The 72,089-nt window shown below is 37.4% G+C and overlaps 1 long non-coding RNA gene across 3 annotated transcripts; it reads right to left on the reverse strand.

The window, feature by feature from the left end:
* Positions 1–30,550: 30,550 nt before the first annotated feature.
* On the reverse strand, positions 30,551–58,278 carry LOC140531046 (uncharacterized). 3 transcript variants are annotated; one of them, XR_011976247.1, is made up of 4 exons: positions 58,194–58,278; positions 54,054–54,154; positions 53,679–53,903; positions 30,551–30,713 (listed from the first exon to the last, which is right to left on the reverse strand). It is a non-coding gene; the product is annotated as an uncharacterized lncRNA (long non-coding RNA). The 3 variants fall into 3 exon arrangements; XR_011976246.1 differs by lacking the exon at positions 30,551–30,713 and adding an exon at positions 57,965–58,110 and having other exon boundaries at positions 53,638–53,903; positions 58,194–58,261; XR_011976245.1 differs by lacking the exon at positions 30,551–30,713 and having other exon boundaries at positions 53,638–53,903.
* Between the last annotated feature and the right edge of the window lie 13,811 nt (positions 58,279–72,089).

The raw sequence follows: 72,089 nt of genomic DNA on the forward strand, positions 1-72,089 counted from the left end.
AACTGGATGTTTAACTACAGTGGGTTAAGGTGCTGCAAGGTGAGTGCTTTGAAAGCAGTAACTGGTGTCCTATTTAATGAAGGTATTTTGTCTATACATGCCCCAGTGTAGTCATGAAGTTTGGCAAGAACTCCTTCCACTAGCAAGCATCAAACCTTTTATTACCTCCTTCTAGGCACTAGGTCCTGGGCTAAGCACTGGGGATATAAAGAGAGGAAAACCAAATGAAACCAAATGAATTGCCAGAATTTTTTTTTAAAAGACACACAAACATGGTTTCTGCTTTTAAAGAGTTCCCAATTGAAAAAGTATAAGTAAGGGTTGCATCAATATATGCTGAACTGGAAAATCTACCACGGGCTGGCTTCTGCTCAGTCTCTGTAATTAGATTGAGTCTCCTCAGGCGATTTCCTGTTTCAGTTGAAATCTTGAGGTTTTAGCACTGGATTTGTCATTGGAGATATCAGAGTTGGAAACTGATGTCCAGAGTGTTCCAAACCTCAACCTAATTGCCTCAGATGCTGACAGATTTGTGATGAAGTCAATGCCAATGGCAGGGAAACTGGTGATGAGGGACTGAAGCAGAAGCCAGACATTCTCAAGCCCTGCTCTCAGGGTTTCTTCCAGAATCTCATTCATGACGTGTATATCAAGGCTGTGGAGATGTTGGCTGATTGTTCTAGCATTAGCATGTGGTGGAGAGAGATCAGCTATTTTAATTTGTAACCTTTGCAGATTTGAAAGGTAATCATATTATCCGAATAGATAGAAAGTGATTTTCCTTCCAGAGTACGATTTTTTTAAAATAGTTTCCCATGTTTATACCTCATACTGCACATTATTTTTAAGACAATTCACTCAAAAGCTTTCAGCTAATTGTTTAAATTAGACAAACACACTTCATAAATTCTAGTCCCCTGCTCCCAAAGGGTGAAAATAAATCCTCAACGTTGCTTCTTTTAAGGTGTTGATAAAGGTTCAAATTCACATGTTTTGACTGGAAAAGAAACTAAAGGTTAAGGCATATTTGGTGTTGCTGCTGTATGAAATTTGGAAGACATATTTGGGAAGACACAGCTGTCTGTGCTATGAAGTGAGCCATTTTTAAATAGAGTGCTTCATATTGTAGAGCTCCCTGGGCAACCAGGGCTCTCAGAATTCACCATGCTATTTCTCATTTTCTCTGTCTTGCTTATTGAGAGGACTTTGCCATGTGCATCTACACACATTCTGCTGCTTTCCTGATCTATTCTGAAAACAACCTGAATAATGGACTTTTTTTTTCAGTGCACTCTCAGTCAAATAATGTGTTAGGAAACAAAGACGATTCATTGTAAACAAAGCAACACTTCAGGAAAGTGGCTTCTACTCTAGCCCAGGTGATTAAGATAGCTTTCATTGGCCCTGCAGCTACTGCCTGGGTTGATACTTGACTTTTTTCCAAGTTGAAAAGGCCTATTCTTCTATGTGGGACTCTTAAGAAGGCATTCTTGTGATGTTCTACACTGATATCTAAAAAGGAGATTTTGGCTAGTCTCATTTGACCTTGCTTATTTTTATCTAGTCTCTGTTCTCTTCCTCTCCTGGGTCCCTTCTCTCCTTCATCATCCCTGTAATTGAAACATTGATGTCTAACAAATTGGCATGTCAGGAAGCTCTGGTTTACCAATGTGCTTTTGGAGAACTCCCACCAACTCAATGTCTATCTTCGTGTACTTTGAATTCACCCTTAGAATGTTCTGGCATGAGATGGCTACCCAAGGCTATGGGGCCATATTTTTCCACAAGTTAGTATTTCACCAATTATTTCTTATCAAGGCACCACTATTTAGAAACCCAAACGCTGTGGAAGATGCTTTTTTATTACTTCAAGACTTTCTATGGCTTCATTCACATAATTTTACCCTCCACTTACCTATGCCTCAAGTCTCAAATGAATTTCTCTGGTTTCATCTCATGATGAAAACCATCATGATTATCTGATAGCTATTTTCTTAGTAATGAGCACCTACCTAGATAAATGTATAAGTGACAAACACACAGTCTGGCATCACATCCATACTGAGACTTGCTGAGCCTGATCTTCTTTGAATTATGGTCCCTTCCTAAGGTCAAAGTTTTGGGAAACCCAAAGCCAGCTTGTACCATGCCACAAGAAAGCTCAGAAGACCTGCTCTTATCACCTAGTGGATTTTACATTTTTCATACAGAATGACACAATTTAATGAATGAAATTAGAGAAATTATATTTGAATCTTTTAAATTTTTTTCCATATCTTTTCCATCCATTTACTGTACAAACCAGTCAGAATGGCTCACTTGTCCTTTCTTCCATCTTCAGGGCTTTTTATAGTCTATCCCTCATGTGTACAATACACATTGACCCTAACCTCTGCCACTTTAAATTGTTAATTTCCTTTTAAATTTATCTCAAGCCCTATCTTCTGTAGGGAACTTTTCATGGCTTATCAGCTGCTAATGCATTCTCTTGCACAGTTAAATTACCTTCTGTCTGTTTCTGCATGGATTTTGCATATTATTTCTTGCACTAAAAGGTAAACTTTTTGATGATAAGGCTATTTTACTTCCAGCTCTGTTTCCTCTATACACAATACAGTACTTAGTATATAGTAGGTGGTGAATAACTTTTTGTCAGTTGATGGCTCTGAAAAATTAAAGACAATGTGAACATCAACAAAGTACAAAAATATTAACTTAATTTATATTCTCATACAGCATTTCTTATTGTCATTTCTCTTTAAGAGTAAGGAAACCTGAAAGTACCAAAAAGAAACCTCCAATTCTACTGAACCCAGTGGCACAGAATGAAGGGCACCCACATGGAGTTCAAGCTCAATCTACAGGGGAACCTCTTGGAACTTCAGGGGTTCTAGGTCTTGACCAGTCAAAGTGGAGTACATAAGGGAAAATGAAAAGACTGAGTTTACTAGCTTTCAGAGAGCATTAGGACTCAGTTTAGTGCGACCGATTAGGGATTTGTCTTCTAAACTTGCCCAATGTAAAATAAAGAACAACAAAGCCACCCAGGGTCAAATCCTACTTATCATTTACAGCCTATACAAATTACCCACAAAAGAGCCTTTCAAATACATCAGGACTCTCATAAGTAGCCCATCACAAAAATATTTAGCATCAAGCAGTGAATGAAAACCATAGTTCTTCCTTGTCTGTCCACTGATGAAGGGATTGTTCTCTGTTTTCATGACAAACACATCATTAGTGCAAACACATTGAAACTGATTATTTCATTCAGAGCTGAGGACATTAGGGTTAGAGCTTTATAAAATTAAAAAAAAAAACCAATCACATGCCATGTTTCCCAAATACCCAGCTTTGTGTGGGATAATCAAGATTCCACCAAATGTTTTATTAAGCCTAGTCACAAGAACCCAGCTGAAGCCAGCTGATCTCTGATTATCAAACTAGAGTAAATTGCATTCATTTTTGGTCTGAATTTCAGTGAAATAGTTCCTAAAATACTTGGAAGCTATAAGTAGGTCATAAATAAAACTGTCACAATGCATAAAAAATAATTTAAGAGAGAAATAGGAAGGGATGTAGGAGGGAAAAGAGGAGAGAAGAAAGTAGAGTCATGTGCATTATGAAGAACTTCTAATGAAGATCCACCATGACTGAGATCACCAAAGAAAAACTAGCACTTTGGCACAAACAAAATCATGTAGGATAAGAAAATAACGACCAATAACTATTCCTTAAATCACAAAGAAGTAACATATATCAGCAATCATTTCTTGATTGAAGAACGATGAAATATGAACTGCTGCATGGAAGACTGATCAATATGTCCAGTAATAAAATAAATGCAGATGGAAACAACTTGGACAATTACTTCAAACTTAGGTAATTGACAAAGATGAGAAAAATGAGAATAGGCAATGGAGAGGCCATGGGAAAAGGGCACATGAATACAGTGGGGGCAAAGCTATAAAAATCATCTAAATACTCTGGAAAGTAGCTTGGAATTATCCTGAGAGTATTGAAAATATTTGTTGGTTTAAACCCAGACATCCCACTTCTAGGGATATATTCCAAGGCATTCAAGGGAAGAAATTACGTTTCAATATATATGAAAATATTCATTGTAACACCTTGTTGAGGAGGAGAATGAAGAAAGCCTTCTAATTAAGTAAACTTCTTCTTCTTTGGGGAATGGCCAAATAAACGTGTGAGTGATTGTACTGAAATACTCCTGTACTAAAAGTGGTGCAAATGGGAAGGATACAGGCATATCTCAAAGATATTACAGGTTGAGTTCCAGACCAGTACAGTAAAGTGAATATCACAATAAATCAAGTCAGATGAATTTTTTGCTTTCTCAGGGCAGGTAAAGTTAGGTATGCCACAGTATTATATCTAAAAACTTCAACATACATACCTTGCTTAAAAATACTTTATTGCTAAAAAATACTGTCATAATCTTTTTAACGGTGGCAGGCCTTTCCTCAATGTTGTTGGCTGCTGATTGATCAAGGCAGTGGTTGCTGAAGGTTGGGGTGGCTGTGATATTTTCTTAAAATAAGACAGCAATGAGCTTTATCACTTACCTTAACTCTTCCTTTCGCTTGAACACTTAGAAGCTATTATAGAGTTATTAATTGGCATAATTTTCAATATTGCTGTATCTTGGAGAATAGGCAGGCCTGAGGAGGGGCAGAGAGACAGAGGAATAGCCCGCCAGTGGAGCAGTCAGAACAAAACATTTATCGATTAAGGTTGCTGTCTTATGTGGGCACAGCTCATGGTGCCCCAAAACAATTACAATAGTAACATCAAGCATCACTGATCACAGATCGACATAACAGATGTGATACTGACAAAAATGCTTGAAATATTGTAAGAATTGACAAAATGTGACACACAGACACGATATGAGCACATGCTGCCGGAAAAATTGTGTCGATAGAATTGCTTGATGCAGCTTTGACACAAATCTTCAGTTCCTAAAATATTCAATATTCGCAAAGTGCAGCAAAGCGAAGCACAATAAAATGAGGTGTGCCTCTATAGAACACCCTGGGAAGGCTTGATGGAAATGATGAAGCTTCAGGAAAACAATAAACATGTGGAACACAAAAATCAAATGGAAATCACAGTAAACATGTTTGAAGACTTTGTAATTATTACTTAGGTTAGACATGGAAAAAAGTTGCAGAACAAGTGTGGGATGTTGCGTATACTGTTAGTCATGTTCAATATGCCAGTTAGTTTTGCCAAAGCCTCCCACCTCCTCTCAACCACACATTTTCTGAGGGAAGCCCAACTGGATATGACAGGGATGAATAATAGATTAGAAAGTCTCTTCAAATTAGGAAATTGATGATCAAACACTACATTTTTGGAAGGATTTTCTTGGTCCTACTAACTGCTGGTGCCTTTCCTGCACTTTGCTGTTGGTCAGTTGTCTTCCATCATGTCCAATTCTTCTTGACCCTGTTTGGGACCTTTCTTGGCAAAGATACTGGAGTACTATGCCATTTCTTTCTTCAGATCATTTTACAGATGAATAAACTTGAGGCAAACAGGGTTAAGTGACTTACCAAGGGTCATGTAGCTAATAAGTGTCTCAAGCAATATTTGAACTGAGATCCTCATGATTCCAGGCTCAGCTCTCTATTGTGCCACCAAGCTGCCTTTTTTCTCTATTTTAAATGTGTTTTATATTCTTCCCCCTCTATATTCTTTCTCATGCATATGTTGTATTTCTAGTAGAATGTAAACTCCTTGGCAACAGGGATTATCTCTCTCTCTCTCCCTCTCTCATCTATTTATCTATCAATCCTATATCAACCCTATATGTAAACATTTAAATATTTGTTTATAACATTACATAAATATACACAATACTACACAATACATATGTGTACACATGTATATGTGTTGTTGTTGATGATCTGTTTTCAAAGAGGACCAGTGACATCATGTGGTGATGTCTAAATTGTATTGGTCCCTTAGTTATGTTTAATGGAGGTATGTTGCATGAGTTCATTGGGATCACTTAATGTTCCAAAACTTCAGACTTAGTTTTCAGTCCTGGAAATTAACCCTTTCTCTAGTTCTTCAGGGACAAAAGAGAGGCTTCCCAGTCGTTTCTCTATTTTGTTTTGGGGAAAGATTCCAGGAGCAGTATTACTGAAGGTGTGAAGAGTTTGTGGGTCTAACCTGTCACTTTTGACTTAGAATTCTTCCACTTTTTCAGAGGGTGGCGTTTATGTTTCCTGGTTCTGATTCCCCTGAAGTTCTCTTAGGACCACATAAAATGATTAGCACAGTGTCTGACAAACAACAGGTGCTTACTAAATGCTAGTTTACTGACTCACTGAGCTGAATTCTTTGCTTTCTACCTTCCACATAGACTTTTCTAACTAATTCTGCTTGAACAGTTTAAAAACTGCTTCCCCCTAAACTGGTATCTTTGTACTGACTTTAAAAATCAACAAAATCAGGATCATAGATTGAGAGCTAGAAGGGATCTTAGAGGACATATTGCCAAAGCCCATTATTTCACATGTGAGAAAACTAATGCTCACAAAAGAGAAGCCCTTGCCTAGCATGACACAGATATCAAGTGGTAGAGCCAGAATTCAGACATAGAAAGATAGCTAGCTAGCTATCAAGACAGCTACACACACACCCATACTCACACACACTCACTCACACACACACTCACACACACACACACACACACACACACACACACAATGGCAAACCACTAGAGTATCCTTGCCAAGAAAAACCCACTGATGTCATAGTCCATGGGGTCATGAAGAATATGACTGAACAACTTAATAATAAAATTAGCAACACTGACAGCAACACACACATATGTAGCACAATGTCTGACATAGAGTTGATAGATGATAAAGGGTTAGTGCATGACTAATTTGAATAATAATAAATCTGATCAATTAAGCGTTTAATGTACTCTATAGATGGGCATTGTTCTACCCCTCCCCTATCCAGTTCGGATTGATTCAGTCCAGGACTATTCTTAGCTAACAAAGTTGATTAATGATTTGAAATTGCTAAGGTAAGTTAAACCTTCCTTTGGACACAACAGCTCCATAGAACATTCTACCTCCTGCAAGATTAAGTTGATCTCCCGAAATTTCATCATATAGACTGACTCAGTTCTAGGTCCTCAACACCTTCTCCCTCCTTCAGTTAGGTCTCCCTTCAAACTGAAGGATGAAAGCAGTGATGCCCTCCTCTCAAAGCCTTCCTCACATTTTCACAGGCATATTCTCCATTTGCCACCTGTGTTTCTCCCCCCACTTGAGTGAACCTCTATTTCTTTAGTCTCCCAAGGATCATTGTTCAAAGAAGTAATATTTCTTTTTGGATACAACTACTAGCCTTTTAGGATTTGGGAATGCTCTAGACCAAGAATGATTAATTAAAAAAAACACTCATATCCTATTTGCCAATAAAACCTACAGACTCATCACAATAATGCCTTTAAATCCCAAATAAAGTAAAATAAAAACAAAGGAAAGTAATTATATCGAAACGCATGGTTCTTACTTTTTTTAAGGATGAATTTATTTTTTTGTCCTTTTCAATATAGAATTTATTTGTTTTTCAGTTCTCAACATTCACTTCCACAAGAACTTGAATCCAAAATTTTCTCCCCATCTTTCCCCACCCCTCCTCCAGGACAGCATGCACCCCCATCCTCCCCTTCCTCCATTGTGAGCTCCTTTATATTACTTACCCTTCTTCTATTGCCCTTGCCCTCTATTTTACAGTAGGGCAAAATAGATTTCTATGCTCCATTTCCTATATAACTTAATTTCTAGTTGCATGCTAAAACAATTTTAAACATTCATTATTAAAGCTTTGAATTCTTTATTCTCTCTCTCCCTCACCACTCATCCTCATTGAGAAAACAAGCAATTCAATATAGGTCATACATGTGTAACAATGCAAAGCACTTCCATAATAGTTATGTTATAAAATACTAACCACATTTCCCTCTATCCTGTCCTGCCCTTCATTTATTCCACTTCTCTCCCTTGACCTGTCTTCCCACAATAATGCTTGCTTCTGATTATCCCTTCCCCCAATTTGCTATCCCTTCTATTATATTCCCTTTCCTATCTCCTTCCCCTTTGCATTCCTGCAGGGTAAAATAGATTTCCATATCCAATTGAGTGTGTGTTATTCCCTCCTTAAGCCAAATCTCATGAGAGTAAGGTTCAATTTCTTCCTTTCATCTCTCTCTTCTCTTCCATTATAAAAGCTCTTTCTTCCTTCTTCTATGTGAGATGATTTGCTACATTCGACCTCTTCCTTTCTCTTTATCCTAGTATATTCCATTCAGCAGTAAATTTTATTTTTTAGGTATTATCCCTTCAAATTCAGCTCAGCCTGTGAGCTCTCTCTCTCTTTCTCTCTCTCTCTCTCTCTCTCTCTCTCTCTCTCTCTCCATTTATATCTATATACAGATATAGATATACACATAGATTGTATATATATAGACTGTATATATACATACACCCATGTACTTATGCATACCTACACATACATAATATGCACATACCTACATACCCATACACAACTACATATACATATATACATATATGTGTATGCATATATGTGTGTGTATACACGCACATACACACACACGTATATCTTCTAACTACCCTAATACCGAGAAAAGGTCTCATGATTTACAGATAACATCTTTTCACATAGGAATGTAAACAGTTCAACTTTAATGACTTCCATAAAGTTTCTCTTTCCTGTTTACCTTTTCATATTTCTCTTCATTGTTGTATTTGAAAGTCAAATTTTCTATTCAGCTCTGGTTTTTTCAACAAGAATGCTTGAAAGTCCTCTATTTCATTGAAATTCCATTTTACCCATGAAGTATTATACTCAGTTTTGTTGAGTGTGTGATTCTTAGTTGTAATTCTCTGGAATATCATATTTCAAGTCCTTCAATCCTTTAGTGTAGAAGCTGTTAAATCCTGTGTTATCCTGATTGTATTTCCACAGTATTTGAATTGTTTCCTTCTGGCTCCTTGTAATATTTTCTCCTTGACCTGAGAACTCTGGAGTTTGGCTACAATAGCCCTAAGAGTTTTCCTTTTAGGGTATCTCTCAGGAGCCAATAGGTGAATTCTTTCCATTTCTATTTTACCCTCTGGTTCTAGACTATCAGGGCAGTTTTCCTAGATAATTTCTTGGAAGATGATGTCTAGGCTCTTTTTCTGGTCATGGTTTTCAGGTACACTAATAATTTTTAAATTATCTCTCCTGGATCTATTTTCCAGGTCATTTGTTTTTCCAGTGAAGTATTCCACATTGTCTTCTATTTTTTCATTCTTTTGATTTTGTTTTATAATTTCTTGGTTTCTCATTAAGTCAGTAGCTTCCATTTGCTCCATTCTAATTTTTTAAGAACTATTTTCTTCAGTAAACTTTTGAACCTCCTTTTCCATGTGAGCAATTCTGCTTTTTAAAGCATTCTTTTTCTCATTGGCTTTTTGGACCTCTTTTGCCATTTGTCTACTATTAAAAGTATTTTCTTCACCATTTATTTGGGTCTCCTTTAGTAACCTGTTGACTTGCTTTTCGTGCATTGCTCTTATTTCTCTTCCCAGTTTTTTCCTCCACCTCCCTTACTTGGTTTTCAGAGTCCTTTTTCAGCTCTTCCATGGCCTGAGACCATTGCATAGTTTTTGGACATTGTGGATGTAGAAGCCTTAACTTGATATCTTCTTGTGATGGTAGACTTTGTTCTTCCTTACCGAAAAGGATGGGAGAAAATGCCAGGAAAGAAACGTTCTTAATTCTTGTTTTTCCCTTTTGGGGGCATTTATCAGCCAGTTACTTGACTTTTGAGTTCTTTGTCAAGTGGAGGGTGAACTACCCTAGACTTCAGAGGTTTTGTGCAGCTGTTCTCTGAGATATCTCTAGCGACCTGTAAGTTCTCAGTTCCTTCAAGGTGGCAAAGTCAAGGGAGAGTAGTTTACTTCTCTCCTGGTCTGGGCTCTGGTCTGTGAATATCCACAAGCACTCTTTTCTATCCTAGACCTACAAGTAGGGTTCCCTCTCCACAGCCATCCTCAGCTTCGCTAAACCAGAGTTCCTCCTCACACCAGGACTTTCACTCAGGACTGAGACCCAGATCAGTTGCTTGATTCCTCCAGAGACTTTAGGCTGAGGGCTTCAAAAGTGGACATTGAGCTGCTGCCACAGTGGCTGCGGCCTCCCTGGGACCAAGGCTGGGGCCAGATTGTGCTCCTCTCTAACTCAGGTGAAAGGGTTTTCTTACTGACCTTTGAATCTGTCTTTGGCATTTGTGGATTGAGAAATTTGGGAACCCAGGTAGCTGATACCCATGATTCCTCATCCTGAAGCCTGTTTCAGTCCTGTTCTCATGTGACCCAGACTTGGCTGGGCTCTGCTCCAAGCCCAATGTGATAAATCCTTCCTGTTGGCCTTTCAGGCTTTCTTGGGCTGGAAATCTGTTTCACTATGTCGTTTTGTGGGTTCTGCTCCTCTAATATTTGGTTAGAGTCATTTTTTACAGGTATTTTGTGGGCTATGGGGGTAGAGCTAGAGTAGGTCAGTCCTTCTGCTTTGCCATCTTGACTCTGCCCCCAGAGATCTTATTTTAAAGTCCATCGACCCCAGGTAATTAGCCCCTGCTCTATAAATGGTAGGTAGAGATTTCAGCAAAGCATTCAATAAATAACTTGATTTTATATTTGTTGCTACAGTTGAGTGATGAGTGATAGATGATCATATAACTTGATAGTAGGAGCTGTTTCATTGCATGTACCTAAACACAGGCTGTCATACATCGATGCCATCATTTCTAGCACTCTCTAGTGCGGTATCCATTGTATTTCCCCTTGCCTTTGTGTTAATATTTATTCATTTTTTATGAATGCCTGGATGAAGGTTTAGGTGTCATGCTTGTCACACCTGTAGATGAAATAGAATGCAGAATAAAAGCCAACAGGTTGACTTGGGGGTACCAAAATTCCTTAGAGGTTAGTTATGTATAGAATTGAACAATTTTTAATTTAATTTTGATAATTTATAATCCTAACTAGAAGCTGTCTTTCCCAGGGCTAATGTAAAGATCAAATGAGATAATATTTGTAGAGCTACAGGATGGAGAATTTGAGTCTGTGTTTTCTTTGAAGATGATCTGGGAGTTTTAGTGGTCTGCAGACTTCATATGAGACAACCATGTAACACAGCAGACAAGACAATGAGTGCCAACCTAGGCGATAATGAGGGACATCTACTACCCAAGAAAGGCTGTGATTCTTCAGTATACTGCCTCAGAAGACCAAATTGGCAGTTTGGGGTTCAGCTCTGAGCACATAAAAATATAGATATAGGTGAAGCTAATGGCTATCTAGAAAACAACTAGTATGGGGTAGGGACTGGAGAGCATGGTATAAATATGGTACATGCTGTATATGGTATAGTCATAGTATATGTAAAGGTGTCAGGTTCATTGAACCTGAGGTAGGCTCCGAGGAAGGGAGAGTTGTATTCAAGTAGATGAAGAGTTATCATCCAAAAAACAAACTATACTAACAAAGCTAGAGGCCCTTTCTCAATTCTTTTCCTTGGTTTCTCTAAGGTATTTTGCTCTGTTGATCATTCTCTTGGTGCTGATCACTCTCTCTTCTTAGTGTCAATCACTCTCTCTTCTCCTGGCATTGATTGCTCAGTTGATCACTCTCTTTTATTTCTCCATTCTGGGATTTCATTATGCTACACTCTCACCTCTCTTATATACTCCTATATAAAGGACTCCTCAGTCTGTTTTGTTTGATCTCCACTCATACCTTTCCTTCTGACTATGCGTGTGCTCCACAGATTTGCCCTGGTTCAATTGTTAAGTTTTGTTGATTTCATCTTGACCTCACAGATAATATTTGTCCACTTTATCCTACATACACAACTACCACCCTCCTTCAGGTTCCAATAACTTACTAGAATATTGTGATGATTATCAAGTTGGTCATGTAACATCTAATTTCTGCTCCCTCTAATCCATCCTCTTCAAAACAATTGATTGATTCCTAAAGTGCACTTTGGTCCCTGTTCTTCTCCTGCTCAAGAATTTCCAATACTTTCCTCTGGTCTCTAGGATAAAAATGGTACTTTCCAGCTTGTTATTTAAAGCCCTTACCAGTACATAGGACTCCAGGCCTCCTTTAGATACTTATTACACATTATTCTCCCTCCTACCCTTTGTTCCAACTAAACCATCCAATTTGTTGTGCCTCCTACATGCCAATCCACTATATGTGCCCATGCCCACTGACTGGATATTCTCCCTCCTTGCCTCTACTGCTTACAATCCCTGGCTCCCTTTAAAGAAATGTTCATGAACCTTTTCTTATGCAAACCATTTTTCATTCCTTTTATACTGATTTAGATGAAAGGAGTATAGTGTTTACCCTAGTAGAGTGTTAGTTACTGAAGGCCTTTTGTGTCTTTGTGTGTATAGCCCCTAACACTGTGCTTGCTACATTAGAGTTTCTTGACATGTTGATTGAATGAATGAGAGAATAAATGAAAATATAAAAGGAACTATATTATTCATGCTTGATCCTAGAGGGTAGAGTTAGGAGCAGTCCGGAGAAGTTGCAAAGAGAGAAATTTAGGGAAGGGAGGTGGTAATCAAACAGCCAAATTCCTTACAGTTGGAAATGGCATGAAATTTCCCAGTGTGCTTAGAGAGTTGGGGATTCTTCCCATCCCAAGGATGGCTCCACATCTAGGACATTATATGTCAGCTCCATGATTCAGGTATTCACTGCCATGTAACACTCTACTCTTGGTCATCTGGATTTCTATCCCAGTGTTCATTTAGGCGAATCCTGCCACTGGTCCTGGTGTAGTCCTGGTGGCTGCACCACCTTCATTTGCTACCCAACCCGCAGGGAATTACTGAACAAAGTTAATACCCAAAGTCCAGGGAAGCTTGCTGCTGTACCTGTGATTTTTCCATCCCAAACCCATTATGTTCAGCTGGATATTCAGAATCCATCACATTTTTATTGGAGTTACATACTCACTCATGTGGAGACTTTCATCAAAAGGGGAAAATACAGTGATAGTATTTGATTAATTGCTAGGATCACTCCCCTAGAACTGGCCATCTGCGAGAGCTTATATGCCTAATGTCATTTAAGATAAAAACTCATAATTTGCCCTTTGGAATTTGCTTCATTCTTTTCTTTGAAAAAAACGAAAAAAAAGTCTTGAACTTTCACTTTTAATTTTGTTCTTGAGAGGCAAGTAAATTCTTACTTTTATTTCGGGCAATACATTTTGTAGCTTATAAAAATTAAAAATTCTTGAAGGCAGTGTGGAAAGTTTCTCTCTCTCTCTGTCTCTCTCTCTCTCTCTGTCTCTCTCTGTCTCTGTCTCTGTCTCTGTCTCTCTCTCTCTCTCTCCCTCTGGTGCATGCGTGCACACACTCATTCAAGAGGTAAATAATTGTGGTTAAGTGAGTTGCCCAAGGTTGCACAGTTAGGAAGTGTCAAGTGTCTGAAGTCAGATTTGAACTTAGATCCTCCTGACTCCAGGCCCAGTCCTCTATTCCTGCACTACCTAGCTGTCCCCAGTGAATTTTTCTTGAGAATTCTATGCTGCCTTTTGGGTTATAACACCATACATTTATATAGTGCTTTAGGTTTTACAAAGCAATTCACTTAGAATATTTCATTTTATTTTCCAACAACCCCACAAAGTAAGAATTATATGGACAAGGAAACTGGAGCTGAGGGAGGTTAAGGGACTTATCTGTGGTCATATACCTAAAAGTCACTTCACAAATCCTAAGGCAGGTTTTGAACTCAGATCTTCCTTATCACATGCCCAGTACCTTCATCACTATTTACTAGTACTCAAAAGGAAAATGTTATGCTACTGATCTCTCCACCTACTAAAAATGTATCTTTCCAGAGGCTCCATGAAGAACAGATTTTAATGCATTGATTTGGCTCAACAAGGAGACAACCTAATGTGTCAGTTTCTCCCAGATGTTCGACTTGGACTATCAGACTACGGACTGGCTCATATATTTCTGCAACTCATTGGGAGGATCTCTAGTCAATCCTGTACTACTGCTTGAGTTCTTTTCAGTTGAAGATGTTTTCTTATGCTCAATAAATCAACAACATATTTAAAATTAAATACATTTCATAAATATATAGTATATATCTGCTTTTCTTGTATTGTCCTCTTGAATTTAGTCTTCAACATTTTATCTCTAGCACAGCGTATTTCATAAATCTTCTCAATGAAAACACTGACAAGGGAGAACAAGTAGCCTTTAGTGCTGGTGACAATTGTCCTACATATCAACATTGGAGACAAGGCAGAATATTTTTGCACTTAGTGTTTGCTTTTTTATATTAATTTTATTTTTTTCAGTGTTCTACAATCACTTCCATATAATTTAGATTATTTTTTCCCTTCCCTTCCACTTCTATTCCCCCTCCCTCCCTGAGACGGCATGTAATTTTACATAGGTTCTATACATAAATTTCTATTAAATACATTTTCAGTACAGTCATGTTATGTAGAAAAATTAAAATGAATGGGAAAAATCATATAACAAACCAAAACGTAAAAAAAAGAAAATAATATGCTACTTTCTGCGATTGAATTCCAAAGTTCTTTCTCTAGGTATGGAAGGCATTTTGCCTTAAAAAACCGTTGGGAATTTTTTTAAGTCCTTGCATTTTAGTGAAGTTCTAAGTCTACCAGAAAAACTCTCACATGCTGTGGTAGTTGTGCACAAAGTTCTTCTGGTTCTGCTCCTTTCACTCAGCATAAGATCATATAAGTCTTTCCAGGCCTCTCTGAAGTCTTCTTGTTCATCATTTCTTATAGCACAATAGTATTCCATTACATTCATATACCATCATTTGTTCAACCATTCCCCAGTTCATGAGTATTCCCATAATTTCCAGTTTTTGGCTACCACAAAGAGGGCTACTATAAATATTTTTGTACGTGTGGGACCCTTTCCCATTTTTATTATCTCTTGGGGATACAGTCCTAGAAGATGTATTGTTGGGCCAAGGGGTATGCAAAGTTTTGTAAGCCTTTTGGGCACAGTTCCAAATTGCTCTCCAAAATGGTTGGATCAGCTCACAGCTCCACCAAAAATGAATTAGTGTTCCAACTCTCCCATGTCTTCTCCAATATTTGTCATCTAACTGTTATGTCATGTCAGCCAATCTGATAGGTGTGATGTGGTATCTCAAAGATGTTTTAATTTGCACCTCTCTAATCAATAGTGATTTAGAGCATTTTTTTCATATAATTATAGATATCTTTAATTTCTTCCTCTGAAAACTGCCTGTTCATATGCTTTGACGATTTATCAATTGGAGAATGACTTGTATTGTACATTTGACTCAGTTCTCTATATATTTTAGAAATGAGACCTTTATCACAGACACTAGTTGCAAAAATTGTTTCCCAGTTTTCTGCTTCCCTCCTCATCTTGGTAGCATTGGATTTGGTTGTCCAAAACCTTTTCAGTTTAATGTAATCAAAATTATCCATTTTGCACTTTGTAATGCTTTCTATCTCTACTTTAGTCAAAAATTCTTTCTTTCTCCATAAATGTGATAAACACACTATTCCTTGATCCACTAATTTGTTTATAATATCAATTGTTATACCTACGTCATGTACCCATTTGGAAGTTTTTATTGTGTAAGGTGTCAGGCATTGGTCTATGCCCACTGTTTCTGCCACACTCTTATCCATTTTTCCCAGTAATTTTTTGTCAAACAATGAGTTCTTATCCCAGAAACTATGGTCCTTGGGTTTATCAGACAATAGATTGCTATATTCATTGACTGCTGTGTCTTGAGTACCTAGCATATTTCACTTGTCTACCCTTCTGTTTCTTAGCCAGTAACAAGGGGATTTTAATAATTTCTGCTTTATAACGCAATTTGAGATCTGATAGAGCTAGGTCACCTTCCCTAGCATTTCTTTTCATTAGCTCCCTAGCTATTCTGAACTTTTTTTTTTCTTCTGGATGAATTTTGCTATTATTTTGTCCAGCTCAAGAGAATAATTATCAGGTAGTTTGATTAGTATGGCACTAAATAAGCAAAGTAACTTAGGTACAATTGTCTTTTTTATTATACTGACTCAGCCTACCCACGAGCAACTGATGTTTTTCCACTTACTTAAATCTGACTTTATTTGTGTGAAAAGTGTCTTGTAATTGTGTTCATATATTTTATAGTGTCTACTCCAGCTTTAAATGAGATTTCTCTTTCTATCACTTGCTGTTGGCCTTTGTTAGTAATATATAGAAATGCAGAAGGTTTGTGTGAGTTTATTCTGTAACCTGCAACTTGACCAAAGTTGTTTATTATTTCAAGTATTTTTTTACTTGAATCTCTAGGATACTCTAAGTATATCATCATATCATATGCGAAGAGTGATAACGTAGTTTCTTCTTCACTATTTCTAATTCCTTCAATTTCTTTATCTTCTCTAATTCCTACAGCTAACATTTCTAGGACCATATTGAATAATAGTGTTGATAATGGACATCCTTGTTTCACCCTGTTCTTATTGGAAACTCATCTATCTTATCACCATTGCATATAATTCTTCTTAAACGTTTTATATAGATACTGTTTATTATTTTATGGAAAGTTCCCTTTATTCCTATACTTTCCAGTGTTTTTAACAGGAAAGGGTGTTGTATTCTGTCAAAAGTTTTTTCTGCATTTATTGAGATAATCATGTGGTTTCTCTTAGGTTTTTTGTTGATATGGTCAATATTGCTAATAGTTTTCCGAATATTGAACCACCCCTGCATTCCTGGTATGAATCCTATCTGATCATAATGTATTATTCTCATGATAAGTTGCTGTATTCTTTTTGCTAAAATCATATTTAAAATTTTAGCATCTATATTCTTTAGATAAATTGGTCTATACTTTTCTTTCTCTGTTTTGTCTCTCCCTGGTTTAGGTATCACAATCATATTTGCATCATAAAAGGAATTTGAGAGGACTCCCTCATCCCTAATTTTCCCAAATGGTCTACATAGTATTGTAAATCCACCTGACTTGGAGATGTTTTCCTAGGGAGTTCACTGATGGCTTGTTCAATTTCATTTTCTGGGATGGGGTTGTTTAAGTATTCAACTTCTCCTTCTGTTAATCTGAGCAATTTATATATTTTTTAAAATGTTCATCCATCTCATTTAAATTGTCACATTTATGGGTATTAAAGTTGGGCAAAGTAAATTCTAATTACTGTTTTAATTTCCTCCTCATTGGAGGTGAATTCACTCCTTTCATTTTTGATATTGGTAATTTGATTTTCTTCTTTTTTTGATCAAATTGACCAAAGATTTATCAATTTTATTGGTTTTTTTCATAAAACTTACTGTTACTTTTATTTATTAGTTCAATTTTTTTTTAATTTCAATTTTATTATTGTCTCCTTTGGTTTTCAGTATTTCTAATTTGATATTTACTTGGAGATTATCAATTTTTTTCAGGCTTTTTCAGCTGTATGCCCAGTTCATTGATTTCCTCTTCCTTTATTTTATTCATGTAGGTATTCAAAGATATAAACCTTCCCCTAAGAACTGCTTTTGCAGTGTCCCATAAGATTTTGTAGGTTGTCTCATTATTGTCATTCTTTTGAATGAAGTTGTTGATTGTTTCTATGATGTGTTGTTTAACCCACTCCTTCTTTAGGATTAGATTATTTAGCTTCCAATTAGTTTTTGGTCTATGTTTTCATGACCTTTTATTACTTGTGGATTTTTATTGCATTATGATCTAAGAAGGATACATTGACTATTTCTTCATTTCTGCACTGGATTGTGAGGTTTTTATTCCCTAGGACATGGTCATTTTTTGTATATATGCCATGTACGACTGAGCAAAATGAACATTCCTTTCTATCCCCACTCAATTTTCTCCAGAGATCTATCATATTTACCTTATCCCGAGTTTTATTCCCGTCCTAAATCTTTCTTGCTTATTTTAAGGTCTGATTTATCAACTTCAGAGAGGGAGAGGTTGAGGTCCCCCACTAGTACAGTTTTGCAATCTATTTCCTCCTGTAACTCCCTTAACTGCTCCTCTAAGAATCTGGATGCTATACCACTTGGAGCATATACGTGTAGTAATGACATTGCTTCATTTTCTATGGTGTCTTTTAGCAGAACATAGTTTCCTTCATTATCTCTTTTGATTAGATCTATTTCTGCTTTTACTTTGTCTGAGATTAGGATTACCATCCCTGCTTTTCTTACATCAGCTAAAGCACAATCTATTCTGCTCCAGCCTTTTACCTTTACCCTGTGTGTATCCCCCATTTCAAATGTGTTTCTTGTAAATGGCATGTTATTGGATTATGGCTTTCAATCCATTCTGCTATCCGTCTCCATTTTACAGAAGAATTCATCCAATTCTCGTTCACAGTTATGATTACTCTCTTTGTCTTTCCCTCCATCCTCTTTCCCACTATTTGTGCTTTTAGTTCTCCCTTCCTCTTCACAGTAGAGTTTTAGTTTTTTACCACCACCTCCCATAGTCTTTCCTCCTTCCTTTCAGCCCCCCTCCCTTTTACTGCCCTTTGCCATTACTACTTCTTTCCTCTCTTTTACACTCCCCTCCCTTTTGTTTCCCCTTCCTCTCCTACTCCCTACAGAACTAGTTAGATTTACATACTTGATTAAATTTGTTGTTCCCTCCTTGAACCAAATCAGATGAGAGTGCCTCTCAAAGAATGCTCCTCTCCCTCCCATTTTTCCTCTGCTGCAATATAGTTTTGTACTTCTTCCTGTGATGTAATTTACCATTTTCTTCTTCTTCCTTTTCACATCTCCTGTTACAATCCCTAAGCATCCTTAAATTCCATTTTATCATCACATTATTTACTTTCTACCCTTTCCCTATATCTATGTAAATCCCTTTTATATTTCATAATAGATGTACAATTCTCAAGATTAACAAGTACCATCTTCTTTTATAGGTAAACAGTTTGCCCAAATTGAGTAACAAGTTTTTCGTTTCCCCTGTATACCTTTTTATACCTCTCTTAAGACCTGCGTTTGAAGATCAAATTTTATATTGCGTTCTGGCCTTTTTGTCAAGAAGGTCTGGAAATTGCTTATTTCGTTGAATGTCTATATCCTTTCCTGAAATGTTATTCTGAACTTTGCTCAGTAATTGATCCTTGCTTGTAGTCCCAGCTCCTTTGTCTTGTGAAATATCATATTCCAATTCCTTCTATCTTTAATGTAGAAAATGCAAGGTCCTGTGTGACCCTAACTGTAGCTCCTCAATGTTTGAAAGGTTTCTTTCTAGCTGCCTGTAGTATATTCCCCTTCACTTGAGAGTTCTGGAATTTGGCAAAAATTTTTCTTGGTGTTTTAGTTTGAGCTCCATTTCAGGAGGGGAACGGCGGATTCTTTCGATGATTATTTTGCCCTCTGGATCTGGCACTTCTGGGCAGTTTTCCTTGATTATTTCTTGGAAGATATTGTCCAGACTTTTTTTTTCATCATATCTTTCTGGCAGGCCAATAATTCTTAAGTTTTCTCTCCTGGGTCTGTTTTCCAGACCTGTTGTTTTTCCAATTAGATATTTTACATTTTCTTCTATCATTTCATTCTTTGGATACTGATTCTTGATGTCTCATAATGTCGCTAGTTTCTACTTGTTTAATTCTAATTTTCATCAAATTATTTTCTTCAGTTAACTTTTGCATCTCCTTTTCCATCTGTTCAATTATTCTTTTAAGGAATTATTTTCTCCGATTAGTTTTTGTACTTCCTTTTCCATTTGTCCAATTTTTCCAGTTAGGTTTTGTGCTTCCTTTTCTACTTGTTCGATTTTCTTTTTTAAAGAGCTGTTCTCTTCAGTGAATTCTTTTTTCATACTTTGAAATCATTGGTCGTTTTTCCCTCTATTTTGTTCTTCAGCTGTTCCAGGAGGACTGTTTATGCATGTGAGCAATTCATAGTCCCTTCTGAAGTTTCAGATGGGAGTACAGTCTCAATACTGACCTCTGTGGTATTCGTGTTTTGGTTCTTATCCCCATAGAAAGATTCTGTGGTCTTTTCTTTCCTCCTTTTCTTCTTGCTCATGATGTTGGTGCTTTGTGTGTTGTGGCCTCTGGTTCTATCAGGTAGACTCTAAAGAACTTGCTGCTGAACTGGCTGGTGTCAGAAATCAAAAGCAGGTGAAATCTGTTTGTTTTTCCTGTGGATTGGCCCTGGGGCTAGCTTGTTATGTGTGGGGGAGGGGTGATCTGGTCAGGGGATATCTCCTCAGCTGGGCTCGAGCAAAGGCAAACAAAGGCTTGGTGATCCCGACTGTCTTCTCACTTCTCCTGAAGTGCTTAGGCACTGGGTCCTAGTGCAAGACTCTACACCCCTGGAGCTCTGGCTGTCTGGGACAGCTCTGTTCCTCAGCCACAGTAAGGGGAATATTCCTTTGCTATTTTCTTAGCCTCACATGATAGGAGACTGTTTGCCCCTCCTGCTGATCCCACTGATCCAGGATTTTTCTGGGTAAATATTTTATGGTTCTTTCAAGGTCAACAAGGGGAGGGGAAGAGAGCATTTACTGATCACTCTGCCATTTGGGCTCCCAGAATTTCAGGTAGGTGGCTTACAAGCATTTAATCTGTGGGCTGAAAGTCTCAGGAGCAGATGCTACAGATATCTGGGACTCCTTCTGCAGCTCTCACTAGCTCTGCTCCCCTTGACTCTTATCTTGAGCTGCTATCCTGCTATGCTGCCACTTCCTCAGACTTCCCCCTGGGTTTCCTGCTTATCTGTGCAATGGTAAGGATGCTATGCTGTGCTATATTCCTTCCCCATCCTGGAATAGATTCTTCCCATAGATCTTCTAGTCTTCCTGGAGCATGAAACTGCCACAGTCTGTCTCCTATTGGATTCTGCACCTGCAAAATTTGGTCAGATTCTCTTTTTAGAGGTATCTGACAGAGTGTGTCTAAGAGTTTAGGTGAGTAGTTGCTCTCACTCTGCCATCTTGGCTCTGCCCCCATACTCACTGTTTGTTGAACACAAATTTATTTTTGACTCAGTAGAGAAAATATGTCTTTGAGCCTCTTTCCTAACAAGGAGTCTCTCTTGCATACATTAAGCTCAAGACAGAACTCATGCCAGTTTTTGTTAGTCACTGTGACCAAAAATTCATCACCCACTTACCAAACTGGAGAAGAGGCAATAAGAATTGAATTTGGATAGATTTTGGACAACAGACCTGGAATCCATCCCCAAGCCCAGAGATCATGCTACAGTAGAAGCACCTATGGGAGTCCCTGGAGAGTCATCTCCAGGCCACAGTGAGACAGGCAATAACTTAGGAGAAGTCCTTAGGAACATCCCTTAGGATAAAGGGTAGAAAAGTATTCAGGATTGCAGAGGCTAGGATTTGAAATAGCTGATAGCCTCAGTGGAAACAGGTTGGACCAATCACTTTGTACTGCAGAAGAGCTTCCTAGTCTAAGCAGAGGACTGGAAGAGGTCACGTAGGTCTAGTAGGAGGCAACATTCTCCATGAATTAACTTTACAAAACAGTTCAACTTGAGCTTTGAGGCTGAAGGTCATTTCTACTGCTTCCATATTATTTAGGAAAATACTCCTGTAGGACAATGAGTAATGGGAGGTTTCTGATGTTCCTTAAGGAAATAAGTCAAGAGTTGTATATATTTGTTTTTGAAGAGCAAAATAGACAAAGACAACAAAGTACCACCCTACTTCATGCAGGAAAGGAAGGACATACAGGGTGACACCTCCACAAAGTCAACCCAAGTTGGTGCTTTAGCACTGGGTGCTAGTGGCATTAGAGAAAAGTTTGAGTAGATCTTGGCCAATGAAAGCACAGCATCTTTATTTCATGGGAAATGTTTGACAGCCCCAATTCTGAGGAAAGATGAATATAAGAGGCATCAAAGAAAAAAACATAGCTAGATGATGAAGATCATCATATCTGGTCATATCACACATATCCTAGTGATTCTTTTTGGAGGGAGGTCTCTTATCATTTCCTCCTATTCCTTCTCTACCTTCCTCAGCACACATGTGCAGATCACAATGGTCACTCCATGACATTATAACCCCTTCCAAAGAGTTGTAATCATTATACTGTTTGATCTAGCTTGTGTCTCAGTTCCTGGTTCATATTTGAGTACTTGAACATATTGAACTACGGACTACTGCTATTTATCCCTGTTTTATTTTGGCATCCCTCTCCATCTTTTATTATTCTTTTGTTCAAAATACTTATTAAGTCTGGAATATGTGTGTGCCTATATTTATACAAGTATACACACAAGTATGCATGCATGCACACATACTTACATACCCTTGCATACTTATATCCTGTATCGATGAACACACACACACATTTCCTGTGTGTGTGTGTGTATGTATATGTGTATATATATATATATATATATATATATATATAGATAGATAGATATAGATAGATATATATATATATAGATAGATAGATAGATAGATAGATAGATAGATAGATAGATAGACATCTCTACAGATATATAGATAGATATAGATAATATCTAACTAACCAGACAAGGACCTTTGGCAAAACCTTGAGAACAAACGATTGCCATAACCTGCCCCCTGAAATATTAAGTAGATGATGCTATGCAGGGCAAATATTACGATGTGAAACCTTCATAGCATTAACCTTGAGTTCTGTCGCTGATAAACTGTTGAAAAAGTGACCTTCAGCAAGGAAGTAAACTTTAAAAAAAATCTCTTTCTCCTCCGTCAATGAGACAGGATAAGAATATGTGACTACCAATCTTGCATAGATCACAGTGAAATCAAAATCAGTGGCTGCATTGTGTGAGACAGTGATCAGCTAAGGAAAGTGCCCGTAGAAATGGAAAGCAGCCCTGTTCACCACATTTTCCATTTTGTTATGTACTGTAATGGGCGAATGACCCGATATTGAGTTGGTCTTACTTTGGTGATCACTTTCTTATCATGCACGTTTGTTTCACAAAATAGATTATGTTTTATGACATCTTTCCACTTAAAGGGAAGCACATCGTTACATGGCTGATTTCATCTAATGGAGAGATTTATTGTCATGGTGAAGTGAAAATGTGATAAATGTGTTTCCTAATTCCATCTCTTTCCAATCTGCATATTTCACATTTCAGTCAAATCCTACTGATTGTCAAACAGTGACGATGCACTGAAATTGTTGAAAAAGAAAAGAAAAAAACAACAATAACGAATGGAAACCTATGTGTTAAGGAGATCCAGCTTTGACAACTATGTTTCTGACTCTTTCCAAGAAAGGATATTCAAATTTAGAAGAAGGAAATCAAGACTTGACTGTATTTTCAGAGACCAAACACACCCACTATCAACTCTCACAGATGGGACAGAAGTAACTCATTCTGAGAAAATAGGAAGATTAACAGGTTCAGATAATCTAGCAGTACAGTACTTTTCTTGATTTTCTATGATCTTTGGCCAATATTTCCCTTCTTGTCTCCACTCCTCTGTGAAATGCTGTGTCTGTTGGCACATTGGGCACAACTCTCTTGTATATTCAGTGATCCATGGGTGTAATTCCATGGGTTCAGAATCTGGGACCAATAATGCTGTGAGTTATGCAGCAGAACAAGAGTAAAATTGGTTGGATTTATTCCATAGAGTGAAGAGAGAGCTAGGCTGGCAGGAGGCAAAGGGATGGTCCAACTCAAGGGGTGAAGAAGAATTCTTTATATGAAAGGCCCATATATGTGATCAGATTTAAAGACTGAAGCATATGGGGAGTGAAAAGAACAATGGTCTGCATGTCAGGGAAGCTGGGGTATAGGCTGAGCTCTGGCATGTTCTTACTGACATCAGGTAAGTCACTTCATTTCCCAATCCTCAGTTTCCTCCTTTATTAAAGATGGCCTGAATAGTGTGAGGCCCCATCTCTTCAGATGTATTTTCCTTCAAAGCTCAATTCAAATGCTGCCTTTAGCATGAGGACTTTAGTTCCTCCCCAACCAAAATTACCTCATTTTTAGTATGCATGTTGCTTGCAAATACTAATACCTGTACATGTTTTCTGCTCCAGTAAATGGAGGCTTCTTGAGGGGCTGGATTGGTTTTGGTTCTCCTTGTTTTCATAACACATAGCTCTTCATGTACATTGAGTGACTGATTGGAGAGAGTGGCTGGAAACAGTTGGTGACTGTTGAGGATGCTCTGGATAACCCTGGTGTTGATTCCATGAATTTCTAGTTGGGAAGATAACCTCTTTGGGAGAGATATTTTAACTATGAGTTTCTCCTAATACAGAACATGGCACCTCAAAGTATGGCTCTGTGCTGCCTCTTAAGCCATCCTATCAGTATGTAAAAAGCTACTCATGCTGTCCCCTTCACATGATGGTGGAAGTTTATTGCCTGGGAACACAGAGGGCATAGGAAACTGCAAGGGCTTTACTGTTGTAGATGATATGATGCTCATCAACATATCAGGAGCTCTGAGGTTTGGGCCATGTGTACATTCCCGTCCTCATCCCTGAAAAAGGCTCAAAGTTGTGACCTCCCTGACCGTAGGTAGACCTCTCTGGACAAACTCCTTCATCCCTCAGATGATAGATAGGCAATCTACCAGTACTCACAACTTTTCTTGCTGGAGGCAGCCTCCAATAGCCCACCTTCCTCAAGCCTAGAGAGACCTTCATGTTCCAGGATGTCTGAGAGAAGGGCTTTTTCCCAAAGCCTAAGGTGGGCTGGGACTGCAATGGATACTGAGACAATACTGGAACTTCTAACTCTATTTCAAAATTTGAGACTTAAATGGATGAAGTCTTCATACATCTGTCAATGATTTCTTGCCTGGTTAAAAATGGAGTCAAGTTCTATGAAAACTAATTAAGAAAAATGCTTTAAAAGTTTCAAAGTGATTCAATGGCATTTTGAAAAGTCAATGGTGTCCTCAGTGGTATCAGTATGTACCACAACTGCTTTAAAAAGCATATATGCCTCATAAAAATACAAAAGGTGATCCTCCACATTTTCTTTTCCCAGTCCAGAATGTTGTCACCACACTTCCACTGTGATTTCCAGCCTCAATTACTGGAGAAGTCTTGCTGTCCTTGCAGCAATGGTGACCTTGGCACATGGAGCAACTGCAGATGAGAACAGTCTTCTTTACAAGACTGTTGTGTAGTGTGGCTTGTCACTTCAGCCTCACTTCTGGGCTCTCATCTTTCTTAGGTCTATGAAGCCTTTTCCTAGTAGGTATATTATCTGGTATTCCCTCAGTCACCCACTTTGATCTCTTATTTTTAGCCTTATTTATTGCACTGCTATGTCACAGATTATAGGAGATGTAGCAAGGCAGATGGGAAAGAGTGCTGGCCTTCAAAGGGACCCAGAATCAACCAGTCCTATACTGAGAGATGCAAATGACCATAGAGCTGGCTTCCATAAAGAATGAGGAAACTGAGACAGGACAAGGTCTGACAGTGTGTTCCCATAGCAAGGAAATATCTGATCTGACTTTGAATCCAGGTTTTTCTGTTCTTAAGTCTAGTGCCTTACCCATTACCAAAGACTGCCTTGGATCCGATGGTCTCCTGCTGAGTGATCACAGAGGGTGACATAGCTTGTCTGTTCCTAAGCTTCATTTTCTATAAAGTAGGGATCACCCAACAGAAATACCTCAAGGAATTGTAAAGAAAGCTCTGTGAGTTAGTGTTATGTATGGTTTCGCTTTTATATAGTAACAAATAGTTAAGTCATAAAGACATTAGAATTTGGGGGGTTGATAATAAGTGACCTCCTCTGCTAGGGGTCTTGGACTGGATGCTGAAGGCCTGGTCATTCTTCACCTCCCTACTCAGGGCTCAGCTCCCTCTGGCTGGCTGGCCAGACTCCAGAGCTTGAAACTGACTTTAGAAACTTCCAGGAGAATGGATGGTTAAGCTTTTATTTGGAACAATCACATTTCAAAGATAATTCTAATGATGCTTTTTCAGTGGTTCTTGTCATTTTAAAGCCTCTGTACAAAGTACCTAATCCTGCCATTCTCTTTCCCCATAAGATAGTGGGAGCACTTGCTGTTATCTGGGGCCCTGGGGACCAGAGAAACCAACATTCCAGCATAGATTCAGTGAGGACAATAGTGAGGCAGAAGATTTTAGATAACAAGAACCGGTCCTTTAAGACCATCCATGGAATTAACACAGAACACCTGGAGAAGAGCCCTAATAAGGAACAGATAATGGGACAAATAAGCTCCTGCCTCTGAAGTCCCATTGCCTGGAGTGTTCATTCAGGCATTTGGTGTCAGGACAGGGGAAGGCAGGATCTTGAGGATGACATGTCTGATCTGCAAGAAACTGTCCTTTCACTGGTGCAGTGACAACCGTGAACCCTCTCCAACCTGGTAGAAGAGAATGGGCTAGAAAACCCATCCTCTTTCAGCTAAATGGGTGCTGGGCCTCTTCAAACTGAACCTGAATGGACATTAGATGGGAGGCTTACAGGTTGTTGCTAAAGCCTTTTTTCAGAATCTTTCTGCAACTGAGAGAACTTTGCAGGATGTGAGCTTGGCTAGCATCTCTCTGAATATCTCAGTGTTCCAGTGAGGCATGCAGACATTACTTTAGTGAAGGAGGGAGTTTGTGAAAATAAGGAAACAAAAAAGAAAACACTGGACTAGAATAATATACCAATAGCCAGTTGGATTCAGGGGCATATTTTTCTTTATATGTTTATGTCCATCTTTGGTTTACCAAGGAATTAAGCCCCAGTATGCCACTGGAAACTATCAATGTCCCAAGGAATATGTGAAAATCACATTTTCCAAACAAATGAACCTTATGTATTAAATTAAGGACAAATCAATAACAATAATGATCTCAGGAATTTGAGTGGTTTACTAATTTCCTAATGATATTCAATTTTTCATCTTCTTTGTTTTAATTCAGAATTTAAATATATGCATGTGTGTGTGTGTGTGTGTGTGTGTGTGTGTGTGTGTGTGTGTGAGAGAGAGAGAGAGAGAGAGAGAGAGAGAGAGAGAGAGAGAGAGAGAGAGAGAGAGAGAGAGAGAGAGGTGGTATTCTCTTTTTTCCCCTAATAGAATAATTGTGAAGACAGTTTTTTCCCAAAGACAGCAGTGCCAAGCTTGCCATGTCCAATGGGCTGCCTACAATCCACAGGAACTCTCTTTGGCCAGAAGTCTCTAGCCCAGAGACTTTATTGGGCTTACTTTCCACAGAACTCTTGGTTGGTATTGGTTCAGGCTTTAAGCCCTCTGCAGCCTTTTCCCTTCCATTTCCTCAGACAATACATGATGTAGTGCCTACTGTTTCTTCTGCTGGTGATCAAGGGAGCTCTCTGGCTAATCCTGTGTGTGAAACCAGGTGAAAGAGTTTTGTATGCATGCAAGGAGCAAAAGCAGAGGGAAGACAAAAAACAAAAGGATTGAGAGAAAAGCCATGAACATGATGAGAGCTGTTCCAAGTCAAAAACGTTGTCTATAAAAAAAAAATAGATTAAGAAGATAAAAAGATGAAGTTCCACATTTTACCTTGAAGCTAATATGAGGTAAGCCAGAAATAGGCCCCGAAATAAAGTGAATTCAATTGTTATACTTAATGTCTAAAGAAGGCTACTATTGAATAAATGCTAAGACCTTTTGGGGGACATAAAATGACTTCCATTCCAAGAAGGTGACCCTTTGTGTGCATATGTAGACAATAATTTTGCAACTTTGAAAATTAGTATAATAAAATGCTTTTGACTGAAAGTATTTCTGATTGTGTGCAGAATCTCTGTGTGAATGAATGCCTAAGGGTGAATGGATGTAACTAGAATGGGCCAAACATCAACTCTGACCATGTTTCTGATGAGCCAATATGAAATTAAAATCAGAGTCAGGAGCTGGGAGGGCAGACAAAAGGTCAGAATCCTATTCTTCAATCTCTTTGAAAGCTCAAAGTCTGGAAACAGGGGATTGTTCTAAATCAGAAGTTGCCTTCATTTAGGACTTACAACTCTTTCTATGCAGGTCCAGGGTGGCTAGAGGTAAACCAAGTAGCACATCCTACAAAAAGCAGTCTTTGAATAAGAAGAGTTCTGGATTTGCAGTGAGTGCCTAGGCTAGACTTCTGGCTTCTCTGATTACTAGTGTGACCTTGGGGAATTCACCCCACATTGGACCTCAATTGCTTCATATGCAAAATCAGAGAAGCAGACAAGGTAACCTATAAAATCTATGGTGATGGAGATATTCTTTTTTGTGTGCTTAGTGATTCTTGACCAACGGTTGTTAGTCCATATGATAGCATGCTACTAGATATCAAGCTGTAATGAATTATTTGAAGAATCACAGAAGCCAAATTCAAAGCAGATTTTTGTCAGCTATTATCTTTGAAGATGTGGGGCTGAAGCACCTGTGAAATTTATCCTACTACATTTAATTGTGACCAGATTTGGCCCATAGAGGTCAATCATTCTGAAAGTTATCATGGACCAAACGGGAAAAAACAAACAAACAAGAAAGCCAACTGATGTTGGTGGAGAGAGTTCTCTGTTTGGTTTCTCAATTAATGTTGAGATCTCAGTTAAACTCTTAACTCCAGTGAACACAGACACTCATTGATGGGTTAATACAGCTGACTTCTCCATTCTGGCTTTTTTCATCATTAGATCATCTGGAAATAATTATAGTGGGCATCCTGAGACTTTGACATGGCCATTTTCAATTCAATTCAATTCACTTGAACTCAGAATGGTCATTTGTATACCTGTGATGCACAAAGCACTTTGTACAGATACAAAGAAAAACAACTAAACATTCCTATTCTTAAGTTATGTTGGAAACAGCTACAAGATTTAGTGAATAGAGCACCCACTTGGGGTTAGGACTCAATACATAAATCCAAAATCGTTACAAGCATTTATTAAAAGTTTACTGTATGCTAGGTACTGCGACAACTACTGCAGGCATAAAAAAGAGAAAAACAGACCTTGGTGTCAAAGAATCACTGAGGCAGTTAACATTTATTAGCCACCTACTATGTGCCAGGTGCCATGCTGATAACAAAAAGAAAAGCAAGATAGTTCCTGTTCTCAGAAGTCACACATTTCAGTGAGAAGAGGGGGGTTGAGCAGCACATACAGAAGTATGTACAGATAAGATATGGACTAACTAAACTTGGAATAATCTTCAGATGTAGGCACCAATATTAAAGAAAAAAGCAGCAAATCTTCTAGAAGGCCTAAGAAGTCTGGACAGAAGCTCACAGGATCTGCCTCTCCTACATTGTTTTCTTTGTGATGGTAAATTGGATCATCTTTTGTCTTCATTCTTACCTAGCCTTTAGTCATTAAATGGGTGTTGCCTGAGACCTGGAAAGACCTTAATTTAGAAAAGTCAAAGTCACTCATTTCATCCTGAGCCAGTGGTCTTTACCTATGTTTTGCCCCTGGACTCTGATGACTGAAGGAGAGAGTGAGGCTGATGACTTTCTGCTACTTGGTCTCACTTAAATCCAATTCCCATGTATGTCAAGACATCACCCTTGTGATGTCATTGGTGAAGGATGAACAACAAAGGAAACCAGGAGTTGGACACAAGAAGGTCAAAATTCCAGGAACGGGTCCAAACTCTAATCTTAACTCTTCCACAGAGCTCAAGACAACCTGAATTTGACTGTTGCTTCAGACACTTGTAAGCTGTTGATCCAGGTCAGGTCATTTCCCCATCCCTTTCATCCTCAGTTTCTGCCTCTATAAAATGGAAGTAATAATAGAATCTAATTTTCAGGGTTGTTTTGAAGATCAAATGAGAATATATGACAAGTGTTTTGTAAACCTTAGAACTACATAAACACAATGACAGTGCAAATGATTGCAGAGTTCCTAGAACACTATAGGGAATATAATATGATTTTTTTTGATGAAGATAAAAAGATGAGGAGGAGGAGAAGGAGGAGATTTATGAGAATGATAATGAGGACAAACTTGGTAGAGAAAAGACCTAACTTTAATGTTTCCCTTAAAAAAGGATTCTTCCCCCAAAATGCAAAATCAACATAAGGTCATGTTAATATTCCCTGATAGATGCAAAAGCAGGATTAATTTTGTTCAATAATTTCCTGATTATCAGTAACAAGTAAGGCATAAAATAGGGGCACATTCTCCCCAAAAGATTTATCCAGGTTTGTACAAAAGTCTTGGGCAATTCCAAAGTTGGAGAGGAATTCTTCATGGATGCACAGAAATGTCTGTTCAAGGACATATTGTGTAAATAAAGAGGAGGAGGATGAATGCCAGGTTCAAGGCTAATAGGGTAGTTTGGCTATATCTACAGAGTGGATAAAGGGAAATAATATGAAATAAGGTTGAAAAGTTAGACCTAAGGCTGAAAAATTTGACTTTTTATGACCATAAAACCTGAATCGAAGAATTTGTATTTTCAATCAAGCAGTAACATGTCTTTAATTAGTCTTTAGGAAGGTCATTTTGGCTAGTATATAGATGATAGATCAGAGAAGTGAGAGACTGATGGCCAATAATCCAGTTGGAATGTCCTTTTAATGGTCCAAGCAGGAAGTGAGGAGAATCTGATTGAAGGTCATGGGTTGTGTGACTGTAGAAGGAGAAAATGAGAAAGATTATATAGAGTTAGAATGTGCAGAATGTGGTGACAGAACATGGGGGCAACATGGAGGGACAAGTCAAACATTACTCTGAAATTATGCCACTGTTTCATTGGGGAGATAGTGATGCCTTTAACAGACAAAGACATTGGAGGGAATCCTAGGATTAAGGAGATGAAATGAGTGAGGGACATACTGAATTTAGTGATGATGAGAACACATACATGTAAATTCGTCAGGTAGAGGTATTATGAGGTTCAAATGAGATAATGATTTTAAATATTTTCCAAACTTTAGAGCATTATATAAATGCCAAAATTTAAGGAAAAAATAAAACACCAACCCAGTACAAGACAAGAAATGATGTTTACTGAAATGCTTCTCTGATGCCTTCTAGGAACATGGGATGTGGGGAAGGGGAGAACAGATTTTCCCCCAAAGCTGTGTCCATGGAATGTCAACAACCCTGTAATTTACTCCACATCCCAACATTGGACATTTGGGGATCAAGTTCAATGTCCAAACACAAAGGAATCCAGGGATTGTTATCTGTGGCATCTAAAGGAATGTTCACCAGGATAGAAGTACTGTGTAACTGGAGAACTGAAATATCAGTGAAAAGACACCCCCAGCCACAACCTCTGATGAAAATGGATACTTCGTGAAATCACATTTATGAATATGCATGACCTCTGCTCAAACCAAAAGGCTCTTTATTCCTTGTTATCGGGGTTCTTCTAGTTACTAGGCATAATTCTTTCTAATGAAAACTACATCTTAAATAGAGTAAATGTACCTGCCTCCATCCTCTGGGTCTCCAGTTGGTGAGTGATGTTTGTGCAGCGTTGCATTGACCTGGGATCATATTTCTGAAATGGGACATTGTTCAAGTGTCTTCTTTAAGACATGAATAGCCCACGTGGCATAGAGGGAATGAGGATCAACCTCCTATTATTTATACCCTGAAGCCAAACATCTAAAATGCTGGACTCCATCCATCCTCTATGATAATACTTAAATGAGAACAAACAGAAAGGAATAACAGGTTGACGATATCATGGCTGAGGTTGCTGTGGGAATCAGGCATGACAAATTTAATCAGGTTTTTAGACTTTTAAAAGGATAACTGAGAGGTATACATCCTCCTTTGTACCTTCTGACCAAGGAATTTAAGATTGGTTTAAGCAATGGATTCGAAGTTAATAAATAACAAAGAAATACCCATCTGTATCAAGAAGTACCACAACAAACACAGAGGGGCCTACTATCACAGGTTCTTAGATCTGCATTCATCAAAGGAAAGACAGCTTTTGAGGGGCTAAAAATCACTTTAATCAAGCACATGTATCAGTCCTTTAGTCAAGCACATCTATCATTCACCTAGTTCAGGGGAGTCAATACCCTGAAACCCAAAGTAATCAACAGATGTAGTATCCATACCAAAGAGGAAAGAAGAGCATCTGGGTTCTCAAAGCCAGGGGACTCCTTAGGGGCTCCCCAGAATCCCCATCTGACACTCAAACCTTATTACAAAAACTAAGTCCCAAAGTAAAACCTCACCCTCAGAGTCTTTACTCACTTTTTGAAGCCAGAGGGCATCACATCCCTAGAGAGCCAGTTCCTCATTAACAAAAAGCCTTGACCTTCTTACTACTCTTTCCAGACCCTTGTCACATTCAAATGGAGGCACTATACTTCCTGATTATACTAAAGCAAAACAGCAAAAAGATCCCATCTTACTTGCCATTACACCATCTTACCTACAAACCTTAAAACTGGGATATGTGGGCTTTTATTTGATGCTTTTTTTTCAATGAAGTCACTTATACAGGTCTAACCTATTATTTGGTAAATAAAACCTGAACATCTCCAGTCAATAAGTGAACGAGTGATCAAAATCTTTTGTGTTTTTTTTTCAGTGCTGAATAGTCAATGTCCAGTCATATGATTCACTGGTTCCCACTGATGGATTGTTCAGTAGACACAATATTTTTTCAGACTTTCTTTTTTAGAGGAGTAGAATATGTCAAAGCATTCCCCAGGCAGGGAAAACATTCAATGCTTTCTTTACAAAATGCTCCCTAGTCTGCTGTCCATAAATAGCTCATAAGCATATAGTCTCTCCACTGACCTGTGCTTTCTTTTCTCTCATTCCAGCTTTCTGCTATCCATAGGATTCAGGTACAAAAGTAATGTGATCACATACTTTAGTGAACCAGGGGGAAATGAAAGAAAATAGGTCACATGCTCTTCTATGGTGCAATCTATCTCTAGCCATCACAGAACTTGGCATGGCGCTTGGCACATAGTCGGCACTTATAAGATTTTAGTTGACTAACAACCTCCTAAACCACTTGCTCACCACATCTCATGAGTAGGGAGAAGTTCCTGATTCAACTGCGTCTGCAACTTCTAGAAATGTGTAAGGGAAAAGTTTGCTCGTCCCACTCCAGGTCATTGAATAGAGCACAGGAAAGTAGAGGAAGACCAATGAGAGACTTCTCCCCTAGCTCTCAAGTCCAGTATAATGAATACTAGTTGGTATTCTTGACCCTCTGGACCTGTGCTCATCGCCATCCCTTCTTCAGAGTCCAGATCTCACTGGAAACACTTAGCCCCAGCTGTTTCCTTTATGGGAAAGGGGGTATCAGGCACAGTTGGCAGGAAGTTGAATTCTCAGGGACAATGGGAACAGTAACGAGGCAGTTATTTCATGGACCACAAGGGTACAGACTTTGTCACTTCCTTCCAAAGAGCCGGCTGCAGAGGTTCCATGCCCAGTGTTTGACCTAGAGAAGGGAAAGGCAGGGCCACTTCCTCAGGTTGGACATGCTATTGTCACTCCATTTCTGTCTTCAGAAAGTTGAGGCTTTCTTCCATACACCCACTCCCTTAGCCTAAATGGCCAATTAGACGTGCTCGCTACGTGCTTGAGAGCAAGTAGTTTTGTTTGTTTCATTTAATGCTTTAAGGTTTGAAAAAATACTTAAATACACCCTCTCCTTTGATCTCATAATTCCTGCTTTCATATTGATAATAATATTCACATGAAAGTTAAACAAAAGAAGTCAACTGTTTTAGAGTGATAATATATAATACCTTTCTCTTTCCCCCACCATTTTAGTAAGAGAAAATAGCCCTTTGACTTAGAGAAAACAATTCATTAGAGAAATTGATTTCCATAGACATGCTCTGAGAAGAGCAGATGCAAAGTGTTTTTGAAAGCTACCTGTAGCCGGCAAATAGAAGGTCCTAGCAATGTTGGAACTAACCTCATTATTACCAGAGCCACAATTAAACAATAAAGAAACCCCAGTGGGAACCAGAGAATGAGAAGCTCAGGATGATTGCTGACAGAAAGTTCACAATGTCTGCGAAAGGCACATAAATCTGGGGGAATAATTATTTTTAGAAAACTGAGTTATCCCATTAGTCGACAATCAAGGAAATTTCATTCCCCTTTTCAGGGACAAAAGCAAACCATGAGACAAAAGGAGATTAAAAAACTGTGAAGTTTTAAAGATATTGGACCTTTTTATTTTGAATTTCCCTAAATCTTCAACTTTCAGAGAGTCTGCTCCCTAATATGTGGCACCTATATCATTCCATCTTTCCCAGGGCTGTTAGTTTTGATAAACTCTTAAGGTATAAGCCCTCAAGATGACCCCAAAGAAAAACAGCTCTGTAGAAAGGAACAGGTACCAGGGGACAAAGGGACTTTTACTTCTCTTGTAAAATCTGTTTGTTGTTGTTGTTGTTGTTGTTTGTTTGTTGTACTTAAACTTGGTTTTGTGGCTCTGAGAATACAAACCACTCTATGTTCCTGTGTTTGAGACCAGGAAATGCGATCCTTTAAGGCCAAGACTATATCCTGAATTCCCTGCAAGTCTCTGGCTCACCTGAGGTCAATATGATATTTTTATAGCAGATTTCATTAACCCTTCCTGGTTGGGTAGCAGTGAGTTTCAGAGCAGCAGCCTAGTTACAGACAAATTGTACCCACCAGATAAATTAGTTCTTCTGACCAGTCTCATGGAAGGTCAGTGTGGTGGTCAATACAAGCAAGTGTGTTCTGAGAGAAAGAGAAGAGGGGCTTTTTCTGGAGAAATCCTATTTTTGGATACAAAATCTGTTGCACTTGGTTCCTCTGCCTAGAATTTGTTGTGGAGTCTTCTTCCTGGGGCCAAAAAGTAGACAATGTAGTTTAAAATGGAGCAACCCAAATTAGCTTAATAATGAACTGATGAAATTCTTAGCTACAAATGTCCACACTAAATTGCAGCATTCCACATGAGCACTAATGAACAACTCCAGTCAGCCACTTTGGCCTTGATCTGATCGTTCAGTTGCCAGTGTCCCATAGGGAAATGAGATTTCCCTCTCCTGGGTTCAGTGAGATGTCATGGCAGGCGAGGGGGGGCAGAGTGGGAAAGGGTAGATTGCCTTGAAACCTTACCAGAAAAGATCTTAAGAAGGTTTCCTTTTTTGGAGTACCTATTTGTCCTCATTTTTAAATGAACTAATAGCAGGTCTGTGTTCTAAGGACATTTTTCTGAATTTGTTGGATTGTTATATTCTTTTCTCCAAATTCACATGTTCTTCAGTAGATGTATCACAAAAACTACATTAACTTTGTCAGTATTGACAGCACCCTTAATGCAATCCTCTTTTCAATTATTCTAATGTAAGCCAGACTTCCTATAGCAGGTTATGGTTTACAAAGTGCTTTATGTGTTCTTTCATTTGACTTTCATAACAGCCACGTGTGATAAGCATTAGTATTATTACTTCGATTTTACAGATTAGAAAACCAAGGTTGATATCAGTCACATAGTTAAGATTCAAAATCAGGTTGTCCTTATTCCAAATCCAGCCTATTTCCCGTTACATCACTTAGCTCCCTAAATTTAGAAGAAATTCAGGCTTAGAATGACTGATTTTCTCAAGGTGACTCAACTAAGAAGTGTCCTAGATGAAAGGTGATCATAAGTCTCCTAACTCCAAATCCAGGGATCAACTCACCATTCCTGGTTTCTGAGAGCTACTAAATGAAAGTGAGAAGCAGAGGGGAGAATAGGGAAAGAAGCTATTGGATGGTTATAAATTGACCATGGATGGCATGGAGGCTATTAAATGACCCTCCTGCTGCTTAGTTTTGCATACCATAGGAAGGCAGGTATGAGAGGGAGAATTCCACTGGTGGATGTGGGAACATAGCCATCTTTACAAGCATTCTTTTTAAAAAGGAAACAGGAAGTTATGATAGTGAATTTGTGATTTCATGTACAATCATCCTTTTTTTATTGTACTTTGTTGTAGAAATACTTGTTCTATTCATATATATATATATTATATATATACACATACACATATATAATACACACACACACACACACATATATATATACATATATACAAGTATATTTATACATATATTTTTAAATAAGGACTAGGAGATCCTATAGGTATGGAATGTCGTATGTATTTTCAGATGAGGTCACTGTACTATTAATTTTACTTCGTTGCTATTCCTTTTAAAATACATGATAAAGTTGTCATGTAAATATCATTTTTTCCTGTTTTTTTCTTCCCCCATCAAAGATGGCTGCCATTACACACAAATAGATATGTGTATGTACATATGTATCAATGTATATACATATATATGTATGTATATATATATATGTAAAATTAGTCTATACATAATCCTGTTTGTTCTTTCTCTGGATTCAGATAGTGTCTTTCTTAATATTTCCTTTGCAGTTAATTTAAGTATTTATAACAGTCAAAATGATTTATTAACTTTAAGCTGTTCTTAAAAATAATATTGCTGTTACTATGTGCAACATTCCCTTTGTTCTGTTTATTTCATTCTTCATTATTTCATACAAGTCTTTTCATGTTTTCTTCTAAATTCATTAAGCTCATAATTTCTTATAGAACAGTAGTATTCCATCACAGTCATATAACACAACTTATTCAGATATTCCCCCAATTGATTGTGATCCCTACAATTTCCAGCTCCTTGTTACTACAAAGAGAGCTGCTGTAAACATTTTAGAACATAGAGGTTCTTTTCCTTTTTTCCAGATCATCTTTGGAAACAGACCTAGAAATAGTATTGCTGGGTCAAGAGGTATTGTCAAGTTAGCTAACTCATTGAGCATAATTCCATATTGCTCTACAAAATGGTCAGATCAGTTCTACCAATAATGAATTAGGGTCACAGCCCTCCAAAATTTGTCACTTTCCCCTTAAGTTATTTTACCCAATCTGAAAGGTGTAAAATAATATCTCAAGATTGTTTTAATCTGCATTTTCTTATCAATAACGATTTGGAACATGTTTTTACATAACTACACATTGTTTTTATTTCTCCATTTTTATTAAAAAAGGTAGAAGACTAACATATTCCTTTTAACAAATATGCACAATTAATGAAAGCAAATTATCTCGTTTTCTACATACATACAACTTACACATGTCAATACTCACACAGGTCTATTTGCTTCCTATTTCATTATTAGTCTTCTGGAATCATGGACGATCATGTTGTTGACCATAGTTCTTATGACTTTTAAAGTAATTTGTCTTATGACAATGTTGTTATTGGATAAACTCTTAAGATACTTGTCATTTCAACAGGTTATTCAAAAAATCTTCAAAATGTTCGTTTTCTGCATTATTGACATTCTAATATAAAGTGTTCTTCCAATTCTGTTCCTTCCACTCTGCATCAGTTTGCATAAGTCTTTCCATATATCCTTGGAATCTCTTCCCTTATGTCTTAAAGAACAATCAGATTCTACCACATTCATGTGTCATCATTTAAATAGTGATTCATCAATTTATGGATATCCTTCTTATTTTCAGACTTTCTGCCTCTTTGTTTTTGCAATGCCACTCACATGAAATAGCCAACACTTTCATAAGACCTGTTCTCTTCAGTCCAGAGTAAAACTCAATGAAACTAAGTTATACCAAGGTGCTAGGAATTCTTAAATTCAATAAATAAACTTTTCTCAAGAATATTCATACTGGGAGGGCAGAGTCAAGATGGCAGAGTGAAAGCAATTACTTACCTAAGCTCTTAGACAAACTCCTTCAGATACCTCTGAAAAGAGAATCTGACCAAATTTTATAGATGCAGAATCCAATAGGAGACAGATTGCGGCAGATTCACAGACTAATACAGACTAGAAGGTAGATAGAAAGGAGCTGTTCTGCAGGGGTGAGCCCAAGGCACACAGCGGAGTTCCGCCAAGCAGAAAAACCCTGCAGCAGTCTCAGGCAGTGACAGCATGTTCGAAGGGCAGAGTGGCAGCCCAGGCCAGGAGAACAGCAGAAGACAAACAAGTGACAGCCGCTGAGCCCCAGGTATTAGACGTTGCCCCTCTTCAGACTTTCAGTCCCCAGATGAAACATCTGTAAGTCATCTATTTGAACTTCTGGGGGCCAAAATGGCAGAGTGACCAGTAAATGCTCTTTCCCTCTCCCCTTATTGACCTCAAAAGAACCATAAAATATTTCCCCATAAAAATCCTGGATCAGTGGGATCAACAGAAGGTGCAAACAGTCTCGAGGACCTGAGGCTAGGAAAATCGCTAAATAATATTCCTCTTACTCTGTCAGAGGTGAACCAGAAGGAGAGGATCCTCAGGGGGTTGGAAAGTCATACTAGGACCCAGGTTAGCCTAAGCTCTCCAGGGGAAATGGTAAAACAGTAGAGTAGCCAGAATCACCAAGTGCTGAGCTTGTCTTTGCTCTACCTCAGGTGAGGAGATCTCCCGTGAGCAGACAACCCCTTCACCACACTTAACAAGCTAGCTCCAGGGCCAATTCAGGGAAACATAAAGCAAAAGAAAAAAAGGCATCTGCCCTTTTCTCTCTCACATCAGCAGCTCAACACCAGATTCTCCAGCTTCTAACTGAAATAACTAGAGGCCAAAACAGACAAAGCCTCACCATCCTGAGCAAGAAGCAAAGGAGGAAGGAAAAGACCAAAGAATCTTTCTATGGGGACAAAGACCCCAAAAACATGCATACCAAAGAGGTCAGTATTGGGACTGTACTCCCATGTGAAACTTCAGAAGGGACTATGCAGTGCTTGCATGCACAAACAGCTCTCCTGGAAGAACTGAATAAGGAAATAGAAGAAAAACTGATGAATGATTTTAAAAGTATGAAGAAAGAATTCTACGAAGAGAGAAGCTTGTTAAAAAGGAAAATTGAACAAATGGAAAAGGAAGTACAAAAAATAACTGGAGAAAATAATTCTGTGAAAGGAATAATTGGACAGATGGAAAAGGAGATGCAAAAGTTAACTGAAGAAAACAATTTGATAAAAATTAGAATTGAGCAAATAGAAACTAACGACCCTATGAGATATCAAGAATCAATCAGGGGGGAAGAGCCAAGATGGCAGAGTAGAAAGACGCACATATACTAGCTCTTCCCCCAAAGCCCACAAAATGCCTGTGAAGAAAGACTCTCAACAAATTCTAGAGCAACAGAAGCTACAAAACCTCCAGGGGAGGGTGACTTGAAAGGCCAACAGGAAAGGCTGCCACCCTGGATGTGGAGTGGAGCATAGACCAACCTTGGCCACGGTGGCACAGTTCTGGGAAGAGGTCCAGAGAAGTCCTCGGGGGCAGAATCCCCAGAAGCAGTAGCGTCGGTGTTCAGATCCCTCAAACCACAAATGCCAAAGGTCAGTGAGAGGGTTTTTTCAACTGTATGAGAAGAGAGTAAGGTTATCCCATATCTCTGGCCTCAGGCAGCAGCAAAAGAGGCTGCATTGGGTGGCAGCAGCTCCCATAGCAGTCCACATCCATTGCTGGATCATAAAACCCCTGGGGGAAATGAGTAGCTGATTCTTACCTCACCCCTGTGTAGCAGGCCTGCATCCACCTAATGTTTCTGGGGGAATTGAGGAGCTTATTTGAATCTCAGACCCCGCCCAGTGCTGGCTTGGTGGAACTGGAGGCCAGGTGGCTGTGGAGAGTAAACTCTACTACTCACAGATTCTGGGCATAAAAGTTTCTTGTTGCTCCCAGACCAGTGTAAATACTTGACTGTGCCACCTTGACGGAACTGAGATCTTACAGATGCCCAGAGTGCACCCTATACTTGAAAAAGGACCAAAAGTCAAGTAACTGGCTGAGAAAATGCTCCAAAAAGGGAAAAAAATAACACTATAGAAGGTTACTTTCTTGGTGAACAGAAATCTTCCCCCATACTTATGGATGAGGAAGAACAATGCTTACCATCAGGGAAAGACATAAAAGTCAAGGCTTCTGTATCCCAAACATCCAAAATAAATATTCAATGGTATCAGGCCATGGAGCAGCTCAAAAAGGATTTTGAAAATCAAGTAAGAGAGGTGGAGGAAAAGTTGGGAAGGGAAATGAGAGAGAAGCAAGAAAATCATGAAAAGCAGGTCAACAACTTGCTAAAGGAGACCCAAAAAATGCTGAAGAAAATAACACCTTGAAAAATAGGCTAACTCAATTGGCAAAAGAGGTTCAAAAAGCCAAAGAGGAGAAGAATGCTTTAAAAAGCAGAGTTAGCTAAATGGAAAAGGAGGTTCAAAAGCTCTCTGAATAAAATAGTTCTTTAAAAATTAGAATGGAGCAGATGGAGGCTAATGACTTTACGAGAAACCAAGAAATCAGAAAACAAAACCAAAAGAATGAAAAAATGGAAGATAATGTGAAATATCTCATTGGAAAAACAACTGACCTGGAAAATAGATCCAGGAGAGACAATTTAAATATTATGGGACTACCTGCAAGCTATAACCAAAAAAAGAGCCTACCCATCATCTTTCATGAAAATATCAAGGAAAACTGCCCTGATATTCTAGAACCAGGGGACAAAATATATATTGAAAGAATCCACCAATCACCTTCTGAAAGAGATGCAAAACGAGAAACTCCTAGGAACATTGTAGGCAAATTCCAGAGTTACCAGATCAAGGAGAAAATATCGCAAGCAGCTACAAAGAAACAATTTGAGTATTGTGGAAATACAATCAGGATAACACAAGATCCAGCCACTTCTACATTAAGGGACTGAAGGGCCTGGCATATGATATTCCAGAAGTCAAAGGAACTAGGACTAAAACCAAGAATCAGCTACCCAGAAAAACTGAGTATAGTATTTCAGTGGAAAAAAATGATCTTTCAATAGAGGACTTTCTCGCATTCATTATGAAAAGACCAGAGCTGAAAAGAAAATTTGACTTTTAAACACAAGAATAAAGAGAAGCATGAAAAGGTAAACAGAAAAGAGAAATCATAAAGGGCTTATTAAAGTTGAACTGTTTATATTCCTACATGGAAAGACAATATTTGTAACTCTTGAAATTTTTTCAGTGTCTGAGTACTTGGTGGGATTATACACATACACACACACATACATATACACACACATATAGGGAAAGAGAGACAGAGAGCACAGGGTGAGTTGAACAGGAAGGGATCATATCTAAAAAAATTAAATTAAGGGGTGAGAGAAATATATTGGGAGGGGAAAGGGAGATATGGAATGGGGCAAATTATCTCTCCTAAAAGTGATTGAAAAGACTTTTCAATGGAGGAAAAAAGCGGGGAGGTGAGAGGGAATATGTGAAGCTTACTCTCATCACATTCGACTAAAGGAAGGAATAAAATGCACACTCATTTTGGTATGAAAATCTATCTTACAACATAGGGAAGTGGGGAAGAAGGGGATAAGCAGAGTGGGCAGGATGATGGAAGGGAGGGCAGTGGGAGGAGGGAGCAATTAGAAGTCAACACTCTTGGGGAGGGACAAGGTCAAAAGAGAGAATAGAAGAAACGGGGAGCAGTATAGAATGGAGGGAAATGTTGATAATCTTAGAGAACAAGACTATTATGGAAGTCATTTGCAAAACTAAACATATATAGCCTATATTGAATTGCCTTCCCAATGGGGATGATGGGAAGGGAGGAAGGAAGAGAAGTTGGAACTTAAAGTTTTTGGAAAAGCTGTTGATTATTGTTTTTGCATACAACTGAGAAATAAGAAATACAGGTAATGGGGTATAGAAATTTATCTTTTTGTACGGGACAAAAGGGAAGATGGGATAAGGGAAGGGAGGGATGTTAGAAGGGAGGGCAGATTGGTGGTAGGGGTAATTAGAATGCTCGGCATTTTGGGGTAGGGGGAGGGGAGAAATGGGGAGAAAATTTGTAACAAACTTTTGTGAAAATGAATATTGAAAACTTAAGATAAATAAATAAATAAATAAATATAAGAAAAAGAAAAAATGAAAAAAAAAAGAATCAAGCAAAATCTAAACAATGAAAAGAGAGAAGAAAATGTAAAATATCTAACTGGAAAGACAACTGACCTGACAAGTAGATCCAGGACAGCAAATTTAAGGATTATTGGCCTAGCAGAAAGCCATGATGAAAAAAGGAGCCTGGACAGTATTTTCTAAGAAATCATCAAGGAAAGTTGCCCAGTAGTCCTAGATCCAGAAGGCAAAATTGTCCAGAAAGAATGCACTGTTCATCTCTTCAAAGGGATCCCAAACTAAAAACACCAAACTGTAGCCAAACTGCAGAACTATAAACTGAAGGAGAAAATACTACAGGTAGCCAGAAAGAAATCATTCAGATATGGAGGAGCTACAGTCAGGATCACACAGGACCCTGCAGCTTCTACATTAAAAAATCAAAGGAATTGGAATGCAATATTCTGTAAGGCAAAGGAGCTTGGATTACATTCAAGGATCAATTACCCAGCAAAGTTCAGCATAACATTTCAGGCAAGGAGATGGGCGTTCAACGAAATGAGAGATTTCCAGAACTTCCTGACAAAAAGGCCAGAACTCGATAGAAAATTCGATCTTCAAACGCAGGTCTCAAAAGAGTCATACAAAGGTAAGCAGGGAGAAAAAAACAAACAAACAGTAGGCATCATTTGAGGTGGGTTAAGGAGAATGAAGGAATGCACCAGCACTTCTGAAAACACTAATGTTCATGAGGACTCATTTCTTCTTCTGCACAAGAATAGAACTTTCCAGAATCATGACTACCCCAAAGGAAAATGATGCCCAAGAGCAATCCTGAGAAGATGTGCATGCAGAGTGGGCTTTTATTTTCTGCTCCCTCAGTATAGATGAAAGTGAAGGGAAAATCCATAGTGTTTCCAATATAAGACAATCGACTGATTTTCCAAAGACTTTACATTTAGATTAGTGACATCCCTAGACACCAATGTGCTGATTTCAGGTGACCAGAACTTTCTGCATGGTGGGATATTTTCAGTTTAGTTTATTTCAATAATCATTAATTCCTCCAAAGATATAAGTGAAAGAGAAATGCTTTGTGATAAAAACCTTTGTAGCTTTGCAGGGAATATTAACGAGACAGTCATCTTTGCCAATGTGCTTAATCCTTCATCATTCTTATAGAAAGTGGCCAGAAAGATTTGCCCCATGAAATAACTATTTTTAATTAAAAATATTCTAATGCATTCTGAAGAATTACTTACATAATACTAAAAGTATGTATTCTTAAACAGGCTGAAAACTGGAAACTAAGCAGCTTGCAGAAGCTTTAGAGAGTTGGGTGGGTCTTTTTGTGGGAAGAGGACTGTCAAAGAGAATGGAGAAGAGGATATTTATTTTCATCATTGTTGTGAAGATAAGCTTGGATATATCTTATATATTCAGTATTTAGAACTGAAAGAGTTTCAAATATTGAAGAGACTACACCCTTTGACAGATGGGGAAACAGTGTTATAGAGGTTTGGCTTACCTAAGGTTACATAGTTAAAAATAAGTTGACCTACAAATTCCAGCATCATTTCCAAGGAAGTAAAAATGGGATCAATCTGTTGTTCTAAATCTGCGTGGACATTTCATTGGATACTTAGCTTGGCCTGTAATCTCCATGTTGTATATTTTTCCCTCTGTCGTAAAGAATATGGCACATCTTGTTTGAATATTGTCCATGTTCTTTCATAAGTCTTCCTCTATGAGTCCACTCATAGAGTGTGTCACGGACCTTGCTCCTGATTTCTTGACATTGTAGAGATTCTAAGAGAGCACATGGGCTGTCACCAAGCTAGTGCTCCTTATTAATACCTGACTGACCTTCCTCTTTTTCCATTACACATCTCTCTGATGGCATCTTTTATGTTATCTCTCCTGAACGACTCAGAGATTTCAGTGTTTCTCAGCCTACCCATGCCCAATGTGCTCCCCTTGGTTGCTATTTGAATGATTCATGACTTTAATTCCTAAGAGGCTGTAAGATTACCTGATTTATACCCAGCCCAACAGTAGCACTAGGAGAATAGTTGGTTCCAACTCTGAGTTTATAGGGAGCTTACAGAGTGACTCAATCAGTGATATGCCCTTTACCAAGAGTAAATGGGATTTTTCTTTATTCAGGAATCTTTTCTGTATATCTTCTATGATACTTGTATGTACCTTTGGTGAGCATATGATTTCTCCTTTTGTTGATGTTGTTTTGTTTTACTTGTCTCATTTAACCTCAATATTCAGGAAGTTGCTGAACAATTGATCAATCAACAAAAATTTATAAAGTAATTATTATGTATCAGATAGAGTGCTAAGAAGTAGTGATTCTAAGAAACCTATCCTTAAGGAATATATATTCTAGTGATGAAGGCAACATGTAAATAATTAGATGCATGCAAGATATTTACAGAGTAAATGGCATGGGACTATAGGGAGGAAGGCTTTATCATGCAAAGATACTAGGGAAGGCCTCCTACAGAAAATGGAATTTCAGGGGAATCTTGAGGCAATCCAGAGCGGGGAAACACTAAGGGTTATATGTGTGTAAAGAGAGTATTTCAGGTATTAGAGGCAGCCAGTACATAGACATATGGTTGTGAATGGGCCAACATGGATGAGTTTTAGAGAGTTTAGAAGAGAATGAAACATGAGAAGACTGGAAGAAAAGACTGGAAGCAAGTTATCAGATTGTGAAAAGTTTTGATTATTCAATATAGAAGTTTACATTTCTCTCAATAAAGATGTAATGGATGTATATTTGAATTAATTTATGGGATAAGCAGGGATAGTGATGTTGTCAGACTTGTAGTTAGGAAATTACTTTGGTAACTGTATGTACAAACAAAACAAATGCGATCAAAATTAGAAGGAAAGCAGAAAACTGGGAAACAATATTTGCAACAAGTATCTGATAAAGACTTTATTTTACAAATCTATAGATATCTGAGTTAGATTTTTAAGAAAGTAAATCATTCTTCAATTGATAAATGGTCAAAAGATATCAAAACACAATTTTCAGAAGATGAAATAAAGGCTGCCTATAATCACATAAAAAAGTTCTAAAGCATTATTATTTAGAGAAATTCAAATTAAAACAACTCTGAAATACCATTTCACACCTACCAGACTGGCTAATAAGGCAGAAAAGTAATAAGATAAATGTTGGAAGGGATGTGGGAAAATTGGGTCACTAATGCACAATTGGTGGAGTTGAGAACAGATCCAACCATTTTAGAGAGGATTTTGAAACTATACCCGAAGGGTTATAAAACTGTGCATACCCTTTGACTGAGCAATTCCACTACTAGGTCTATATCACACAGAATTTTTTTAAAAGGAGAAAAGGTCTATTTGTACAAAAATATACATAACAGTTTTTATTGTGTTGGATAAGAATTAGAAATAGAGGGGATGCCCCTCTGTTGGGGAATGACTGAACAAGTTGTAATATTTGATTGTGATGGAATACTATTATGCTATAGGAAATGAAAAAGATGATTTCAGAAAAATCTGGAAAGACTTAAATGAACTGATGCAAAACGAAGTGAGCCGAACTATGAAAACATTGTATACAATAACATCAATATTGTAAGATGATAAACCATGAATGAGCTAACTATTCTCAGCAATACAATGATCCAAGACAAAACTAAAGAACTTATGATGAAAAATAGTTTCCATCTTCTGTGAAAGAACTGGTAGACTCTAAACTGATAGAGCAAAACAAATTATTTTCAGTTTAATTTTTGCAGTTTTTCTCATTTTCTGTTTCTTCTTTTACAACACCTCTAATATGGAAATATGTTCCGCATGATTGCTCATGTGTAAACTCTATCAAATTACTTACTATCTCAGGAATGGAGCAAAGAAGCAACGCAGAGAGAGAATTTCAAACTCTGTAGCACCAATGCAGTATTCATCACACCTATGGTAACTATGAATATGCCAGAACAGTTCTGAATGCCAAAATGTAATAGACTCTCCACATGGAAAAAGAAATAAAACATTTATTCAAGCACCAGAAAATCAAATTCCAACACTAGGAAACCAAATTCATCATAGCAACAAAGAAATTTGTACACAATAAAAATTCAGGAAGCACTTCCATGCCTAAGCCTTCCCTCTGTTAGCTTCCCTTAACAAAATCACGGACAAACTCTTTCACTCACACTAGTTGCTGCCTGCTCTCTTCGCCAGCTCTGACTGCTCTTATTCACTTCCTACTCCACCCCTTACCACTCCACCTGTTCAGCAAACTCTTCCAACAATAGGCTCCATATGACTTAGACTTCCACATGACCCAGGCAGGCCACATGGGCCTTTTAATGAAAAGGAACGATCTTCCCATTTAAATTACCATTACAACCTCAAAATTTTTATAGGTTAACATTAACAATTTTTTTTACCTGTAATTGGGTAAAAAAAATTATTAAAAGAGGAAAAGACAATAAAAGCAATCCTATAAATCAGTTACCTTAAGTGTTCATTACATTAATCTCTATGCATTTGAGTGGAGAAAAAATTCACCATGATTGTTATTGTTCAAGCCTATTGTTAAATAATCATCGACACTGGCTTTTATGTTCTATGCTGACACTGATGTCACAGGTATGCTTAAGACCTTCTCCCTTGGGCGGAGCCAAGATGGCGGAGTGAAAGCAACGACTCACCTAAGCTCCTGGAAAAACTCCTCTGGATATATCTGGGTGGAGAGTCTGACCAGACTTTGGAGGTGTAGAATCCAGTGGGAGACGGACTTTGACAGATTCGGAGCCCAGGCTGGACTGGAAGGTCCACGGGAGGGATCTGTTCCGCGGGGGTAAGACCCCGGCGCACAGCGCAGCGCGGTCGGCGCGGCAGGGCGGAGGCGACCCGAGGGGCCCGAGAGTGGCGGGCAAGACCAGCGGAGCAGGAGATAAGCCAGGCGGAGCCAACGATATCAGCGCAACAGCCTTTGAAATCTTCAGCCTAAAGACGGGACTTCAGTGGGTCACTACTTGAACATCCAGGAGCTCGGATGCCGGAGTGATCAGTAAGTGCTCTCCCCTCCCCCCCGATGACCGTGAGGGAACCATAAAATTCTTCCCCAGATTGATCCTGGATCAGTGGGAGCAGCAGAAGGGGGCGGGTGGTCTCATAACACCAGAGGCTGGAAAAGTGGCAAAGGGGGATTCTTCCTACCGTGGTGGAGGCGATCTGGAGGGACAGACGACCCAGGGCAGAGAAAAATTCGCACTGAGACCCAAGCAAGCCTCAGCCCGGGAGACGAGCCCCAGGAGGGGCGGGAACACGCATTAGCCTCTAGGCGTGCCCCAGCCCTCCAGGGGAAAAGGGAAGACAATAGGGAAGCTGGGATCACCATCCCCCGGACCTTGCCTTTGCCTCAGGCCAGCTGAGGAGATATCCTGAGACCAGACCACACCTCCCACACACCTATCAAGCTAAACCCAGGGTTGATCTGGGAAACAACAACAACAACAACAACAACAACAAAAAAGCCTGCTTTTAGCCTAGACAAACATCAACTCAACTTAAAAGATCTGTATCTTCTGACTGAAAGAACCAAAAGCTACAACACTCAGCCAACATCATGAATCGGAAAAAGCAGACGAAAAGTGAAAAAACCATAGAATCTTTCTATGGGGATAAGGACCAAAACACAAACACCAAGGAGGTCAGAGCTGAGACTGTACTTCCATCTGAAACCTCAGATGGGACTATGAATTTCTCGCAAGCACAACTAGATTACCTGGAACGTCTGAAGAAGGATATAAAAGAAAAACTGGCCAATGATTTTAAAACTATAAAAAAAGAATTCACTGATGAGAACATCAATCTGAAAAAGAAAATTGAAGAAATGGAAAAGGAAGTTCAAAAATTAACTGGAGAGAATAATTCCCTAAAAGGAAGAGTTAATCAAACGGAAAAGGAAACTCAAAACCTAATAGGGAAAATTGATCAGATGGAAAAGGAAACCCAAAACCTAACTGGGAAAATTGGTCGAATGGAAAAAGAAGTGCAAAAATTAAATGGAGAAAATAGCTCCTTAAAGGGAAAAATTGGCCAGATGGAAAAGGAGATGCGAAAGCTAACTGAAGAAAACAATACGATCAAGATTAGAATTGGGCAAGTAGAAACTAATGACTCAATGAGGCAACAAGAATCAGTCAAACAAAATCTAAAGAATGAAAAGATAGAAGAAAATCTAAAATATTTAATTGGAAAAACAACTGACCTGGAAAATAGATCCAGGAGAGAAAATCTAAGAATTATTGGCCTGCCAGAAACCCATGATGAAGAAAAGAGTCTGGACAATATCTTCCAGGAAATCATCAAGGAAAACTGCCCAGAAGTACTAGACTCAGAGGGCAAAATAGTCATCGAAAGAATCCACCGTTCCCCACCGGAAAGGGATCCCAAACTCAAAACCCCAAGAAATATAGTTGCCAAATTCCAGAGCTATCAAGTGAAGGAGAAAATACTACAAGCAGCCAGAAAGAAACAATTTAAATATCAAGGTCACACAGTCAGGATCACACAGGACCTTGCAGCTTCTACATTAAAAGATCGAAAGAATTGGAACCCAATATTCTGTAAGGCAAAGGAGTTGGGACTCCAACCGAGGATCAGCTACCCAGCAAAGTTCAGCATAACATTTCAGGCAAGGAGAAAGTCATTCAACGAAATAAGGGATTTCCAGAGCTTCCTGACCAAAACACCAGAACTCAATAGACAATTTGATCTTCAAATGCAGGTCTCCAGAGAATCATAAAAAGGTAAACAGAGGGGAAAAAACAAAAACAAAAACTTGCAACTCAATTAGGGCAATCTGTTTACCTCCCTGCAAGGGAAGATGATACCTGTTAATCTTGAGAACTGTACAGCTATTATGATAAAAGGGATATATGTAGAGGGAACAGGCATAAAGTAAATGATGTCATGGCAAAAATATGATTTAAGTATGAGAAGGGAATGTAATAGGAGGTGTGGAAAGGGGGAAGCAGAAAATGGCAAATTATATCACAGGAAGAAGTACAAAACTATAGTAGAGGGAAGGAGGGGAGGGAGATGAGCATTGTTTGAGAGGTACTCTCATCTGATTTGTTCAAAGGAGGGAACAATAACCTTAAGCAGATAATCCTAACTAGCTCTATAGGTAGTAGGAGGGGAAGGGGGAAGAAAGGGGAGGGTGGCTAAAAGGGAGGAAAGAAGCAATAAGAGTAAAGGGGACTAAAAGGGAGGGGGGCTAAAAGAAGGAGAGGAAGGCTGCAGGAGGAGGGGGAGAAAAGTGAATACTATTGAGGAGGGAAAGGGAGACGGGAGAGTTAAAAGCACAAATGGTGGGAAAGAGGGTGGAGGGAAATACACAGATTGTAATCATAACTGTGAATGTGAATGGGATGAACTCTCCCATAAAACGGAGACGGATAGCAGAATGGATTAAAAGCCATAATCCAACAATATGCTGCTTACAAGAAACACATTTGAAACGGGGGGATACACATAGGATAAAGGTCAAAGGATGGAGCAGAATATATTGTGCTTCAGCTCATGTAAGAAAGGCAGGAGTAGCAATCCTAATCTCAGACAAAGCAAAAGCAGAAATAGATCTAATCAAAAGGGATAAGGATGGAAACTATATCCTACTAAAAGGCACCATAGACAATGAAGCAATATCATTACTAAACATGTATGCTCCAAGTGGTATAGCATCCAGATTCTTAGAGGAGAGGTTGGGGGAGTTGAAGGAAGAAATTGATAGCAAAACTATACTAGTGGGGGACCTCAACCTCTCCCTCTCTGAACTCGATAAATCCAACCTCAAAATAAACAAGAAAGAGGTTAAGGAGGTAAATAAAACTCTGGATAAGGTAGATATGATAGATCTTTGGAGAAAATTAAATGGGAATAGAAAGGAATATACCTTTTTCTCAGCGGTACATGGAACATTTACAAAAATTGACCATGTACTAGGACATAAAAATCTCACAATCCAGTGCAGAAAGGTAGAGATAATCAATGCATCCTTTTCAGATCATAATGCATTAAAAATTACATGTAATAAAAGGCCATGGAAAGAGAAACCAAAAATCAATTGGAAACTAAATAATCTAATTCTAAAGAAGGATTGGGTTAAAGAAGAAATCATAGAAACAATCAACAACTTCATTCAAGAGAATGACAATAGTGAGACAACGTACCAAAACTTATGGGACACTGCAAAAGCAGTTATTAGGGGAAGTTTTATATCTCTGAATGCTTACATAAATAAAATAGAGAAAGAGGAGATCAATGACTTAGGCTTGCAGTTGAAAAAGCTAGAAAAAGAACAAATTGAAAATCCCCAAGTAAATACCAAATTAGAAATACTGAAAACCAAAGGAGAGATTAATAAAATTGAAATAAAGAAAACTATTGAATTAATAAATAAAACCAATAGTTGGTTTTATGAAAAAACTAATAAAATTGATAAACCTTTGGTTAATCTGATCAAAAAAAAGAAAGAAGAAAACCAAATTACTAATATTAAAAATGAAAGGGGTGAACTCACCTCCAATGAGGAGGAAATTAAAACAATAATTAGAAACTACTTTGCCCAACTTTATGCCCACAAATTCGACAATCTAAACGAGATGGATGAATATTTTAAAAAATACAAATTGCCCAGATTAACAGAAGAGGAATTTGAATACTTAAACAACCCCATCTCAGAAAAAGAAATTGAACAAGCCATCAATGAACTCACTAGGAAAAAATCTCCAGGGCCAGATGGATTCACAAGTGAATTCTATCAAACATTGAAAGAACAGTTAATTCCAATACTACATACACTATTCTTGAAAATTGGGGAAGAAGGAGTCCTCCCAAATTCTTTCTATGATACAAATATGGTTTTGATACCCAAACCAGGAAGAGACAAAACAGAGAAAGAAAATTATAGACCAATTTCCCTAATGAATATAGATGCAAAAATTTTAAATAAGATTTTAGCAAAACGAATACAGCATCTTATCACGAGATTAATACATTATAATCAGGTAGGATTCATACCAGGACTACAGGGCTGGTTCAATATTAGGAAAACTATTAGCATTATCGACCACATCAACAACAAAGCTAACAAAAACCACATGATTATCTCAATAGATGCAGAAAAAGCTTTTGACAAAATACAACATCCATTCCTACTAAAAACATTGGAGAACGTAGGAATAAAGGGAACTTTCCATAAAATAATAAGCAGTATCTATCTAAAACCTTCAGCAAGCATTATATGCAATGGGGATAAGCTAGATGCATTCCCAATAAGATCAGGGGTGAAACAAGGTTGTCCATTATCACCACTATTATTCAATATGGTACTAGAAATATTAGCTGTAGCAATTAGACAAGATAAAGATATTCAAGGAATTAGAATAGCCAAAGAAGAAACTAAGTTATCACTCTTTGCAGATGATATGATGATTTACCTAGAGAATCCCAGAGATTCAAGTAAAAAATTACTAGAATTAATAAACAACTTTGGCAAAGTTGCAGGGTACAAAATAAACCCACACAAATCTTCTGCATTCCTATATATTAGCAACAAAGTTCAACAGCAAGAGATAGAAAGAGAAATCCCATTTAAAGTTAGGGTAGACAGTATAAAATACTTAGGAGTCTACCTGCCAAAACAAACCCAGGGACTATATGAACACAATTACAAGACACTTTTTGCACAAATAAAGTCAGATTTAAGTAAGTGGAAAAACATTAGTTGCTCATGGGTAGGCCGTGCTAATATAATAAAAATAACAATTCTACCCAAATTAATATACTTATTTAGTGCCATACCAATTAAACTATCAGACAATTACTTTCTAGAGCTGGATAAAATAATATCAAAATTCATTTGGAAAAACAAAAGGTCCAGAATATCAAAGGGACTAATGAAAAGAAATGCTTGGGAAGGTGGCCTAGCGCTACCAGACCTTAAACTGTACTATAAAGCAGCAATTATCAAAACCACTTGGTATTGGCTAAGAAACAGAGAGGTAGACAAGTGGAATAGACTTGGCACTCAAGATGCAGTAGGCAAGGAATATAGCAACCTTGTGTTTGATAAACCCAAGGACCCCAGCTTCTGGGATAAGAACTCATTGTTTGACAAAAATTGCTGGGAAAACTGGATAACAGTGTGGCAGAAATTAGGCATAGACCCATACCTGACACCGTACACAAGAATAAAGTCCAAATGGGTACATGATTTAGGTATAAAGATTGATACCATGAATAAACTGGAGAAGCAAGGAATAGTGTATTTATCAGATCTATGGAGAAGGGAAGAATTCTTTACTAAAGGAGAGATAGAATGCATTATGAAATGCAAAATGGATAACTTTGAGTACATTAAACTGAGAAGTTTTTGCACAACCAAACCCAATGCAACCAAAATCCGGAGGGATGTAGTAAATTGGGAAAAAATTTTTACAGCTAAGCTCGGGGATAAAAGCCTCATTTCTAGAATATATAGAGAACTGACCCAAATGTATAATCATACAAGTCATTCCCCAATTGATAAATGGTCAAAGGATATGAACAGGCAATTTTCAGAGGAAGAAATTAAAGCTATCTATAATCATATGAAAAAATGCTCTAAATCACTATTGGTTAGAGAGATGCAAATCAAAACAACTCTGAGGTACCACATCACACCTATAAGATTGGCAAACATGACAGAACAAGAAAATGATAAATGCTGGAGAGGATGTGGGAGAGTTGGAACACTAATTCATTGTTGGTGGAGCTGTGAGCGCATCCAACCATTCTGGAGAGCAATTTGGAACTATGCCCAAAGGGCTACAAAAATGTGCATACCCTTTGACCCAGCAATATCGCTACTAGGACTATATCCCCAAGAGATCATAAAAATGGGAAAGGGTCCCACATGTACAAAAATATTTATAGCAGCACTCTATGTAGTTGCCAAAAACTGGAAGTCAAGGGGATGTCCATCAATTGGGGAATGGCTGAATAAATTATGGTATATGAATGTAATGGAGTACTATTGTGCCATAAGAAATGATGAACAAGAAGACTTCAGAGAGGCCTGGAAGGACTTATATGACCTGATGCTGAGTGAAAGGAGTAGAACCAAGAGAACTTTATGCACAGCAACAACCACAGTGTGTGAGAGTTTTTTCTGGTAGACTTAGATTTTTGTAATAACACAAGAACTTCTGAAAAAAAAAAAATCCCAATGGTGGACCTCAAGGCAAAATGCCTTCCACACTCAGAGAGAGAAATATGGAAGTCACTCACATAATGTAGCAGATCATGTTTGTGTATGTGTATCTGTTTGTGTATCATGTTCTGATTTGTTATACGGATTCTTTCATTTATCTTAGTCTGACTACATAGCATGACGATAGTGAAAATATACTCAATAGGAAAGTATATGTAGAATCTATACAGAATTGTATGCAGTCGTGGGGAGGGAGGGAGGTAGTGGGGGGTGGGTGGGGAGGGATAAAATCGCAATTGTATGGCAGTGATTGTTAAACATTAAAAAAATAAAAAAATTAATAAAAAAAAAAAGTGGGGCATATTAATGCCTGCAAATGGCTCTTGGGGGCAAATAAGAGGATGGAATGATTCCTTTATTTTCCTGCATACAAACTTTGTGATGGTTTGATAATGAGTGACTTCCGGGCTCGTGGCTGATAGAGTTGGAAAGAGTAGAATGTCTCAGTATACTGCCAGCACTTAATTGCCATATATATCGTTGAGAATTAATGAAGTAACTTCTCTTTCACCATCCTGTTAGCTTCTTGGATTTTACTTTCCAAAAGTCAGAGGCCACACTCTGTGTGCTTCCCTCATGGTTCTGAAGCTCTACTTGAATCTAAGTCCAGGAAATGAAACAGTAAAAACAAATGAACAGAAAAGCGTGGTATTGTTTTAGCTCTCAGCCCTCACTTCTATTTTCTTTTTATGGTCTCTAGCCAGCACAATGCTCCTGGCCCTAGACTTTGTTGGGGACTTGGCATCTTACCTGGTGACTTGGGAATGTGGACAAGTAGAAAATGTGAAGGATTCACCTGAATTTTATAGTCCATTGACCCTGACCATCCTTTGGCTCTTCCTCAGTGGGACCTGCACACAGTTTGAGAGAAGAAACCAGGTTTATCTTTGCAGTTCTGTTGCACTTTCCCCATGTTCTATGATTCTGTATTAAGTGAACAATTCCTACCTCCACTTACTTCTCACTACAAAAGATTTCTGTTTCTATCTCCCTCCATTTTTCTCCATCTTTCTCTTTATTTAATCAACCTCTCACTGCATTAGCAGATAACTCTTTTATTAACATAGAAAGTTGACCTTTCCCATGGCACTATGTAGGGGAGGTGCCTTTCAGATCATCTTGCATCTAACTTTCAAAATTTCCATATATTTAGCAGACAACACATTCCCCTCTCTCCTTTTTGTCCCATCACCAAAACCATCTTTTTTGCTAATAAAATTCCTTGATGGTGCCTTTTACCCTTTTACTCTCCTTAAAGATAGAAGTAAAGTTATGAAACTCCTTTTGGTCCTCTGTGAATCTATTTTTTTTCCTTTATTTTTAAAGTAATATTAAGAAAACCTTTTTATAGGACAATAGCTCTAGAACTGGAAGGGACTTTTGTTGTTCACTCATTTCAGTCGTGTCCAATTCTTCATGATTTGGGGGGTTTCTTGGTCAAGATACTGGAGTGGTTTATTACTTCCTTCTCTACATCATCTTACAAGTCTAAGACAAACAGGGTTGACTGACCTCCCCAAGGTCACACAGCTAGTAAATGTCTGAGGCCAGATTTGAACTCAGGCAGATGAGTCTTCTTGACTTTAGGCCTGGAACCCTATCTGCTGTACTCCATAGCTGCACTTGAAGGAGATTTACTTTCCTTCCCCTTTTAAATTGTGTTTGATTTTTTCCAATTACATGTAACGACAATTTTTGACATTCATATTTTTATAAAATTTTGAGTTCCAAATTTTCTCCCTCATTTCTTCCCCTTCCTCCTCCCTACGATGGTAAGCAATTTGATATAGGTTACAAATAAGCAACCACGTAAAATGTATTTCCTCCATGTTGTGGAAGAAATAGAACAAAAGGAAAACAAAACTATCCAAAATGAAGTGAAAGTACTATGCTTTGATTTGCATTCAGACTCTACTAGTTCTTTCTCTGGAGAGGGTAGCATTTTTCATCATGAGTCTTTTGAAATTGTATTGAGTCATTGCATTGCTGAAAAGAGCTAAGTTATTCATAGTTGATCATTGTGTCATGTTGCTCTTGCTGTGTTTTCTTGGTTCTGCTCACTTCACTCAGCATCAGTTCATACCAGTCTTTCCAGGTTCTTCTGGAATCCACATGCTCACCACTTCTAATGGGACAATAGTACTCCATTCCATTCATATACTACAACTTGTTCAGCTATTCCCCAATTGATGACATCCACTCAATTTCTAATTCTCTGCCACTACAAAAAGAAAGGCTATAAATATTTTTACATATAGGTCCTTTTCTCCTTTTTTTGATCTCCTTGGGATACAGCACTAGTAGTGGTATTGGTGAGTCAAGGACTACACACAGTTTGATAGTCCTCAATTATAGTCTGGAAGGGACTTGGAGGACCCCTAGTTCAACTGCCTCATTTTGCAAATGAGGAAACGGAACCCCAGAGAAAGGAAGTGAATTAAGCAAAGTCACACAAATAGGAAGCAAGATTTAGAAGCCACATTGAAGACTTCAAATCCATTGTATTTTTCCACTCTACCACATTTCCTCTCCTATAACTTAATGCTCCTGATATAAATATTATAATATATACATATATCTACATATGAACATGCACATATGCGTATACACATATGTATATGGAAGTGTATGCATATGCATCTACTGTAAAAGTATATAATTTAAAGAACTTGATTTAGAAGGTCTTATGAGGGCAAAATCCAAGGCAATTATTATCCCCATACTTCTGGAACTGCTGACATTCTTAATGAGGCCAGAATCTCGTTTTTGGCTGCTATATCACAAAATCAACTTAGGTTGAAATTTCAGGCCACTAAGAAAACCTAGATTGGTTTCATAACATGCTCAGTCTGGCCATACATTCTCCAGTTTGTACTTTGGAAGTTCATGTTTTTCTTTTACTCAAATGTAACATTTCATAGGTATTCTTATTGAATTTTCTTTTATTCAGTATAACCCAATTATTCAGTGTAACCTGTTAAGATTTGTTTGGATTCTGACTATGACATTGCCAGTGTCATTTCTCTAGCATCCTTCCCTGTCATCCTTCAGCTTTTGTGTCATCAATGCCTTGATTAAGACCATGGGCAGTGATATTTCACAGAATGAAACCAAACACCAATGCTCAAGACTTCTGGTCACACTGACATAGCTCTATTGACAAATACTTTATGAGTCTGACCATCGAACTTTTTATGAGTGTCATCATCTAATCCCTGTCTCTTTATATGCTCCATGATCAGTGCATGAGATAATTTGCCTGCCCTCCACACACCTGGGAGCCAGTGTTTAAGGACACTGATACTTTGGAAAGTGCAGAGAGGAGCAATCAAGATGATGACAGAACTTATATTCATTTGAGGGAAAAGGGTATGGCTGTAATGGTGAAGAGATGAATGAGGGTAAGGGTACACATGCCAGGTATCTTCAAGACCTGGAAGAGCTGACATAGAGAGGAAGGACCAGTCTTGGGTTATTTGGCCATATTATACATAATGAAGAACACAAGGGAAGTTGAACTTTGTGCTTTATACCAGGGCAGAAAACAACGAAAAACATTTCTTCCAAATTAGATCTGCCCTGAAGTTGGTCAGACTGATTTGAAAGCAGGTGGATTCCCTCTCCTCAGAGACATACAAGCGAAGGGATGAACACTTACTTGTTTGTATGTTATGGTACAGATTCCTTTGGTATAAGACTTAGACCTGATCACTCAAATTCTGTAATCCTGTGATCTATCTATAAATGAATAAAAATGGTTTCTTAAGTCCTTTCTATGTGCCAAGCTCTGTGTAAGAACAGGGGATACAAACACATTTGATATGCAAAATACAAAAGTGAGCCAGCACTTGGCCTCCAGAAGCTTACATTTTAATGGATGACATAATGCATCTCTTGTGGGGGAATGTTGTTCAGGGGAGCAGTGATTGCCTAGGAAGTCACAAAGATGGCAGCTCATCTCAGTATAGCACTCTCTAGAAAATATTCACTTTGACTAGGTAAAATTTATGTCAGAGAGTGAAAGAATGTTTATTAAAATATCAGCTATATGGAAATCATGTTGCTAAATTTAAAATACTATGTACATATCTTGTTATTATCATACTTGTATTTCTTCAACATCTTTTTTTGTACTTAGTGATTAGGTTTTCTTTTCTAGAGTCAGTATGCCTTCGCCAAACAATGAGATATTGAGTACAGTTTTAAAGGATGATTCCTCTATTCTAGGAGCAAGAAAATAAATGCCTACATAAAAGGCTTCAGGACTGTCACCTTGTACAGGCCAGGGGAAAATGATGTTCCCAGAACCTCATTAATATACCAAATGTCTCCATTAAATTGGTCAGTTAAACTAAAAATGGCCTTTAAAATGGACAAATGGAGAACAAGACCTTTGAGAAGGACTGGGGATGGAACAGATAATCCAGGAAGGATATACGTACATAGATAGATATAGAGAGAGCAATAAGTTCCTCTTCTTCCTCCCTGATAATGGCTGCCCCAACAATCTAGGACATGGGGGAGAGTCTCACTTTTCCTTTCTCTAAGATTTCTTTGATATCTTACAAAAGCGGAAATGAGTACGTGTCTCAAAATATTTGATATATGGCCTAATTCCTTTATGACAAAGAAAAAAAATTGCACACAGAATAAGGTCTCACCTTATGCATTTGTCCTTTCCAGGAGGGAAGCTCTTAGGAAATCATTAATATTAACTTTGGCACTGTCCTTGGCAGAAGGTCTGACCCAACACAGAATTTAATGCAGTTAAGCGTCACGTTCCCCAGACTTAATGCTGTCCTGCTAACTAAAAAGGGCACAAAGCCTGTGTTCACTGTTCTCCATAAACCTTGCAAATAGTGTCGTTCCAGGTCAAAGTGAAAATCTTACCTCCATAAATCAGAGCTAACGGGATCCCTGCCAAATGGCAGCCTTTCGGTTTTTGACTACATATCCTGCAAAGATCACCAAGCATTACTCCACTAATGGTGTAATGACTCCACACCACAATGGCTCCAGTCATGACGCAATGACTTCACACAACAATGGCTCCTCTTTTCACAACTTAGTTCATGGAGAACCAAAAAGAGAATTGTAAAAGCAATGAACTCTTGTTCCATTCAGTTTTGTTTTTAAGGGTTCAAAGCAATGAAAAATTGCCATTTTTTTGGTATTCATTTTTTATATTCCTTTCTCATTTTTCTTTTGTTTCACTTTCTGTGAGCTTTTCAAATGTTTACTGAGGTTCTTTTCCTTTTCCATCTTTATCACTCTCCGTCAACTCTGCCCCCTTTTCCAGAAATAAAAACCCTTCCTTATGACAAGTCTAGTCAAGAAAAACAATTCAGTACCTTGTGCTCAACGCTGTGAATTTGGGATTGGATTGAGCAGAGTTGTGGTGGCCCTTCAATTGTTTTGTTTTGTTTTTTCTGAATTACTGTGGTCATCAGGGAAGCTGCACTGCAGACTCTGTTCATGCTGCTCTCAATCAGTTCATAAAAACCTTCTCAGTTTTCCCTGATTTCTGCATCTTTGCATTTTTGTCTGCCCGTGACTTAGCCCTTTCTTCTATAAAATTGTTTTTCTGGGGCCCAGGTGTCATTATTGTTGCCTCACATCATCCCATAATCGAGACCATATTCCAGCTATAGTTTCCTTCCCTCTCTTCCTATGCTAGGATGACACACAAACCATACCTTCCATTGCTACAACAACACCTTTGTCATTTTATGCTTCTTTTGCTATACTCATCATTTTTGCGATGTTCTAAACCAAACCATCCCTCCCAGCTGTCAATTCCTGATATATATTGCCTATCTTGTTACAATCACATGCCATAATTTATTGAGCATTCTTTAATTTATGAGCGCTCACTACATCCAAAAGTTTGGTAAAACAAAAGTATATATGTTTACATGTGTTTTATATGGATGATACACATACACGTATGTATACCTAAAACATATGTGTATAGATATGCATGTGTCTGTACACATGTATATGCAGACAGATGTATACATATATATACACAGTTTCCAAATTTACTAAAACAAAGAAATGTAGATGTATTTATGTAAAACACATATGCATGTTTATATATTCAATTCAGGTCCTTTGTAATGTATGTATACATATATATGTATATATACACTCATTCATACATACATATATTTATACAATGAATGTCTATGCATATATGCAAACGCACATGTGTGCATAACACACTTATATGTTTATAAAATATGTGTTCATGTAAATGTATATTTTATAAATGTTCATATGTGTGTACACACATTTGTATATGTATATAGAGGACCTAGATAAAATATAAATACACACATTCTATACATACACACATTTTTGTTTTATGCAAACATTTGGAAACAGCATGTGTGTATGCATGTGTATTTACATGTGTACATAAATACAGCAAAACAGAATTGAAGTAGCACAAAAGAAATACGAGATTCATAGATTTAGGAACTCCCCCAAATTCTCTCATGGACTATATATCTCTGATGTCTGGTAGAGCCTTTTGAGCTCCTATTGGTCTGATTAGTCATAATCAGACATACTGTAACTTGACTTTAACAGTGGTGCCATTTTGATCCTCTCCAAAAACAAAGGACAACCAACCAATATAACCACATGAATTTAGGCAGAGATGTATATGTATATACTGTGTCTATAGACACAACACCAATAAATGTATGCATGCACATGTGTTTGCACAATACAGCATAGACATGTATATGTACATGTGTGCATACATACACAAACTATTTCTAAATATTTGCTACAATGTGCACTGTATGAATATATACATAATTTCTAATTGTTTGTTGATGTGTGTCTTTCTGTGTGTGTGTAGTATATGTATATCTCTTTATATTTTAATCTATGCTCGATGAATTGGATATGCAATTTAAAAAGCTAGAAAAAGAACAAATTAAAATCTCCAGTTAAACAGCAAATTGGAAATCCTGAAAATCAAACCTTTTGGAATGAAAATTATTTATTTTTTCATGAAAACTGTTAGGAAAAGTGGAAAACACTATGGCAGAAACTAGGTATACATCAGCATTTCATATCATATTGTATCATATACCAAGATAAGATCAGTATTGTTACATGATTTATACATAAAGCGTGATTCCATAAGCAAATTAAGAGAGCACGAAATAGTTTGTCTGTCAGATTAATGGGTAAGGGAAAAATTTAGGACCAAAAAAATATAGAGAGCATTACAAAATAGAAAATAGATAATTCTGATTATATAAAATTAAAATGTTTTTGCAAAAGCAAAACCAATGCAACCAAAATTATAAGTCAAGCAGAAAACTGAGGGCAAATTTTGCAACAAGTACCTTTGACAAAGGACTCATTTCTCAAGTATATAAAGAACTAAGTCAAATTTATAAAAATGCAAGTAATTCACCAATTAACACATGCCTAATGGGTAGGAATGGGCAGTTTTCAGACAAAGAAATCTAAATCACTATTGATCAGAGAAATACAAATTAAAACAAGTCTGAGTCACTTACACATCAGACAAACTAGAGTGACTAATATGACACAAAAATATATATATTGGATGTTGGAGGGGGTGTGGGCAAACTGTGGCACTAGTGCACTATTGGTGGAGTTGTGAACTGATCCAACCATTCTGGAGAGTAATTTGGAACTATGTGCTAAAGGCTATAAAACTGCGATTACCCTATCGATCCAGCAATAATATTGCTAGGTCTAGATTTCAAAGATATTTTAAAAAAGGAAAAAGACTTATTTGCGCGAAAAATATTTATAGCAGCTCTTTTTGTAGCGACTATGAATTGGACATCAAAGGGATGCCCATTGAAAGGGGAATGACTAAACAAGCTGTGGTATGGAATATTATTGTGCTGTAAGAAATGACAAGCAGGATGATTTCAGAAAAAAAAGAAAAAAAAACTGGAAATAGTTACATAGACTGATACATAGTGAAGCAAACGGAACCAAGAGAACATTGGACATACCAACAGCAATAATGTATGATGAAGACTTTTGAATGACTTAGCTGTTCTCAGTAAGACAATGATCCAAGACAATGAAAGGACTAATGAATATACTATCTTCCTCCAGAGAAATAACTGATATTGATTGAGAACAGACTGAAGCAGGCTGTTTTTCACTCTCCTTTATTTTTTTCTTTGAGTCTTCTTATACAAAATTTCTAATATGGAAATGTTTTACATAATTGCATATGCATAATCTTTATCTAATTACTTATTGGTTCATGTAGGAGAAGGAGGAAGGGAGAGAGGGATGGAATTTAGAAATCAGAACTTTAAATGAAAATGTTAAAAAGATTGAAAAAAGTATTTTAATCTAGGTCCTTGATATATGCATATGCATATGCATAGATGTATTGGACCCACTTTGTTTCATAAAATTTGCTACAACTCAAAGCTTTTTTAATGCACACCCATCTTTAATATGAGCATTTTCCCCTTCTCTGACCTCTTCAGACGTGTGCATTTGTTAGTGCCTTTGATGGCAAAGTTCCAAACTGCTTTGCCTAATGCCCAGCCCACTTCCCAGATCTATCAGTAGTGCTTTAGGGTCCCTAGCCTATCAAAGCTCTCCTAGCAGTTGGCACTTTCCTCTTTTCTCATCTATGCCAATACATCAACAATGAGAGAGAATCTCAAGTTTTGATATTATTTTCTTTTAGTGACAGTGATTGGGAGCATTTTTCATCTAGCTATGATAGCCCGTAAATCTTCATTTAAGAAGTTCCTCTTCATATCCTGTGATCACTTTATCAGCTAGGGAATAGCTAGTAGTTTTAGGTAATTGTAGAAATTTTAGACATCAGAGTGTTATCTGAGACTTTGCCAAAAATGATCCTCCTCTCATTTCACCACTTCATTCCTAACTCTAACCGCTTTGATTTCACTTGAGGAAACCAATGTTTTATCTGTATTTTAATTGCTCACTACTTTTCCCAGGGCCCAGTGTACCTCATGTCTGGAATCAGCATTTCCAGGAAATTGCCCTTCCCTTAACAAATGTCACCAGTGAAGGAAGAAAGTGAATTTTGCGCAACAAAAGTTTAAGGGAACTGGGACATTGCTCTTCTAGCATAAACAGGTACCTGTTTCCTAAGGATTTCCAGGTTTAATCTTTAACAAGCTATACAATCTATAAGAATGTATAGGGTCAATGCATAGTATATTCTCAAATGAGATGATGGAAATAAAGTGATCATAAGCCTCAAAAGTTCTATATAAATATCAGTAATGCTAATAGCAGTAGCAGTACCAAATAAATTAGGCAATTAATCAGCATTGGTTAAGCATTCATTCTGTGATATGTTTGATATAAAGCAGTGGAGGGAATAAAAAGCACATGAAGACAGGCCCTACCTCTGGGTGCTTCCATTCTAACAGAAGAGATGATGCAGACACATATGAATCTATACAAGATATATACAAGTCAAATCAGACTTGAAACTTTGAAGAATAGGGTTGGTGACCTCATGCAACGACAAAATACTCTCTACCCTCATTAGTTTACATTTCTACAGCTATTGTCCTAAAAATTACATAGAAAAATACCGTTGTGTACAATTATGGTTATTTTCTCACTTTCCATTTGCTTGATATGAAGAAAACCCCAGATTTCTACACTTTTTCAGTGTTCCTCTTCTTTTCAGTAACAAGACCTTCCATCCCTCTCCTCTGGGTATTTTCTATGTCTGTCCCCTATGCCTAGAACACTCTCTCCTATTCTCCAGTTATTGATATTGCTGGATTCTTTTAAATTCCAGCTAAAATCTCACCTTCTACAGGAAAGTATTCCCAAACCCTCTTACAGTCTTTTCTTACTTTTCATCTTTTATTTATCCTATACACAGTTTGCTTTGTCTATTTGCTTACATGCTGTCATCCCCATGAGACTGTAAGCTCCTTGAAGATACAGATTGTGTTTTTTTTCTTTTTTTTTTTTTTTGTTTTGATGGTTTCTAGCATAGTGCCTGGCACATAGAAGATGATAATTTAATAAATGTTGAATGAATATGGAATTACTATCAATAGCCTTTTTTTCTATCCATTACTATTTTGATTATAATTTCGAATAGACCAATATTGAGTCATTTTCAGTCATCCTAGGGCTTGTCTTATTTTTATCTTGCTAGTTTATACCAATTTTTATCTTTACTCTGACAAAATGACTGTCTACTTTTACATGTGTAGATGATTCAAGATTGACCACCACATCAATAACAAATAATTTTGGCATGTTAAGATAGAATCCATTTTCTCTGTGTTTGCATGAACATGTGTGTAATGATCTACTCCATCATTACAGTACCCACAAATTCTTCCTTTTTTTTCTTTTTAATGAAAATGCCCCTGAAAAATTGAGTGAGGCTTCTGTGTGATCTTAAAGATAAGAGGTTAATCAGGGCCAGGAATTCGAAACTTTTCAGTGCAGCCTAAATCAGAAAAAAAAAAAAAAGAGCATTGGTAAATGTTTGACAGAATTAAGAAAAAGCCATTTCAACATAGACAGCATCCATTTATACTTTTCTAAATCAAATTTAGCATTGCATTTGAGACATCGATGTAGAAGTATGGTGTTAAATTCAGAAAAATAGAGCCATTAATTGATATATTATGGCTCCAGCAGGCCATACACTGACTTCCTTTTAACATGTAATGTTATTTATATTTCATTGTATTTTATTTATTTTTGTTAAATATTTCTTGGCTACATGAAAGTCTTGTGGGCACTCCTACTCCCATGGGGTAGCTAGATAGTATAGTGAATAAGTACTGGGCATAGAGTCAGGAAGACCTGAATTTAAATCTGTTCTCAGACATTTACAAATTGTGTGACCCCAATCAAGTCACTGGATTTTATTTGCCTCAGTTTCTTCATCTGCAAAATTAGGAAAATAATAACATTTTTGTACTAGCATTGTGGTGAGGATCAAAAGAGATAATAATTTTAAGCACATAGTACAGTACCTGGCACATAGTATTACATAAATGTGGAATACCTCTGATGTAGAGGACTTTGGACCTGTCATTCTGTATTTCTGATCCATGTTAGCCATGGGTCTCATCATCCATTCTGATTCTCATCTTAGAATCACAGTTATGAGATGAAAAATAAAATTATTGAATTTGAATAATCTTAACAAAACCTTATAAATGTTTTCTCCCTTTTCATTCTCAGGAAAAGAGGTTCATGTATAAACAGTGCTTATTTCATTGAGGTCTTCTTTTGAAAATAAATATCATGTGCACTTCAATATGCCTAAATGATGTGCCTTGTGATGTTTGGCACATGATGAAGCCCATTTTGTTAAGTCATCTGTATACCTTTTCAAGGGGTACCTATAAGACAGCCTCCCTCTTCAATGGGGGTTCTCCTTTTGGTTTCATTTAGAATAAGAATACCAAGATTGATACAATTCTGTTTCTTCAGTAATATTTCTACTCATTTATCATTAGATAGGGATGTCACATTTATAGAACCAGTAGCCAAGGGAAAATTGACAAGTAGTTTAAAAATTGCCCAATTCATAGTTTCTTGTTTGACCCTATTTTCCAATCTGAAAGTAAAATGGGGCTATGCAGACTGAGGCCATTTTGTGGTTTTCTTTGCTTTCAGACAAAATTACTCATCATGAAGTGGCCAACTTCCTGGTGATGAGCCACTGGCTAACGCAATGACCAGGTCCTTAGAAAGCCAAATTGTTCTGTTGCCAGGAGGCAATGCAGAACCTTCCTATTATGTAGAACCTGACGGAGCTTGTGATCTAGTAGCTTACCCTTGGAAAGCCCAGGGTTACCACCACAATAGCACAATGAGGTATAGGCCTACCACTCTGTGAGTAAACATGCTGTTATTTTTGTAAATTGCAATATTTTTTAAAAACCACTAAAGTCTAGAAAGGCAGGAAGTAATTAACCAAGTTGGAATGTGTCCAAAGCTCTGAACTTTCCTTTGGCTGTGAACAGTCTTGGGATTTTTAAATCACCATAAAGACAAAGTCCTTGGTTTTATGTATTATGCTACACAAGAGAAATATTGAATCTAAAGTTCCATACTATACCCAGCAGGCAATAATTCTACAATCAGTCTCAAATGAAAAATTAGCTCTTTAGAAAACATGTACTTGCATTTACTGAAGAAGTCATATAGTAAAGATAAATAAATAAAAGCAAGACTTATTTTCTGAGTTACAATGCACTTATTTTCACCTAGTTGGTAGAATAAGTCTCTTTTGAGAGCCATATATCTAGCAATACTTAATTTGGTGGGAAGAAAATTCCCTAATTGTTAGACCCTATATATAGGTCCTAATTGGATTTAACAATGGAAAAAACAACAGAATGCTTATGCAGATCTGTATTTATTTCTTTTATTCTAATGGAAAAATCACATAATATTCTGTCCCTCTATAAGGAAACTAAAAGAGAGGATTAGCAATTACCCCCTAAGTCTGATGGTTTCTACTCCACTCTAATTAATAGAAGTTCCAAGTTTCTTCATCGAATCAATCAAAGGTACTCTTTGTATGAAAAAGTCCTTAAATCTCTTTTGGAAAAGAGAGGTGATTGGATAATTGTAAAAAGGCGGATGATACCCAGGAGAAAGATTGTGATTGACTGAATGTATCAGAAATACCTGTGGACCTATGGATTATCCAAACAACCAGTTAAGAATCATTTCCTGATTTTAGGCTATTGTGGGCATCTTAAGCAGACTGATTTATGTATTTGTACCAGAAAAGGGCTGATTTGTATACTTGTTCTATAAAGAGGAAGGGGTAGTGAGTCAAGACGGTGTGTCACATTCTCTTTCTCCCTCCACTGAGAGTGTCATTGGACACCCTGGACTGGTAGGATACAATACAGGAGCTGAGAACCTCACTGAGGCCAAAGTAGTATTTGTCCTTTGCTTTTCAAGAGGAGTATGACATCATGGAAATGATAACATGACTTGCAGTTGACTGATTTGAGTGAGGGAGGGCTGTGTAAGGTCACCAGCCTCACTTTCTCCTTCAGAGCCAAATGGGTACAGTGGCCAGATATTCATCAGGACAACTGGAGATGACCCAGGATGGAATGGGAGACCCTGGCTCTTTTAGGCTAAGGTCTTTTCAGGTTCTTATTTTGCATGAGGTAATGCCCATTCAGTAAATAGACCTGTTTAAGAAGTGAGAAGTGAGTCAAGGGATAGCACCTTTAATTCAAAAAAATAAACTGGGGGGGGGGGGAAGGCCCATAGAATCGGCAGATCTGGAACTCTGTAGGTAAGTCATCTCTTGAAGTCTAGCATGAAGATGCTCCTCTAGGCAGAACTTCATGATTCTAGAAAGAGAGTAAAGAACTTGTAGTAACCAGGGCTGCCTCATCACCAGTCCATGTTTGAGGATGCTTCTCCCCTGGACCTATAGTTAACTGTGTAATAGTGATCACTAGATTTTGGAGGATTTGCTTTTACACAAATGATTACTTTTTAATTAATTTCTTTGTTTTTAGTTTTCAATAACTACTTCCATAAGTGTTAAAATTTCTTCCTCTCTCTCAGTCCTCCTTCCATGGGACTGCATGCAATTTTATATGGGTTCTACACATACATTCTTATTAAACACATTTTCACATTAGTCATGTTGCATAGAAGAATTAAAATGAATGGGAGAAACCAGTAGGAAAAAATAAACCAAAATAAAACATAGCACAAGAGAAAATAGTCTGCTTCATTTTGTGTTCCAATTCCATATTTCTTTCTCTGGATGTGGATGACGTTTTGCCTCAAGTGTCCTTTGGGGAAGTTTTAGGTCCTTGCATTGCTGTAAAGGGCAAAGTCTATCACAGCCAGTCCTCTAACATTGTGGACATTACTGTGCATAATGTTCTCCTGGTTCTTCTCATTTCACTCGGTATTAGTTCATATAAGTCTTTCCAGGACTGTCTGGAGTCCTTCTGTTCATCGTTTTGTATTTTTTTTTTTGTAGCAAAACAGTATTCCATTACATTAATATACCACAACTTGGTCAGTCATTTCCCAGTTGATGGACATTCCCTTGATTTTCAGTTCTTGGTCACCACAGAGAGAGCTGCTATAAATATTTCTATTCATGTGGGACCTTTTCCCATTTTATGATCTCTTTGGGATGCAGTTCTAGAAGTGATATTGCTAGGTTAAAGAGTATACACATTTTTGTAGTCCTTTGGGCATAGTTACAAAATGCTCTGCAGAATGGTTGGACTAGCTAACAGCTTTACCAATAATGAATTAGTATTCTAACTCTCCCACATTTTCTCCGATGTTTATCATCGTCCTGTTTTGTCATGTTAGCCAATCTGATAGGTGTGATATGTTACTTCAGAACTGTTTTGATTTACATCTCTTTAATCAATAGAGACTTAGAGTACTTTTTCATCACTATAGATAGGTTTAATTTCTTCCTCTGAAAACTGCTTGATCATATCCTTTGACCATTTATCAACTGGGGAACGACTTGTATTCTTCAACGTTTGACTCAGTTCTCTATTTATTTTAGAAATGAGGCCTTTATCACAGAGACTAGCAGCAAAATTTCTTTCCCAGTCTTCTGCTTCCCTCATAATCTTCGTTGCATTGAGTTTGTTTGTACAAAAATCTTTCCAATGTAATATAATCAAAATTGTCAGTTTTGCACTTCATAATGTCCCTATCTGTTTGGTCATAAATTTATCCATTTTCCATAAATCTTACAAATAAACTATTTCTTGCTCCCCTAATTTGTTTGTATTATCAGTCTTTATACCTAAATCATGGATCAATTTAGATCTTATTCTTGTGGATGGTTTTGAGTATTGGTCTGGGCCCTGGTTCTTCCACACTGTTATCCAGTTTTCCTAGTAATTTTTGTCTAACAGCACCTTCTAACCACAGAAGTTGTGGTCCTTGGGTTTATCAAACAGTAGATTGCTGTATTTATTGACTATTGTGTCATGCATACCTAACCTCTTCCGCTGAGCTACCCCTCTGTTTTTTTAAGCAGTACCAAGTGGTTTTGATGTTTGCTGCTTTATAATACAATTTTACATCTGGTAGGGCTAAGCTCCCTTCCCTAATTTTATTTTCGTTAATTCCTTTGATATTCTGGACTTTTGTTCTTCCAGATGAGTATGGATATTATTTTTTTTCTAGCTCTAAAAATAATTTTCTGCTGGTTTGATTGATTTGGAAAATAAATTAATTTAGGTAGAATTGTCATTTTTATTATATTATCTGGGCCTACCCATGAGCAACTGAGGTTTTTCCAATTACTCTAGATTGGACTTTATTTTTTGCAAAAAGTCTTTTGTAATTGTGCTCATATTGTCCCTGGCACGTTTGGCAGGTAGACTCCAAGATATTTTATAGCACCTACTGCAACATTAAATGGGATTTCTCTTTCTATCTCTTGCTGTTGGGTTTTGCTATGTAGAAACACAGATGATGTATATGACTTTATTTTGTAACCTGCAACTTTACGGAAGTTGTTCATTAGTTTGTGTAGCTTTGTTCTTGATTCTCTAGGATTCTCTAAGTATATTATCATACTGTCTGCAAAAAGTGATAACTTACCTTCTTCTTTGTCTATTCTAATTCCCTCAATTGTTCTCCTTCTTTTACTGCTGAAGCTAACATTTCTAGAACCATATTGAATAATAGTGGTGATAAAAGACATCCTTGTTTCAACCTTGATCTTATTGGAAATGCATCTAGCTTATCTCCATTGCATATAATGCTTACGGATGGTTTTAGGTATATATTGCTTATTATTTTAAGGAAGGTTCCATTTGTTCTTGTGCCCTCCAGTGTTTTCAATAAAAATGAGTATTGTATTTTGTCAAAAGCTTTTTCTGCATCTATTGAGATAATCATACTATTTCTGTTAATTTTGTTGTTGTTATGATGAATAATTCTGATACTTTTCCTAATATTGAACCAGCCCTATGTTACTGGTATAAATCCTCCATCATCATAATGTGTTATTCTTATAATAAGTTACTGTATTCTTTTTGCTAATATATTTTTTAAATTTTCCCATCTATCTTCATGACAGAAATTCATCTATAATTTTCTTTATCTGTTTGACTCTTCCTGGTTTAGGTACCAGAACCATATTTGTACCATTAAAAAATTGGTAGGACTCCTTATTCGCCAATTTTCCTAAATAGTCTATATAGCATTAGAATTAGCTGCTCTTTAATTGTTTGATAGAGTTCACTCGTAAATATATATGGACCTGGAGATATTTTCCTGGGGAGTTCATTGATGGCTTGTTCAATTTCTTTTTTCATATGGGTTTCTTTAAGTATTTAAATTCCTCTTGTGTTAATCTGGGAAATTCATATTTTTTAAAATATGTGTGCATCTCACTTAGATTGTCACATTCATGGGCATATAGTTGGGCAAAATAATTTCTAATTATTGTTTTATTTCCTCCTCATTTGAAGTGAGTTGCCTCTTTCCATTTTTCATACTGGTAATTTGGTTTTCTTCTCTATTTTTTTAATATTGTGGATCAAAATTTTATCAACTTTATTGTTTTTTTTTTCATAAAACCAAGTCTTAGTTTCATTTATTAGTTCAATAATTTTCTTACTTTCAATTTCATTAACCTCTCCTTTGATTTTCAGTATCTCTAATTTGGTATTTAGTAGGGGTCTTTCAATTTGTTCTTCTTCGGTTTTTTCAGCTGCATGTCCAATTCATTGATCTCTTTCTCTATTTTATTCATATAGATATTCCAAGACATAAAACTTCCCCTAGGAACTGCTTTTGCAGTATCCCTTCAGTTTTTGTAGGTTGTCTCATTATTGTCATCGTCTTGAATGAAGTTGTTGATTGTTTCTATGATTTGTTGTTTATCCCACTCATTCTTTAGGATTAGATCATTTAGTTTCCAATTAAGTTTTGCTCTATCTTTCCATGACCTTTTATTACATATAATTTTCACTCCATTATGATTGCGGGAAGGATGCATTAACTACCTCTACCTTTCTGCACTGGATTGTGAGGTTTTTATGTCTTAATACACGGTCAATTTTTGTCTATGTGCAATGTCTCAGTGAGAAAAAGATATATTCCTTTCTATTCCCATTCAATTATCTCCAGACATCTACTATATCTACTTTATTCAAAGTACTAATCATTTCCTTCACTTTTTTCTAGTTTATTTTGAGGCTAGATCTATTAAGTTCAGAGAGAGGGAGGTTGACGTACCCCACTAGTATAGTTTTGCTGTCTATTTCTTCCTGCAACTCTTTTAACTTCTCCTCTAAGAATTTAGATACTGTACCATTTAGAGTATATGTGTTTAGTAATGATATTACTACATTGTCTATAGTGCCTTTTAGCAGAATATTGTTTCGTTCCTTATTTCTTTTGATTAGCTCTGTTTCTATTCTTGCTTTTTCTGAAATTAGGATTGCTACCCTTATTTGTTTAGTTTTTTTTTACATCAGCTGAAGCACAATACATTCTACTCCAATCTTTTACATGTGTGCATCCCTGTATTTCATATTGGATTGGATTATAATGTTTAATTGATTCTGCTATGCTCCTCTGTTTTATGGAAAATTTCATCCCATTCACATTCACAGTTATGATTGCAGTCTGTGTCTTTCTCCTAATCCTATTTCCCCAGTTTGTGCTTTTAGTTCTCTCTTCTCCCTTCCTCTCCACAACAGAGTTTTAATTTTTGACCACCACCTCCCTCAGTCTTCACTCCCTTCTATCAGTCCTCTCCCTTTATTTCCCTTTTCCCTTACAACTTCTTCCCTCCCTTTTACCCTCCCTTCCCTTTTCTTTTCCCTTTCTCCTCCTACTGCCCATAGGCAAGTTAGAATTCTATACTTAACTGAGTTTGTTGTTCCCTCCTTGAACCAAATCAAATGAAAGCAAATATCAAACAGTGCTCAAATCCCTGCCTTCTTTCCATCTACTATAACAGGTGTTTTTGCCTCGTCCTGTGATATAGTTTACCTTTTCCTGTCTCTTCTTTTTCACATCTCCTGTTACAATCCCTCTGCATCTTTATATCACATTTTTCATCATCACATCAGCTAGCTAATGACCACTCCCTCTATCTGTGTATATCCCTTTGAAATATCATAATACACATGCAGTTCTCAAGGTTAACATGTATCATTCTCTCTTATGTGTGTAAACAGTTTGCCCATATTGAACAACAATATTTTCCCCTTATTTAGCTTTCTATGCCTCTCTTGAGACTTGTATTTGAACATCAAATTTTCTATTGAACTCTGGCCTTTTCATTAAGGAAGTCTGGAAATCCCTTATTTTATTCAATGTCCATCTCCTGGCCTGAAATTTTATGCTCAATTTTTTCTGGTAATATATCCTTAGATGTAGTCCCAGCTTATTTGCCTTGTGGAAAATCATATTCCAATGCCTCCGATCATTTAGTGAGAAAACTGTAGCTTCTCGATATTTGAATTGATTCTTTCTGGAGGTTTGAAGTTTTTTCTCTTTAACTGGATAGTTCTGGAATTTAGCGACACTATTCCTTGGCTTTTTCAGTTTGGGATCTCTTTCAGGAGGGAATCGGTGGATTCTTTCAATGACTATTTTGCCCTTTGGATCTCCGACTTCAGGGTAGTTTTCTTTGATGATTTCTTGAAAGTCATTGTCAAGATTATTTATTTTCATCATGGATTTCTGGTAGACCAATAATTTTTAGATTTTTTTTTCTCCTGGATCGATTTTTCTGTTTTAGTTTTTAAC

This window comes from Notamacropus eugenii, chromosome 3 (genome assembly GCF_028372415.1).
Source record: "Notamacropus eugenii isolate mMacEug1 chromosome 3, mMacEug1.pri_v2, whole genome shotgun sequence".
NCBI lineage: Eukaryota > Metazoa > Chordata > Mammalia > Diprotodontia > Macropodidae > Notamacropus > Notamacropus eugenii.